This window comes from Zea mays, chromosome 3 (genome assembly GCF_902167145.1).
Source record: "Zea mays cultivar B73 chromosome 3, Zm-B73-REFERENCE-NAM-5.0, whole genome shotgun sequence".
NCBI lineage: Eukaryota > Viridiplantae > Streptophyta > Magnoliopsida > Poales > Poaceae > Zea > Zea mays.
This window is the reverse complement of record NC_050098.1, coordinates 224633735-224705342: the sequence shown is the minus strand read 5'-3', so window position 1 is coordinate 224705342 and position 71608 is coordinate 224633735. Positions and strand designations below refer to the sequence as shown.

Sequence of the window (71608 nt, the reverse complement as noted above, 5' to 3'; positions counted from 1 at the left end):
TCTGAGTGTTATCTTTTGATCACCCTCTCGCTCAAGGCGCTCTATCGCGTATCGGAACGCTTTGACAAGCGAGTTGTTTTCATTCAGCATATCGAGTAGCGACGACGCCATTTCAGGGTCTGGCTGGCCACCCGCGCCATCATCGGTCTCAAACATGCCTAGCCTATTCTAGGTCTCATGTTCCGTGTCATATGTGTACAGTTGGACAAATTTTGGTTGTGTCCCACGTTGTGGAAGTAGGGTGCCAATCTTATGGTGCACCACCCCATTAATTTTGAAAACGTAAGGTGCAGTGCCGTTATTTATCGTTTTGTCGATAGCTGCACCGAAAGAGGTGAATGCAAATAATGAATTGTAGGACCAGATAAGCCTCAAGAAATGCCTTGAGCGAGTACCTCCATCAAATCTCAAAAGATTAGCAAGCAAAGACGGTGGACGCTCAAATGGTTTTAGGTTCACTTTCCCTCCTTTGCAGCAAAGGTTGTACACAATTTTCCTCTGGGTGGAGCAGGAATCGTTTTTAACACGCTCTTGGAACCAGAAAATAGCATGGCAGTACGGGCATATGTGTTCGGGTCCACCGTAGTATGACCTCTCAGGGTAGGCATCTACACAGGAAGAGAAAGGGTAGCACCAAAGCAAAGCAGGAAGAATGTTACCAGAAATGTTGGGCATAATACACACCTTTTAGAGCATCTACGTATGACCTATTGTGAATCATCTAGGCCCCTTAGTGATGTTTTGGTAATTAATGACAACTATTTGTGGACTAACAGTTCTTAGAGAAATAAGAATGCAGGTTGGACCACAGAGAACAAAAAATCTTGGAGACTTATAAGCATTGGTTGTGGATCAAGTGAAGGCAAAGGTATAACATAGATTTTTGTTTTTGCCGGTCTCCAGGAGTTTAAAGAAGGCATTTGACTGGATTAGTAGGCTAGATGGCCGTACTATTAAGAGAGATCAATGACTTTGGTCTGTGTAAAACTTAGTGCCTCATAGAGCATCTAGTGGTTGCATTTGCATGAGGACTAACAGCGCTTCCGGTTTCAAGAGTTAAAAATCTTTTCGAAAGCGTGTTTGAAAAGTTGCTAAGTCATGGGGTTGGCGGACCGTCCGGGCCAAGTGGTCGGACCGTTCGCGATCTATCCAGTGGGGTCCGAAGTATGTTCACTTCGGACTGGTCCTGTATGTTTGTACTGCAGACCGTTCGGGCCTTGGGGCCGGACCGTCCGCAGTCCTGACCAGAAAGGGTCGCCCTCTGCACAGTCTCTGTGTAATTATGCGGACTGTTCGGCCGAGGTCGGCGGACCGTTCGTAGGTGCCAAATTGGTTTGGGCAGGGACTGTGTGTTTTGGGCACTTGTACTATGGACTGTTCGGGGCCTGAGCTCGGACAGTACTAACTCCCAGGTCACGGACCATCCGACCTTGTATAGCGGACAGTCCGCATGTGTTAACTCATCGTGGTCAGAGCTCTGGTGCTCCTTGTTGCCAGGTCTCGGACGGTCCGGCCAAGGTTGGCGGACTGTCCGGACTTCGCTTTTTCTGACAGCTCTGACAGATTTCTAACGGGAAATCTAGCCGTTACTTGTACGGTGGACCATCCGGCCTAAGGGCGCGGACCGTCTGCGTGTGCGCAGAAGTTGTGCTAGTTGCACATAACGGTTAGAAATTTAAGGTGGGCTATAAATAAAAGGGGAGCTCATATGTGAGGGCTCTCTTGGCCATTCCTTGCACACATTGAGCTCATTTGTGTAACACCCTGAATTTGGGGGTATAAAATTTCTTTGCTCATATTCACAAATTCAGGTGTTACTTCCCTTTTCTCATCCTTCCCCAATCTTTTCTTTCTCATTTCTATAGGAGAAAAGTGCTTATTTTAATTGTAATTATAGTCTATTAACTCAAACTCCAAGGGAGTATGAATTGTTGCATCATGTTGAACCCTAGATTTCACTTTTGTTTGGTGCATAATTCTTAGAAAGTCTAATTTGAGTTTGTGGCTTATTTGGATTTGAATCAAATAGAATAAATAAAAGAAAAAGGGAAAACAATTCCAGAATAAAAGAGAAAAGGAAAGAAGCCCACTCCCCCGCCCCCCTCAGCCTTTCGGCCCAGCTAGGCCCATCCCGCGCGCGTGCGCTCTTCCCCCCCGCTCTCTCTGCCCTGGCGGGCCCGCCCGTCAGCGCGGCCGCCTTCCGCGCGCCCGCACCCGCTTTCCCCTCTCTCTCTGCTCGCGGGCCCGGCCTGTCAGCCCCGTCGTCCTCGCGTAACTGCCGCCCGAGCTGCGCGCTGTCGCGGACTCCGCGCCCACGTCGCGCGTGGAGCTCGCAACTGCCCCGCCCCCGGCCACTTGAGCCAGAACCCCGCTCGCCCTCTCCCCCTCCCTCATTTGCGCACCAGCAGACCCCTCTCCCTCACCTCCCCCACGCTGCGCGCACGCCAGAGCGCCGCCGCCATAAACCACCGCCGCCCGAGCCTGTTTCCCCGTCGCCGTTGGAGCTCCGCCGTGCCCTTTGCCACGGTGAGCTCTGCCCCGACGTCCGCAACCTGGGACGCGCCCCAATTTCCCCTCCCCCTCCCTATTTCTCTCTGCCCGCGCTCACCCGCCGTCCTCCGTGCAGCCGCGGGGGTCCGCCACCGCCAACCCGGGCCGTCGTCGCGCCATTGCCGCCACCGAGGAGTCCCCGGAGCCCGCCTTGAGGTAAGGAAACCCCCCTGCCCTCTCCCTTCCCCTTTGTTGCTCTCTGCTGCGCTTAATTCCTCGTCGGAGTTGATTAACGCCGCCGCCGAGCCGCTTTGTCGTGGACCGCCCCCCTCCGGTGCCCCTGCCCCGACCCAGTCCCCACCGGACGATTCCCCGCGCCCTCCCCAACCTTCCCGGCCGCTCAGGTCGCCCCAGGGACCCGCCGAGCGCCCGCGCCCCTCGTCTCCGGCGAGTCCTCCGCCGCGGGGACAAGCACCACCGTCTCTGCTAGCCGTAGGAAAGGCCAAGGCCGGCCACCCGACCCCCGCCGTTCATCCCAGATCGGACGACCCTGATTCAATTAGCCCGGGCCCAATCCTGGCCGTCCGCCGGAGATCCAACGACCCAGGCCCGCTTCCCCCACACCCCGCGCCGCTCTGCCTGCTGGCCCCGCCTGTCAGCCCGCCCGCGCCCGCTCTGCCCGCTGGCCCCGCCTGTCAGCCCGCCCGCGCCCGCTCTGCCTGCTGGCCCCGCCTATCAGCCTGCCCGCGCTTGCGCTGCCCGCCCGGCCCCGCCTGTCAGCCGCTCAGGCCGCCGCGCGCTCGCGCGCCCGCCCGCGGATCTAATCCTGCGCGTTGGTCTGAGATCCGACGGCTATTAGAGCCCGATACCCCTTCGCCCGCGCGTTTTCTTAAAGAGACCCCCGGTTTTCTGAAATTTAAACCCGCCGTCCCTGGTTTCTTACAGTTAGGCCCTCGGACCTTTTATTTAATTCAAAATAAGTATTTAGAGTATATTTTTAATCCCTAAACTTGTAAAATTCATAACTTTGTCATATGAACTCCAAATTAGGTGCTTCAAATTGCAAAATGCTCATAGTATTTTTGTCTATCTATTTAAACAATGTTTCCCTGCTGTTTCCATGTACCAATTAATAGTTAATCATTAGGATAGAATTAAGGTTATTGGAACCCTATTTGAGATAAATAGAAGATGATAGACTTTAATAAAAGTGAGAGCACCTAAGTTTATAGACTTAAGCCCCTAAGTTTAGGAACTTAAAACCATGCAATGATTTAATCCCACCACTGACTTAAACCTGATTAGTGGATAATGAATCACTTTGTATAGTCCTCTACCCTAGACCTAGGGAACACCAGAGTGCCTATCCCTTTTCTACTATGAACTTGTGATCTCTCTGCTGCATATGTTTGGTATGTTGCTTTTTGTTTGTTATCTTCCCAAGTGCATAGTGTGAATGATTACTTTACGTAGACAACGAGCAGTCTGTGTTTCCCGAGGAGGTTGCAGAGGAATTCCCTGATCAGCAGTTTGGTGAAGGCAAGTGTCCTCTGTCCCATTATGTCCTATTCATTCATAACTTACTACCCCGCATTACTTACTTGAAACCTAAGGATTGACTAGCTTTCCACTTTACTTTATCCTTGATGACCTTATGGGCTGTTATGGTTAGCACTCTGCTATTGCCTTAACTTAATCAATGAACATGATGTGACTATTTATGATACTGTTATCCTGATGATGTTGATGATCTTGTGATACTCTAGGGGGCTCAGGCTGTTTCCTGAGTCCCTCTCCGTAAGGACCTGTTCGTTGAGAGACCACCCGGGATAACAGTGCAACCATGAGGGTGAAATGGGATGCCCTTAGCTAATTAATTAGAGGAACTAGAGGTGTAGTTGCTTAGCCGTCGTGCCGTCAATGGGGTCCAGGCACAGTGCTTGCTCTGCCGAGGCTGAGTGCCGAGGTTCTTTCGTTTTGCTTTTGTTAGTCACTCTCCTGCGGGGAGGGGTACTGTGTTTATCAAACTGGAGAAACCTAACGGGCAGCTATGACCTCTAGGGAATCTTTGTAAAAGCTACGTAGTGATACCCTGCCGGACCACCTAGGTAATGGTCAATGGGGATTAGCTCTCCCCGGGCAGAAAGGGAATCATGACTCATGGGTAAAGTGTGCAACCTCTGCAGAGGGTAGTGAAACTGATATATCAGCCGTGCTCACGGTTAAGAGCAGCCTTGGGATCCTCTTTGATTAGAGATACAGATGGTTCGAGATTCAAGGATTATGTTATGGTTTTGGTTCGACTATGATGATGTTGTTCCTCGATGAGGAAATGGTTTACGGGTTGGTTAATGCTAAAATCTGGCTTCTACTAATGATAAATACTTGACCAACTAAAAGCAAATGCTTGAGCCTAACCCCACATAAAGCTAGTCCACTTCAGCCAAACGGGACATTTGCTGAGTACGTTGATGTGTACTCATCCTTGCTTTACCACAAAACACCAGGTTGTCCGCATTGTAACCACTGCTCAGGAGAAGGTGAAGCCGTGGAAGGAGACTTCCAGGAGTTCCAAGACTACGACGAATTCTAGGTGTGGGTTGGCGGCAACCCCCAGTCAGCTGCCTGTGAAGGCCTTATCTTTACTGCGTTTCGCTAGTACTTTGATTTACCTGTTAAGACGATGACTATGTGGATGTCTATGACTCTGTGATGTAATAAGTTAATACTCTTTTATGTTATTATTCGAGCATTGTGCGATGATGTTCATTTATGTAATCGCTGTGTACGTGAGTTCTGATCCTGGCACGTACATAGTTCGCATTCGGTTTGCCTTCCAAACCGGGTGTGACATAAGTGGTATCAAAGCCGTGCTGACTGTAGGACCGCTGACCTAGAGTAGCACTGGTCGTACTAAGGACTATTGACCTCCCCTCTCACCTTGACCTCTGATGTTGCTTCAAAAGTCGGTCACCTCGACCAACCCTATGTTTTACTACATATATATACTATATTATACCTTGTTAAAATTTTTTATCTTATTCTGTCTATGGTTTATTCACTTGCCATATTAGTTCTGTTCTTACTCTTGTGCTTACGGTGTCTTTTGTAGATGGCTCGTCTTAGACACACTGCACGTAAGTCGGTGATTCCTTTCCTGCCGTCTCGACTTGCGGAGCGTCCTCTGCGCCGCACCGTGTCCGGTCAGTCGAGTCACCTGGAGAGACTGCACCGCCGCCTGCGTGAGGAGCAGGAACGTCGGCGCCAGCACCGAGAGCAGCAGGGCTCTTCCTCCTCACCCCAGCAGGAGGTGGAGTCCGTGAGGCGCCGTTCCTCTGTTGCCCAGTTGGAGGCGCCCCCTGCACCACCGCGGGACGCCCCGGCTGTTGGAGGAGCTACTGGAGGAGGTCCTGGAGGAGACCCCGACGACGATGACTCAGACCACAGCACGGAGTCTTCTGAGCCGCAGGAGGCGGAAGGATGGGTCGCCCGACCCATCACCCGTGACGCCGCTCGCGGTTGTCACTTCCACGACGCACTCGACACCTTGCTGCGCCAGGCTTTCGACCGGCACACCTGGTCGATCGAGTATCGTTGTGTAGTCTACCAGCACAATCGCGGGAGGTACCCAGACCGCTGGGAGGCTACCTGCCTAGTTCGCCGTCCGGAGGATGACCTCCGGGGAGCAGAGGCCGTTTCGGAGCACTACTCCATCTCCGAGAGGGACACTGCAGAGGCGGCTATGCAGGATGCAGCACGGCGTGCACTCTCCCAGTATTGTTCTTTGTTCGGTGGAGTGGCCGACGGTCTTAACCTTCGGTACTACCCCCGCCGTCCTACTGGCAGCACCGAGAGTGTGGTTGTCTCACCTGTTGGTGAAGGTAACCCTAGGTTGAGCAGCACAGTCAACCTAGTCGCAGTGCTTAACACTGAGCTGGATCACTCTCTGGACGAGCTAAGCAGGGCTCGAACGGAGATTGCGGAGTTGCGTGCTGAGCTGGCAGAGCGCCATCACCAGGAGGGTGGTTCCCCCACTCCTGTTGGGACTCAGCACCCATACCGCTCGCCGCCACGTGGTCACCACACTTATGGTTCCCCTGCCTGTAAGACCAGGATAGATCTGGATCCTTAGATCGTTAGCGTCGAAGTTTGTAATAATTCTTAAGTCAGATGTCTTAGTCTTAGATAGTTAGTTTAGTTTGCTTATCAGTTGCTTCCATTTAGCTCAGCTTGCTTATCAGTTGCTTACATGCTTGTTATGATGAACTTGTGCTGGATTTGAATCTTTGTAATGACTGTTGCCAACCTGTGGGATTCTCCTGCAGTTTGGCCTAGCTATAATGTTAATGAAGTCAGTTGCTTAGTTGGGAAACCATTTACTCCTACTTTCCTTCTTATCTGAGAAGCTGTGTTGAATCATAAATGAGGATCAGTGAAGCTCTTTATTCACTCAGTGTCATGAAGAATTCTGTATTCTCTTTTCTTATGCTGAAGGGTTGTAAGATCAATGCTGATGTATGAATGTCTTCCACAGATGTCTGACAACAGGCGCCGATGCAACAGGCGTGCTCAGCAAGAGCAGCATGACCAGCAGGAGGAACATCAGAGGCAGCCTCCCCCACCACCCCCGATGTCAGTGGAGCAGATGTTCTTGATGCAGACTCAGGCAGTGCAGGCCATTGGACAGACTCTGACAGCCATGCAGTAGGCTCAACAGCAACCCCAACCCCAATTGCAAGTGCAGATGCCCCAGATGCCATGAGATAAGCGTGGCGAGTTCATGAGAGGGCACCCTCCTACCTTCGCCCATTCTGCTGACCCCATGGATGCAGAAGACTGGTTGCGCGCGGTGGAAAGGGAACTGCGCACCGCCCAATGTGACGACAGGGAGAAGGTTCTGTATGGTCCCCGTCAGCTAAGGGGAGCAGCCCAGTCCTGGTGGGAGTCCTACCTCGCCACACATGCCGACCCCGAAGCCATCACCTGGGAAGAATTCAGCGAGAGTTTCCGCAGGTACCATGTGCCAGAGGGACTGATGATCGTGAAGAAGGAGGAGTTTCTGGCTCTGAAGCAGGGACCCCTGTCTGTTAGTGAATACAGAGACAAGTTTCTGCAGCTGTCTCGTTATGCACCCGAGGATGTCAACACTGATGCTAAAAGGCAGTACAGGTTCATGAGGGGTTTGGTGGATCCCCTGCATTACCAGCTGATGAATCACACCTTCCCCACCTTCCAGCACCTGATCGATAGGGCAGTTATGACTGAGAAGAAGCGTAAGGATATGGAAGATCGGAAGCGCAAGATGAGTGGACCCCAGTCCGGAAGCATCAGTCGTCCCCGTTTCTCAGGCAGTTCATCTCAGCAAGGCAGGCCTAGCCACCCACAGGGATACCAGAATCAGAATCAGCGTCCGCATCAGCAGCAGTTTTAGAGGCAGTACCCACAGCAGCAGCAGTATCATCAGAACAGCCAGCAAGGAGGTAATCAGTATCAGAAGCAGAACAACCAGGCACCTCACCTTCCCGCCCCCGCAACAAATCAGAGCAACCAAGCAGCCCAGCACAAGGAGGAGGCAGAGGATGTTTCCACTGTGGAGAACAAGGCCACTGGGCGATGCAGTGCCCAAAGAAGATGGCGCAGCAGCAGACCAACCCCAATGCTCCAACAAGGCAAGGTGTACTGCAGCCGGCAGCAGGCAATCGTAGCCAAGCGTACAACCGTGGAAAGGTGAACCACTTGGAGGCCGAAGCAATCCAGGATGCACCAGATGTGGCAGTAGGTATGTTCTCAGTCGAATCTCATCCCGCAAAAGTGCTATTTGATACTGGTGCAACTCATTCATTTGTCACTGCAACCTGGGTAGAATTGCATAACATCTCAGTAGAGGCAATGATGCCGCCCATGAGGATTAATTCGGTTGGTGGCAGGGTGCGAACAGATAAAATATGCTCAAATATAGTGGTGGAAATAAGGGGGATAGGATTCCCCAGTGACTTAATAGTAATAGACACCCCTGGGATAGATGTTATTCTAGGGATGAATTGGTTAATGAAGTATGAAGCAAATGTTAGTTGTGACAAGAGGACCGTAACATTGAAGTCCCCGTCAGGAGAAGAGGTAGTGGCCGAGCTAAGGATGCCTAAATCAGCGGAGGGAGTCTGTCACCAGATTTCAGTTGATAGTAAGGAGCCCAACCCGCTCGAGGCTATCAAGGTTGTGTCGGGCTTTCCGGATGTGTTTCCCGAGGAGCTAACGGGCATGCCACCCGAGAGAAAAGTCGAATTTGCCATAGAGCTTATCCCTGGTACCGCCCCCATTTCCAAAAGAGCCTATCGAGTGTCTGGACCAGAATTGGTGGAACTCAAGAAGCAGATAGATGAGATGTTAGAGAAGGGTTACATCAGACCAAGCACCTCGCCTTGGGCCGCTCCAGTGTTGTTTGTAGAGAAGAAAGATGGTACCAAAAGGATGTGCATAGACTACAGAGCCTTGAATGAAGTCACTGTCAAGAACAAGTATCCCCTGCCAAGGATAGAAGATTTGTTCGACCAGCTCAGAGGTGCCAGCGTATTCTCGAAGATAGATCTGAGGTCAGGCTACCATCAACTCAGAATCCGACCCTCGGACATACCGAAGACAACATTCATCACCAAGTATGGGTTATATGAGTTCACAGTTATGTCCTTTGGTTTGACAAATGCGCCAGCCTTCTTTATGTATCTGATGAACAGCGTGTTCATGGACTATCTAGACAAGTTTGTGGTAGTGTTCATCGATGATATTCTCATATACTCTCAAAGTGAGGAAGAACATGTAGAGCATTTGAAGATGGTATTGCAAAGACTTCGAGAGCATCAGTTGTATGCCAAGCTGGGCAAATGCGAGTTCTGGATTCATGAAGTCTTATTTCTGGGTCACATCATAAATCAAGATGGGTTAGCAGTGGATCCAAAGAAAGTAGCAGATATCCTGAACTGGAAAGCACCGAAGGATGTTCGTGGGATCAAGAGCTTCATCGGAATGGCCGGATACTACAGGCGTTTCATCGAAGGCTTCTCAAAGATTGCTAGACCAATGACAGCGTTACTAGCGAAGAAAGTTGAGTTTAAGTGGACCCAAAAGTGTCAGGAAGCATTTGAAGAACTGAAGAATAGATTGACTACAGCTCCTGTGCTAGTCCTGCCTGATGTTCACAAGTCATTCTCAGTGTATTGCGACGCTTCTTACACCGGATTGGGATGTGTGCTAATGCAAGAAGGAAGAGTTGTAGCATACTCATCTCGACAGCTGAAGATCCATGAGAAAAATTATCCCACACATGACCTGGAGTTGGCAGCAGTGGTTCATGCTTTAAAGACCTGGAGACATTACCTGTACGGGCAGAAGTGCGACATCTACACAGATCACAAGAGTCTGAAATACATATTCACCCAGTCAGAGTTAAACATGAGGCAGTGAAGATGGTTGGAATTGATCAAAGACTATGAGTTGGAGATACATTACCATCCAGGCAAGGCCAATGTTGTTGCAGATGCTCTGAGCAGGAAGAGTCAAGTCAATATGATGGCTACGTACCCAATGCCATATGAGTTAGCCAAGGAGTTCGACAGACTGAGTCTCGGTTTCCTGAACAGTACACAAGTAGTAACAGTGGAGTTAGAGCCCACCCTAGAGCGGGAGATCAAAGAAGGGCAGAAGGATGATGAAAACATCAACAAGATCCGGCAGCTGATCTTAGAAGGGAGAGGCAAAGACTTTCGAGAGGATGAAGAGGGAGTAATATGGTTCAAGGACCGATTGTGTGTCCCCGACCTCAAACCCATTCGGGAGCTAATCCTCAAGGAAGCTCATGAGACAGCTTACTCCATACACCCTGTAAGTGAGAAGATGTACCAGGATTTAAAAAGAAGGTTTTGGTGGTATGGCATGAAAAGAGAGATCGCAGAATATGTCGCCATCTGTGATAGCTGTCAAAGAACCAAAGCAGAGCATCAGAGACCCGCCGGATTGTTGCAGCCATTGCGGATTCCTCAGTGGAAGTGGGATGAGATCGGGATGGATTTTATAGTTGGCCTACCTCGTACCCGGGCCGGTTATGATTCCATCTGGGTAGTTGTGGACCGCTTAACAAAGGTAGCCCATTTTATACCTGTGAAGACAACATACACCGGAGCAACGTTAGCTGAGTTATACATGTCACGGATAGTCTGCCTTCATGGTGTGCCGAAGAAGATAGTGTCAGATCGAGGAACGCAGTTCACCTCTCATTTTTGGCAGCAGCTACAAGAAGCTTTGGGCACACATTTGAACTTCAGCTCGGCTTATCATCCACAGACAGACGGTCAGACTGAAAGAACTAATCAGATCCTAGAAGATATGTTGAGAGCCTGTGCGTTGCAAGACAAGTCAGGATGGGACAAAAGGTTACCTTATGCAGAATTCTCCTACAACAATAGTTACCAGGCCAGCTTGAAGATGTCACCATTTCAGGCACTCTATGGGCGGAGTTGCAGGACTCCGCTACACTGGGACCAGCCTGGAGAGAGACAGGTGTTTGGCCCCGACATCTTGCTTGAAGCCGAAGAGAATATCAAAATGGTTCGGGAGAACCTGAAGATAGCACAATCAAGGCAGCGAAGCTATGCGGACAGAAGGAGAAGAGAACTGAGTTTTGAAGTGGGAGACTACGTCTATCTGAAGGTGTCACATATCAGGGGAGTCAGAAGGTTCGGAGTTAAAGGCAAGTTAGCACCCCGGTACGTTGGACCATATCAGATTCAAGCAAAGCGTGGAGAAGTGGCCTACCAGCTCAACCTACCAGAAAGTTTGTCGGCAGTGCACAATGTGTTCCATGTGTCCCAATTGAAGAAGTGTCTGCGAGTACCAGAAGAACAGTTGCCAGTGGAGGGTTTGGAAGTCCAGGAGGATCTGACATACATAGAGAAGCCAACGCAGATTCTGGAGTTTGCAGACAGAGTCACCCGGAGGAATACCATCAGAATGTGCAAAGTCAGATGGGGTCACCACTCGGAGGAAGAAGCAACCTGGGAACGAGAAGATGATCTGAAGGCCAAATACCCAGAACTCTTTGCTGACCAACCTTGAATCTCGGGGCGAGATTCTTTTAAGGGGGATAGGTTTGTAACACCCTGAATTTGGGGGTATAAAATTTCTTTGCTCATATTCACAAATTCAGGTGTTACTTCCCTTTTCTCATCCTTCCCCAATCTTTTCTTTCTCATTTCTATAGGAGAAAAGTGCTTATTTTAATTGTAATTATAGTCTATTAACTCAAACTCCAAGGGAGTATGAATTGTTGCATCATGTTGAACCCTAGATTTCACTTTTGTTTGGTGCATAATTCTTAGAAAGTCTAATTTGAGTTTGTGGCTTATTTGGATTTGAATCAAATAGAATAAATAAAAGAAAAAGGGAAAACAATTCCAGAATAAAAGAGAAAAGGAAAGAAGCCCACTCCCCCGCCCCCCTCAGCCTTTCGGCCCAGCTAGGCCCATCCCGCGCGCGTGCGCTCTCCCCCCCCGCTCTCTCTGCCCTGGCGGGCCCGCCCGTCAGCGCGGCCGCCTTCCGCGCGCCCGCACCCGCTTTCCCCTCTCTCTGCTCGTGGGCCCGGCCTGTCAGCCCCGTCGTCCTCGCGTAACTGCCGCCCGAGCTGCGCGCTGTCGCGGACTCCGCGCCCACGTCGCGCGTGGAGCTCGCAACCGCCCCGCCCCCGGCCACTTGAGCCAGAACCCCGCTCGCCCTCTCCCCCTCCCTCATTTGCGCACCAACAGACCCCTCTCCCTCACCTCCCCCACGCTGCGCGCACGCCAGAGCGCCGCCGCCATAAACCACCGCCGCCCGAGCCTGTTTCCCCGTCGCCGTTGGAGCTCCGCCGTGCCCTTTGCCACGGTGAGCTCCGCCCCGACGTCCGCAACCCGGGACGCGCCCCAATTTTCCCTCCCCCTCCCTATTTCTCTCTGCCCGCGCTCACCCGCCGTCCTTCGTGCAGCCGCGGGGGTCCGCCACCGCCGACCCGGGCCGTCGTCGCGCCATTGCCGCCACCGAGGAGTCCCCGGAGCCCGCCTTGAGGTAAGGAAACCCCCCTGCCCTCTCCCTTCCCCTCTGTTGCTCTCTGCTGCGCTTAATTCCTCGTCGGAGTTGATTAACGCCGCCGCCGAGCCGCTTTGTCGTGGACCGCCCCCCCTCCGGTGCCCCTGCCCCGACCCAGTCCCCACCGGACGATTCCCCGCGCCCTCCCCAACCTTCCCGGCCGCTCAGGTCGCCCCAGGGACCCGCCGAGCGCCCGCGCCCCTCGTCTCCGGCGAGTCCTCCGCCGCGGGGACAAGCGCCGCCGTCTCTGCTAGCCGTAGGAAAGGCCAAGGCCGGCCACCCGACCCCCGCCGTTCATCCCAGATCGGACGACCCTGATTCAATTAGCCCGGGCCCAATCCTGGCCGTCCGCCGGAGATCCAACGGCCCAGGCCCGCTTCCCCCACACCCCGCGCCCGCTCTGCCTGCTGGCCCCGCCTGTCAGCCCGCCCGCGCCCGCTCTGCCCGCTGGCCCCGCCTGTCAGCCCGCCCGCGCCCGCTCTGCCTGCTGGCCCCGCCTGTCAGCCTGCCCACGCTCGCGCTGCCCGCCCGGCCCCGCCTGTCAGCCGCTCAGGCCGCCGCGCGCTCGCGCGCCCGCCCGCGGATCTAATCTTGCGCGTTGGTCTGAGATCCGACGGCTATTAGAGCCCGATACCCCTTCGCCCGCGCGTTTTCTTAAAGAGACCCCCGGTTTTCTGAAATTTAAACCCGCCGTCCCTGGTTTCTTACAGTTAGGCCCTCGGACCTTTTATTTAATTCAAAATAAGTATTTAGAGTATATTTTTAATCCCTAAACTTGTAAAATTCATAACTTTGTCATATGAACTCCAAATTAGGTGCTTCAAATTGCAAAATGCTCATAGTATTTTTGTCTATCTATTTAAACAATGTTTCCCTGCTGTTTCCATGTACCAATTAATAGTTAATCATTAGGATAGAATTAAGGTTATTGGAACCCTATTTGAGATAAATAGAAGATGGTAGACTTTAATAAAAGTGAGAGCACCTAAGTTTATAGACTTAAGCCCCTAAGTTTAGGAACTTAAAACCATGCAATGATTTAATCCCACCACTGACTTAAACCTGATTAGTGGATAATGAATCACTTTGTATAGTCCTCTACCCTAGACCTAGGGAACACCAGAGTGCCTATCCCTTTTCTACTATGAACTTGTGATCTCTCTGCTGCATATGTTTGGTATGTTGCTTTTTGTTTGTTATCTTCCCAAGTGCATAGTGTGAATGATTACTTTACGTAGACAACGAGCAGTCTGTGTTTCCCGAGGAGGTTGCAGAGGAAGTCCCTGATCAGCAGTTTGGTGAAGGCAAGTGTCCTCTGTCCCATTATGTCCTATTCATTCATAACTTACTACCCCGCATTACTTACTTGAAACCTAAGGATTGACTAGCTTTCCACTTTACTTTATCCTTGATGACCTTATGGGCTGTTATGGTTAGCACTCTGCTATTGCCTTAACTTAATCAATGAACATGATGTGACTATTTATGATACTGTTATCCTGATGATGTTGATGATCTTGTGATACTCTAGGGGGCTCAGGCTGTTTCCTGAGTCCCTCTCCGTAAGGACCTGTTCGTTGAGAGACCACCCGGGATAACAGTGCAACCATGAGGGTGAAATGGGATGCCCTTAGCTAATTAATTAGAGGAACTAGAGGTGTAGTTGCTTAGCCGTCGTGCCGTCAATGGGGTCCAGGCACAGTGCTTGCTCTGCCGAGGCTGAGTGCCGAGGTTCTTTCGTTTTGCTTTTGTTAGTCACTCTCCTGCGGGGAGGGGTACTGTGTTTATCAAACTGGAGAAACCTAACGGGCAGCTATGACCTCTAGGGAATCTTTGTAAAAGCTACGTAGTGATACCCTGCCGGACCACCTAGGTAGTGGTCAATGGGGATTAGCTCTCCCCGGGCAGAAAGGGAATCATGACTCATGGGTAAAGTGTGCAACCTCTGCAGAGGGTAGTGAAACTGATATATCAGCCGTGCTCACGGTTAAGAGCAGCCTTGGGATCCTCTTTGATTAGAGATACAGATGGTTCGAGATTCAAGGATTATGTTATGGTTTTGGTTCGACTATGATGATGTTGTTCCTCGATGAGGAAATGGTTTACGGGTTGGTTAATGCTAAAATCTGGCTTCTACTAATGATAAATACTTGACCAACTAAAAGCAAATGCTTGAGCCTAACCCCACATAAAGCTAGTCCACTTCAGCCAAACGGGACATTTGCTGAGTACGTTGATGTGTACTCATCCTTGCTTTACCACAAAACACCAGGTTGTCCGCATTGTAACCACTGCTCAGGAGAAGGTGAAGCCGTGGAAGGAGACTTCCAGGAGTTCCAAGACTACGACGAATTCTAGGTGTGGGTTGGCGGCAACCCCCAGTCAGCTGCCTGTGAAGGCCTTATCTTTACTGCGTTTCGCTAGTACTTTGATTTACCTGTTAAGACGATGACTATGTGGATGTCTATGACTCTGTGATGTAATAAGTTAATACTCTTTTATGTTATTATTCGAGCATTGTGCGATGATGTTCATTTATGTAATCGCTGTGTACGTGAGTTCTGATCCTGGCACGTACATAGTTCGCATTCGGTTTGCCTTCCAAACCGGGTGTGACATAAGTGGTATCAAAGCCGTGCTGACTGTAGGACCGCTGACCTAGAGTAGCACTGGTCGTACTAAGGACTATTGACCTCCCCTCTCACCTTGACCTCTGATGTTGCTTCAAAAGTCGGTCACCTCGACCAACCCTATGTTTTACTACATATATATACTATATTATACCTTGTTAAAAATAGCATGTAAATCTATAGAATCAAATTCCATATATCACCCCATGCATTTGAGATAGACTTATATGATAACTTTGGAAAGTGGTGGATTGTCACATTCTAAAAAATAGCCTATTCCAATAGTAAGATTTCAATTCCTCAAAATGAAAGGAAACAAACGGGGCCTAATGGAAATTCATGAAGGAACTACAATTGTGAAGAGTGGAAAGCTATATGTGTGCAAAGGAAAATTTGAGCAATTCATTATGAAAGAAGAAGAAAGTGTATCCGATATGTTCAACCGGTTAAATGAGATAGTGAATGAGCTCAAGGGACTTGGTTTTGATGTACCAGATGTGGATTTCACTCATAAGTTCCTTAGATCTCTTCCGGAGAAGTATGAGACTATTGTGACCATGCTAGTAATAAGTGATTTATCTACAACTTCTCCAACCGAAGTATTGGGAGAAATTCTTACTCAAGATATATTCAAGAAATCTCAAGCTGATGCTATAAGTTTGGCAAAGAAAGTGAAGAATGAATCAATCGCTCTCAAAGCTAAAGCTTCTAAGGCAATTGAAAAAGAAGATAGCGATGATGAAGAAAATAAAAGTGAGAGTGATGGAGATATGGCTCTATTTGTCAAGAAATTCAACAAATTCATGAAGAAGAAGAGGGGTCAACCTAGAAGAGGCCAAACATCAAGATGAAATGCTTTCAATGATAGAAAGTGTTTTGAGTGTGGGGAACCCGGTCACATCGCCATGAATTGCCCTAACAAGAAGAAGAAGAAGGGCAAAGATGGAGATGATAAGAAGAAGAAGAAATTCTACAACAAGAAGAAAGATGGCAAAGCCTACCTAGTTGAATGGGATTCGAATGATAGCTCGGATGATGATGATGATGACACCTCATCCAAGCTTAATGTCGGAATTGCCATCAAGGAAGCCCCTTCACTTTTCTCATCCTCTCATTGTCTAATGGCAAAGGGAGATGTTAAGGTAAAAATCATCACCGATTTAAATGATATAGATGATGATGATGATGGCTATTCATATGATGATCTTGTTAGAATGTTAGGTGAGGCCGATGACTACATGCACAAAGAAAAAGAAAAGTTTAAGACCTTGAAGGAATTGTATAAAAACCTCCAAGTGTCTTTTGAGGAGCTCAAGACCTCTCACAACGATCTAAAAGAGAATTGTGAGAAGCTTGTGGAAGCTCAAAACTCATCTATTGTGCATGAAGTTGTGGTGGTCACCGAGGATGTTGGAGTCACTTGTGACTTACTTGATAGTCCTACAAGTGAACCACAACCTACTAACTCTATTTGTGATAAATGCAAAATTTCTCTTATGAATGATAATATTGCTCGTGATGAATCACAAATCATTGTTGAGAATGAAGTATTAGTAGATAGAGTGAATGCTCTAACCCATGATCTAGAGAAGGCATATGGTGGAAAGGCTAAATTGGATTTCATATTGGGAAGTCATTGGTGCTCACTTAATCGTGAGGGTCTTGGATATGTTCCCAAGAAAGGAAAGAATGCTTTTGTAAAGCAAAAGACATTGTTTGTGAAAGAATGTGACAAAGTGTGTCACAATTGTCACAAGAAGGGACATATCAAGAAGAATTGTCCTAAGCTCAAGAATGTATCCTCCACTTGTTTTGAGCATTGTTATGTTCTTTCTCATAATGCAAAAGGTGTTCATGCTAAATTTGTTGGTACTTCAATTGTTGGCAATAAGAAGAAAGCTGTTTGGGTGCCAAAGACCTTGGTCACTAACATCCAAGGACCCAAGCAAGTTTGGGTACCTAAAAGAGATTGATTTCCTTTTGTAGGTGAACTACAAGGCGGGAGGGAATCATTGGGTGTTGGATAGTGGATGCACTCAACACATGACCGGAGATATGAAAATGTTCACCCAAATGAGTGTGGAAGATTGCTTAAGTTATGATAGTATCACATTTGGAGATAATCGCAATGGAAAGGTTAAAGGTTTGGGTAAAATTGCTATTTCGAATGATCATTCCATATCAAATGTGCTTTTGGTTGAGTCTTTGAATTTTAATTTACTATTCGTAGCTCAATTATGTGATTTAGGATTTAGTTGCAATTTTACAGTTGATGATTGTTGGGGACTTGTTCTCAAATGCTATGAATTAAGAACAAGGCAACACAAAAATAGATTAATGGTTAATGTCCTTCGTCCTTCGAAGCATTATTTCCCTAAGGATATAATGATCTTCGGATGAAGGTTATGAAGGACTTACCTTCATAATCATAGCATATAAGCATATGAAACATGGGAAACAACATGGATAATCATATGACATCATAATATATATATTATTATATAATCATGAGTGAATAACAATAACACAAGATTACATTTGTACCTTCGGCTTGATAGAAGGCAAAAGTACAAGCGTGACGTACAAGCGAGTACAAGTTAGTGTGAACAGTACGGAGGTACTGTTCATCTATTTATAGGCACAGGGCGCAGCCTATGTAAATTTACATTCATGCCCTTCATATTTACTATTGACTTATGGACAACCCAATGGGGACTAGATAGCCTTTTCCTCTTTAAGTCGGTTCCTTTTTCCGCCATTGCGCCGAAGCTCTCTTGCGCGTAGCTTCGGAGCAACATCAGTCTTCGTCTCGACCACGCTTTTCACATCGTATATGGTTTTAACCCGAGTCCGAAGGTACCTGTTCACATGTTACACTTGTAAAACATTGTTAAATCATGTTTTTGAGGACCTTCGGAAGACGAAGGCCCCCAACAATAGCCCCTCGCAGTATTAATTTGTTAAGATAATGAATTCAGACTGCGACATGGATGAAGGCCTTAAGCCGAAGGTCCGAAAAAACACCTTCCCTTTGTTAGAATAGCAACAATCAATGACAGACGGGGCCCTTCAATTTGCAGCACACTGGGTGTATAAATAGGAACTCACACCAGCTGCATTTGATACACTGTTTATGCCATTTACATTATTTTCTCAATCTTTTAGCTCTTGCTCACTAGCGCTTGCTTGCTAGATTTTCAAGCTCTCTGAGCTTCGGTTTTAGAAAAAAACGCATTTTCACCATGTCTGGAGAAAAAATGTCCCAGGAAAAGAAGGTTGTTGCAGAGACGAAGCTGACTGAAGAGGCGAAGCTGTTTGAGGAGAAGAAGGCTATAGATCCTTATGTTGCTGGATTTGTTGAGTCAATGGTAAAAACAAACACAGAGAAAATTACTAAAGAGATACTGGAAGGTTTATCTGAAGATACTGGTGATAGCGATAGCTATGATGTGGAAAGTGGGGATGAAGATTCTGAGGATCGACCCTGGCGGCCAAGTCATTCAATCTTCGGAAAATCAACCATCAAACAGAGTCATCTTGAGAACATGAGAGGAAGGTACTTTCGGGACATGTCTATTGTGAGGGCTGGTGGAGACAACAACGTCCCTGCCCCTGAGGAAAACGAAGTTGTAATTTATCGAAGCTTCTTCAAGGCTGGGCTTCGGTTCCCTTTGAGCAAGTTTGTAGTTGAAGTGTTGAAAATCTACCAGATCTTCCTCCATCAGATTACCCCCGAAGCTATAATAAGGATGGGGATTTTTGTCTGGGCAGTAAGGAGTCAAGGGCTAGAGCCGAACGCGAAGTGCTTCTGCAGTATGCACGGACTTCTATATGAGACGAAGGCCATGGGTAAAGAACAGTACCACAACAACTTCGGTTGTTATGGATTTATCGCTCGCCCCAATGCAAGCTACCTGGTGCCAACGTTTTGGAAGAGATGGCCCAGAGCTTGGATGGAAGAATGGTTCTATGTGAAGAATGATTTAAAAGCAAGGGAAGATATTAAAAGAAGTCATTATGTGCCCTATTTGGTCCCGCTTCGGCCTCCGAAGGCCGAAGGTAGAAATTGATGATTCTATCGAAGCATGCCAGAGAGCCTTCAGCACTGTTTGCTCCTTTATTGGCACAAGGGATTTAATTCAGGAGCATATAGCCTTCATGATATGGTCGCTTGTAGAAAGCTGGGAAATGCCGAATGAGACCACCACCGACTCTAGCAAAGATGGTCTGGTTCGACTGAAGTATACCTTCAGATTCAGGGAGAAGTTTGATGAACCCAACGATGACTGGCTGAAGTGTATCGAAGCTACAAGTGATGAATTGCTTGGAGCTTATTCCAAGGCCGAAGATAATGCTCTATCCACAGCCTTCAGAAGACGGGGGAAGAAAAGACTAAACAGGGTTTTTGATGCCATTGGCTTCATATACCCCGACTACCGCTATCCGCTGTGGGGACAGGGGAAAAAGAGGAAAGCTGCTACTTCAGCCACCTCAGTTGAGCCTGTGCCGAAGGGCAAAAAGGTAAAGGTTCTTACCCACCGACCGCGTTACATTGAACCAGCCGTGGTGCCTGAGTTTGGCGCAAGGTCCTCTTCAGCGGCCAAAACAATACAAACTGCTTCGACTGCACATGGCGCTGAAGAACCAGCTGTAATGCCGAAGACGCATGTAGCTGAGCCAGCCGAAGATAAGGCTAAAAAGGATGAAGAGCCAAAGATTGAAGAGATAACAAAAACGCCAAAGATTCTAAGCCTTCCGATAGAGGCAGATCTGGCAAAGATACAAAAGACTTCTGCTGCCACTCCTAAGAGGAGAAGGATGGCAAACGTGCTGGATGTTGTGCTAGAAACGACGAAAGTCTTGAGTCCTACTCTCATAAAGAAAGTCGTTCCAACCGAAACTAAATCACAGGCCAAAATCAAAACTAGGCAAGCCGAAGCTGCACAAATTCAAGCTGAAACCAAAGCTACGCAAATTCAAGCTGAAACTGAAGCTAGGCCTTCAGTGCCTATCGCTACAATGCCTGCCGCATCTGAAGAAAAGGCAACAGAACAAATTGCATATGAAAATATCAAAACTTCTGCTCTCGAAGCTTCAGATAAAGACATTGACTATATCATTCGTCATACTTCGAGAAAAGAACTATCCAAAAAAAATAGCTAGAAGCATGACACTACGCCCAAAAATTGAAATATCCGAAGGGGGCGTTAGTGTTCAATGGTAGTGGCGAAGAAGATATTTTGTACTGTCTCCCGGATAACAAAGAAATATCCGTTTGCCGGGAGATAGGTAAAAGCATCGGATTCCCGAAGCTGGAAGACGGTCTTTCGATTTTATCGAAGGACGAACTTGCTGACAGCTTAGCATACAATAGCATAAAGGTATAAAAACTACTTATAAATTTGAAAATGAGATATTTTATTTGTCATACTTATTCTTTCCTCCACTTGCAGGGCTTGATTCTTAGTAATGCCCTTAGGGCACAGAAAAATATAGAGGACGAAGGCTATACAATGGCCCTGAACAACCTTCGTTCAGAGGTAATTGAACTGAGAAACGAAGGTCTTGAAAAAGACAAAATCTTATTCTCTCTAGTTAACAAAGTCAAAGAACATGAAGCTAGCTTCAAAGCCCAGGCCGAAACCCAAAAGATTGAAATTGAAGACCTTCGGAGGCAACTGGCCGAAGCTAAAGAAACATGCGCGCTCGCAGAAGCAAACCGAGAAATCAACGAATATTGGAAAAATCATTTAGAGAAAAACGTTGAAGAACTTCGCACATCCAAGGAAAGATGCTTTGAAAAATCCTTGGACTGTGTGAAGAAAACAAAAACCAGTTTCGCCAATGTGGGCGCCTACTCTACCGAAGAAAACTTCATACGAGGCGATCTCGAAGGCGTTATTGAATGGATAAGTGGGGAGGCCGAGAGCTTCGAAGAAATTTTAAGTGATCGCGGGGATGTATATGCATTTTCCGGTGCGCGGGGGATTTCAGCTATCTTGGAGAAGGCGGGATGTGATCACATCAAGACCATGGCCCAGGCTGAAGCTGCCTTCTCCACAGATGACACGAAGGATCCTTCAGCGGAAGCAACCTTGATGGGCGGAAAATTCTATAATGATGTATGGGTGAATGGCGGCCAAGAGGTGACTCATGAAATTATAAAGAAGAGTGAAAAAGACACCCATGACGCCCGGATAGAAGCGAGACAAGCTGAAGAAGTTACAGAGCATGAAAAACGTATATGTAATATCTTTTTATATTCAGCTTCGGCATTTTGTTTTTGTGGTTTCGGACTAATTATTTTTCCCACTTCAGCTGAATTATCCCCTCCACCGGAACCATTCGATCCCCTGGCCGATCCAGAGACGAAGGAAGTACTGGAGATCATTAATATGGCTGAATCTATTGTTGACGAAGTCATCAATAAACTGCTAAATGAAGTTGCAGAGAAAATCCTGAAAGAAGACTAGGACTTATTGTAAAAACATTTTTAAATGGTCAATGTAAGGGACACTAGAATGGACATTGTGCTTTTATTGTAATGAAGCTGTAATATTTGATGTGTGTAACTTTGGATCGAATATGTAAATTATTGTAATTTATTCCTTTACGATGCATGAAACTTACATACATACCGTTTTTGAGCCTTCGGCGAAAAAACACCTTACCTTCTTTTCATGCTTCGTAAAGAAAGAAGATCCTTGGTTCGTAAAAATAACGATATCCATGCTTCGCAGAGAGATCCCTCTTTTATGTGCAGGCTGACGAAGCTATAATTCGAAGCTTACTTCGTGTAACTTTGACAGTATTTTCTGAAATCGGCTCCGTATTCCATTCTTGTGTCATTGATGCAATATGATGTATGATGTGATGCTATGCGAAATGATGTGATGATATGATGCAAAATGATAATGATGCCGAAGACACATACTCACACTCCCACACTAGAACACACAATCTCTTCATTCCCTTAGATACGGCTGGAATCTCTTTGCCGTTTATTTTTCGGCTTCACCGTTTATTTTTTGGTGTAAGTTCTGCATCCCCTTAGGAACGTCTTTTGAACTTCTTCGCCTTCTATTTCGGCGGTATAAGTTCTGCATCCCCTTAGGAACGACTTTTGAACTTCTCCGCCTTATATTTCGGCGGTATTTGGCTCTGCATTCCCTTTGGAACGACTTTTGAGCAGAAAACTTACTCTGCGCTCCCTTAGGAACGACTTTTTGGTAGCTTCGACAAAACTTACGCTGCGCTCCCTTAGGAACGACTTTTTGGTAGCTTCGACAATTTTTAGCTCTGCATTCCCTTAGGAACAACTTTTGAGCTTTGGCAATTTCTGAGCTTCGTAAGTCTGTGAAGAAGATATATTCCATCTCGATAGAAACAAAATCATTACAAGAATTTAAAACTAGATTTACATTGCTTGTTCCTTATTAAAAAACAAAATGACGTAGAACATAAAAGTATTTTAGAGGCAGGATATCTCTCAATAAATGTGCTTTGATTCTGGCACAGTACTATTGACTGTACGAGCTTCGGATTCCTCCCTGAATTCACATTGCTGTTGAGAGTTCTGGCGCCCTTCTGGCTGCTGGCTTCGGGGATATGCAGGTTGCAGTGGTGGTGGCGGTGGAAGCTGAGGCCAAGAAGCCTGTGAATGGCTAGCCGAAGCAACAGAGGCTGCAGGGTGATTGCCCACATATTCTGGTATGTAGGGAGAATGGCACGAAGTAGTGTGCAAGACTTGCTTCGGCTGATTCTTCTGAGCTTCGGCTTCTGCGATCTCCTTTTGCTTCAGAATAGTGATTTGACACATTCTTGTAGTATGACCCTTGACCTCACCACAGAATAGGCAATAAATTTTCCTAGGCTGATCCCCATATCTTCCTCCGAAGCCCCTGGTGCCTCTGCCCCTTGGAGCTGGCGGCCTGAAGGAGTTTTGCTGCTGCCCCGAAGACTATGAGCTGTATTGTGGCCTTTGAAGCTGGCTTCCTTTGTCGTCATTCTGACTGGAGCTGTGGATTGATCTGACATGCCTAGGGTGGATTCTTCCTCCGAAGCCCCTAGTCATCTCAGAGAATCTGTAAGTTTCCTCCCTTCTTTGGCGGAAGTCGTTGTCAGCCCGGATGTACTCATCCATCTTCTGAAGCAGCTTCTCCAGAGTTTGTGGGGGCTTTCTGGCGAAGTATTGAGCCGTAGGTCCTGGTCGAAGACCCTTGATCATGGCCTCAATGACAATTTCATTGGGCTCTGTGGGCGCTTGTGCCCTCAGTCGCAAGAACCTTCGGACATATGCCTGAAGGTATTCCTCATGGTCTTGCGTGCACTAGAACAAGGCCTGAGCTGTGATTGGCTTCGTTTGAAAGCCTTGGAAACTGGTAATCAGCATGTCCTTGAGCTTCTGCCACGACGTGATTGTCCCTAGCCGAAGAGAAGAATACCATGTCTGGGCTACGTTCCGGACTGCCATGACGAAGGACTTTGCTATGACAGCTGCATTGCCTCCGTATGAGGATATTGTTGCTTCATAGCTCATCAAAAATTGCTTTGGGTCCGAGTGCCCATCATACATGGGTAGCTGGGGTGGCTTGTAGGATTGTGGCCATGGGATAGCCTCCAATTCTGCTGCCAAGGGAGAAGCATCATCAAAAGTAAAGGTATTGTTGGGGGCCTTCGGCTTCCGAAGGTCCTCAAAAACATGATTTAACAATGTTTCTGGAAGTATAATACACGAACAGGTACCTTCGAACATGGACCCTTCGGACAAGTCAAAATCGCTGTATGGAGAAACACAAGGAAAACGAGGGACGGAACATTGCCGAAGCTGTGCACAAGGAAGCTTCGGCATGATGGCAGAAAAGAGGAAACCGACTTAAAGAAGAAAAGACTATCTGGACCCCAATAAATTGCTATAGAGTTATTATCAAAAGCAAAGGGCCTGGATGTAATTTTGCCTGGGCTGCGACCCGTGCCTATAAATAGGTGAATAGTACTCCCGTACTGTTCACGCGGACTGGACATTCGCTTTTGCGTCACACTTGTATTCTTGTTTTCCTTCAGGCCGAAGGTACACTTGTAATTTGTTATTGTTTCTATAATAATGAAATAAAAATGAGCTAATAATAATAATTAAGTGCCTATATTGTTTCTCATATTTTATGCGAGTCCTTCTTCATTATTCGTTGTGCTTATGAAGGTATGTCCTTCATAACCTTCGTCCGGAATTCATTATATCCTAAAGGAGATAATGCTTCGAAGGACGAAGGACTTTAAAATTTAACAATCTCTGTGTTGCCTTGTTCTTAAATTGAAGAATTTGAGAACAAGTCCCCAACATTGGCGCCCACCTCCGGTGAACCCTTTCTGACCACCTTCGGCAAGCATCGACCTTCGTCATGCCGCCAAAGAAAGCTTCAGCAACAGGGGCTGCTGCTCTACAGCCGCTGGACCCGAACCAGGACACTCTTTCCCTTCGGGAGGCCCGAAGCCAGAAAAGGAAAGCCACCAGTCCAACGCCCTAGGAAGACGATTTGGACCAGGAAATCAGGAACATGGAGATGCTGCATCAACAAGTGCAAAGGAAGAAAGAAAAGATGGCTCGGCTAGCTGACCTACAAAGGCAGGTAGACGAAGCCTCTGAAGAGGTTCGTCATCTCACGCAAGATGAACAGAACCGGAGGCCCCAGTATAGAGAGCTTCACCAAGAGGGCTTCGTCAACGAGGATGACTGGTATGATGACTTCCATCATAGAAATTTTGCCTTTGATGATGCTTCTCCTCTGTCAGCTGAACTGCAGGCTACACCTTGGCCCCAATTTTACAAACCACCCCAGCTCCCAATGTATGACGGGCACTCAGACCCGAAGCAATTTTTGATTAGCTACGAAGCAACCATATCTTCATATGGTGGCAACACGGCAGTGATGGCAAAATCCTTCGTCATGGCAGTAAGAAATGTTGCACAGACCTGGTACTCTTCTCTTCGGCTAGGAACAATCACATCGTGGCAAAAGCTGAAGGACATGCTCATCACCAGCTTTCAAGGGTTTCAGACAAAACCGGTCACTGCTCAAGCTTTGTTCCAGTGCACTCAAGATCATGAAGAATACCTTCAGGCATATGTCCGAAGGTTTTTACGACTGAGGGCACAGGCGCCAACAGTGCCTAATGAGATTGTTATTGAGGCCATGATTAAGGGGCTTCGACCAGGACCTACAGCCCAATACTTTGCCAGGAAACCTCCTCAGACCCTGGAGAAGCTGCTCCAGAAGATGGACGAATATATCAGAGCAGATAATGACTTTCGGCAAAGGAGGGAGGAAGCTTATAGGTTCTCCGAGATGACCAGGGGCTTCGGAGGGAGAATTCACCCCTGACATGTCAGATCAATTCACTCTACTCAGAATGATGACAGGGGAACCCAACAACAGAAGCCACAGTATTCTTCTCAGGCTTCGGGGCAACAACAGAGTTACCCTCGGCCTCCAGCTCCAAGGGGCAGAGACGCTAGGGGCTTTGGAGGAAGGTTTGGGGATCAGCCCAGGAAAATTTACTGCTTATTCTGCGGAGAGGACAAGGGCCATACCACCAGGATGTGCCATGTCACTATTCAAAAACAAAAAGAGATAGCAGAAGCTGCAGCCCAACAGAGCCAGCCGAAGCAGGTTATGCATACTGCTTCGTACCACTCGCCATACATTCCAGAATATGTGGGCAACCATCCTGCAACTTCTGTTGCTTCGGCAAGTCAACCTCAGGCATCTTGGCAACAGCCCCCACCTCCACCACCAATGCAACCTGCTTATCCCCAAGGCCAGCAGCCAGAAGGGAGCCAGCACGGTCACCAGCAGAGAGACTTTAGGGAGCAGTCCGAAGCTCGCACAGTCAATAGTACTGTGCCAGAATCGAAGCACATATACTAAGATATATCCTATCTCAAAAACAGCTTTTACATTTGTTATCATTTATCTTTTCAATAAAGAACAATCATTGAAAGCTCAGTTCTGTAGCTGTTTTCAATTTCTTGTAATAGCTTCGTGATTATCATAATAGGTATACCTTCTTCCAACATTGACGAAGTTCAAAAGGTTTTTGATGAAGGAATGCATTGGAAGTTGTTATCGAAGCAACAAAAGTCGTTCTTAAGGGAACGCAGCGTAAGTTTTTTGCTCAAAAGTCATTCCAAAGGGAATGCAGAGCTTACAGCGAAAAATAAACGCTGATACCGCCGAAATAGAAGGCGAAGAAGCTCCTAAGGGAGGCTTACAGCGAAAAATAAACGCTGATACCGCCGAAATAGAAGGCGAAGAAGCTCCTAAGGGAGGCTTACAGCGAAAAGTCAACGCTGATTTACCGAAGATTGTGTGCTCCACTGGGGATGTGTGTAAACCTTCGGCGCGGATATCATTTTGCATATCATTACATCATTACATCATATGCATAGCATCATACATCATGCTGCATCAATGGCATAAGAAGGGGGCGCAGTATGGATCTTCGAAAAGGTAGACAATGTTGACCTACAATATTGAGCTTCGGAGATCGTTTTGAAGAAGTGCCAAGGCACAAAATAGGTTTTCAAGAAATACAGTTTCGCCAATTTGATATGAAAAGGAGATCCATTGTTCACAAAGCATAAATGTTTTTTCAGAAACCGTAATATTTTTGCGGAATATGGATATTCTTCACGAAGCATGAAAAGAAGGGAAGGTGTTTTTTCGCCGAAGTCTCAAAAACGGTATGTAAATAAAGTTTCATGCATCGTAAAGAATTGAGTTACAAGCAGCTTATATATTACATTCAAGGTTATAAAAATATTACACACTTTGTCCATCAAATGTTACATTCTAAATGTCTTTACAATAGTAGCTAATCTTCTCTTAAGACCACTTCTGCAGCTTCATTTAGTAGTTAGTCAACAACTTTATCCATAATAGCTTCGGCCATTTTTCTAATTTCGTCATCCCCCTTTGCGTTAAGGTCCGCCAATGGCTCGGCGGACTCTGGGGGAAGAGATAGTGCGATTGTGTTACAAGGTGTGAATAAGTCCGAAGTCATAAAGTTACAACACAAAGTCAAAAACTAGAAGTCAATACCTATTCGCTCTTCGAGATCCACACTTTTTTCAGCGGCCTCTGCTACTTTTCTAGCGTCATGAATACCTTTTTCGCTTCTCCTTTTAATTTCTTGAGCCATCTCCCGGCCACCATTTTCCCAGATGTCGGTGAAAAATTTTCCACCAACCAAACTTGCTTCGGCCAAGGGGTCTTTTATGTCTTCAGAAGATAAGGTGGTTTCGGTTTGTGCCAAGGATTTCACATGATCGCAGCCTTTTTTCTCCAAAATAGTGGCAATCCCCCTGGCACCCGAGAAGGCACATATGTCTCCGCGGCCACTCAAAACTTCTTCAAAGGCTTCAGCTTCGTGGCTGATCCATTCAATTGGGCCCCCGGGGTTGCCCCTTATAAAATTTTCCTCACTTGAAAACGCACCAACGCTGGCGAAGCTAGATTTTATTTTCTTAACACATTCTATAGACTTTTCGTAACACCCTTTCTTGGATGCACGAAGCTCTTCAACGTTCTTCTCTAAATGATTTGCCCATTGTTCACTAATTTCTCGTTTAGCTTCTTCAACTGAGCATTTTTCTTTAGCTTCGGCCAGCTATTTCCGAAGATCCTCAATTTCACGCCTCTGGGCCTCAGCTTGGGCTTTGAAAGCAGCTTCGTCTTCTTTTATCTTATTCACCAACGAATGTAATATTTTATCTTTTTCAAGACCGTCGTTCTTTAGTTCAATTACTTCGGAACGAAGGTTGTTCAAGGCTATGGTGCATCCTTCATCTTCGGCATCTTTTTGTGCCCTGAGGGCATTGCTAAGTATAAGGCCCTACAAAAAATGCGCTAATAAGTTTAAGCAAATGAAAAATTTTGGTTTCGAAAAATAACACAAAGATATCATTTTCTCACCTTTAAACTATTGTATGCTAAGCTGTCGGCCAGCTCGTCTTTTGACAACACCGAAAGCCTGTCTTCTAATGTCGGGAATCCGAAGCTCTTGCTCATCTCCCGACAGACGGAAATCTCCTTGTTGTCTGGGAGACAATACAAAAAGTCTTCCTCTCCGCTGCCATTGAATATCAACGCTCCTTTTGGATATCTTAATCTTTGAGCATAATATTGAGCTTCTCGTTTTTCCTCCTCAGTTAGCCTCTTGCCCGAAGCATGTCGTACAATATAATCAGGCACACTGGAAGATGCTTCGGGAGTCGAAGAGAGAATTTTTCAGGCAGAATTTGCTTCGTTGCCTCTTTCTTTGATTCTTCTCCGGTTCCCAAGGATTTCTCCTTGGCCGGCTCTGAAGGCCCAGCTTCGGCCTTGGTCTGGTCCTCGGCAGATTTGTCTTCGGATGATTTTGTTTCAATTTCCGTTTTTTTGAGCTTCGGCATCTTTCTTTGGGGTGCTAGTTGAAAACTTTATTGTCTCTAGCACATCAAGAACATTAACCATCCTTTTTCTTTTTGGGGTTACTGCTGGATCTTTCTGAGTCTTTAGCACCTCAACTTCTGCTGAAGAACTTAAAATTTCTAATATTTTTGTCCCTTCAGTTTTTGGTTCTTCAATTCTTTCAGCCTTCGGCGCTGCTGTTAGCTCTCCAGCTTTCTGCTCAGGTGTAGGTTTTTTGGCTTCGGTGGCCGAAGAAGCCTCGCCGACAAATTTGGGCACTGTGGCCGGCTCAATTTAGCGCGGCCGGTGGGTAAGAACTTTCATCTTCTTTCTCTTCGGCGTTGGCTCACTAGGAGCAGTCGAAGCAACTTCCTTCACAGAAACTGTACCTTTTCTTTTCTGACCCCGTAGCGGGTAGCGGTAGTCAGGATAGACAAATCCAATAGTATCAAAGACTCGGTTGAATCTCTTCTTCTTTCGGCCTCCGAAGGCCACAGATAACGCATTATCTTCCGTCTTGGAGTACGCCCCAAGCAATTCATCACTTGTAGCTTCGACACTTTCCAGCCAATCATCGTCTGGCTCGACAAACTGGTCTACAAATCTGAAGGTATACTTTAGTCGAACTAGACCACCTTCCAGGGGGTTGCTGATAGTTTCCTTCGGCATCTCCCAGTTGGCTACCAGCGGCCATATCCTGTAGGCCACGTGCTCTTGCACTAAGTCCCTTGTCCCGATAAACGAGCAGACTATGCCGAAAGCCTTTCGGCATTCTTCGGCTGCTTCATCAATTTCCACCTTCGGCTTTCGAAGGCCAAAACGCTGCCAGATAGGGCGCATGATAATATCTTTAATATCCTCTCGTACCTTTAAATCATTTTTCACATAGAACCATTCCTTCATCCAATCCCCGGGCCATCTCTTTCGAAATGTCGGCACGGGACATCTTGACCCAGAGCGGGCTCCGAAACTATAACAGCCAAAATTGTTGTGATACTGCTCTTTGCCCCAAGCTTTGGTCTCATATACCAGTTCGTGCATACTGCAGAAACTTTTTACATTTGGCTACAAGCCCTGGCTCCTCACAGCCCAGACAAAGATTCCCATCCTCACGATTGCTTCGGGAGTAATTTGATGAAGGTATATTTCATATGTTTTCAAAACTTCAACCACAAAGCTGCTTAGAGGGAACCGAAGCCCAGCCTTGAAGAAGCTTCGGAAGATCACGACTTCATTTTCTTCGGGAGTAGGAGAAGTCCTGTCTCCATTGTCAGCTCTCACGATAGACACATCTCGAAAGTATCTTCCCCTCATATTGTCGAGATGACTCTGTTTAATAGTTGATTTTCCAAAAACTGTATGACTTGGTCGCCAGGGTCGATCTTCGGAGTCTTCGCCACCACTTTCCACATCATAACTGTCACTATCACCAGTGTCTTCAGATAAACCTTCTAAAGTCTCCCTAGTAATCTTCTCTGTATTTGTCTTCGCTATTGATTCAAGAAAGCCAAGATTCTTCTCCTCAGAGAGGCTCAGCTTCGTTTCAACAACAGCCTCTTTATCTTCAGACATCTTCGGAAATACTGGAAAACTGCTCTCAAAGCCGAAGCTTAAAAACTTTTAAAAAGCCAAGCAAGTAATGTTGTGCAAGAGCTAAAAATTGAGCAAGCAAGAGCAGATGGCAAGAAAGCGTGCCAAATGAGCTCGTGGTGTGCTCTTATTTATACGCCTAGTGTGTTGCAGGCTGGAGGGCCCCGCTAGTCATTGACTGTTGCTATTCTAGCAAAGGGAAGGTGTTTTTTTGGACCTTCGGCCCAGGGCCTTCGTCCTTATTGCAATCTGAATTTATCATTCTAACAAATTAATATTGCAAGGGGCTACGGTTGGGGGCCTTCGGCTTCCGAAGGTCCTCAAAAACATGATTTAACAATGTTTTTGGAAGTATAATACACGAATAGGTACCTTCGAACATGGACCCTTCGGACAAGTCAAAATCGCTGTATGGAGAAACACAAGGAAAACGAGGGACGGAATATTGCCGAAGCTGTGCACAAGGAAGCTTCGGCATGATGGCAGAAAAGAGGAAACCGACTTAAAGAAGAAAAGACTATCTGGACCCCAATAAATTGCTATAGAGTTATTATCAAAAGCAAAGGGCCTGGATGTAATTTTACATGGGCTGCGACCCGTGCCTATAAATAGGTGAACAGTACTCCCGTACTGTTCACGCGGACTGGACATTCGCTTTTGCGTCACACTTGTATTCTTGTTTTCCTTCAGGCCGAAGGTATACTTGTAATTTGTTATTGTTTCTATAATAATGAAATAAAAATGAGCTAATAATAATAATTAAGTGCCTATATTGTTTCTCATATTTTATGCGAGTCCTTCTTCATTATTCGTTGTGCTTATGAAGGTATGTCCTTCATAACCTTCGTCCGAAATTCATTATATCCTAAAGGAGATAATGCTTCGAAGGACGAAGGACTTTAAAATTTAACAATCTCTGTGTTGCCTTGTTCTTAAATTGAAGCATTTGAGAACAAGTCCCCAATAGGTATCATGATCAAAATCATCATACCATCCATCCTCGTTGAATAAGCTCTCTTGACGAAGCTCCCTGTGTTGGGGCCTTCGGTCTTGGTCATCTTGAGTAAGCTGACGCACTTCCTCAGTAGCTTCATCGATCTTCCTTTGAAGATCGGTCAGCCGAGCCATCTTCTCCTTTTTCCTTTGCACTTGTTGATGGATGATTTCCATGTTCCTGGTCTCTTGGTCCAACTCCTCCTCCTGGAGTGTTGGACTGGTGGCCTTTCTCTTCTGGCTTCGAGCCTCTCGGAGAGAGAAAGTCTCCTGATTTGTGTCCAGTGGCTGCAGTGCAGCAGCCCCTGGCGCTGTTGTCTTCTTCAGCGGTATGACGAAGGTCAGTGCTTTGTCAAAGGTTGTGGAAGTGAGTACACCGGAGGTGGGCGCCAATGTTGGGGACTTGTTCTCAAATGCTATGAATTAAGAACAAGGCAACACAAAAATAGATTAATGGTTAATACCCTTCGTCCTTCGAAGCATTATTTCCCTAAGGATATAATGATCTTCGGACGAAGGTTATGAAGGACTTACCTTCATAATCATAGCATATATCAATGAAAGATGAAGCATATGAAACATGGGAAACAACATGGATAATCATACAACATCATAATATACATTATTATATAATCATGAGTGAATAAGAATAACACATGATTACATTTGTACCTTCGGCTTGATAGAAGGCAAAAGTACAAGCGTGACGCACAAGCGAGTACAAGTTATCGTGAACAGTACGGGGGTACTGTTCATCTATTTATAGGCACAGGGCGCAGCCTGTGTAAATTTACATTCATGCCCTTCAAATTTACTATTGACTTATGGACAACCCAATGGGGACTAGATAGCCTTTTCCTCTTTAAGTCGGTTCCTTTTTCCGCCATTGCGCCGAAGCTCCCTTGCGCGTAGCTTCAAAGCAACACCAGCCTTCGTCTCGACCATGCTTTTCACATCGTATATGGTTTTAACCCGAGTTCGAAGGTACCTGTTCACGTGTTACACTTGGAAAACATTGTTAAATCATGTTTTTGAGGACCTTCGGAAGACGAAGGCCCCCAACAATGATGTTATTATTTCTAGTGTTGATGGTAGCAATCTTAAGTTTAAAGGCTTTAGATATGAAAATCTTTATCTTGTTGATTTCTCATCCAGTGAGGCAAAGCTCACAACTTGTTTATTCTCAAAGGCTTCACTAGGTTGGTTATGGCATAGAAGACTTGGTCATGTTGGAATGAAGCAACTCAATCGTTTAACCAAACATGACTTAGTTCGTGGCTTGAAAGATGTGAAATTTGAGAAGAACAAATTGTGTAGCTCTTGTCAAGCCGGGAAGCAAGTGGAAAATACTCATCCAAATAAGAGTCAAATGTCTACTCATCGGCCTTTGGAATTACTTCACATGGATTTATTTGGACCAACATCTTTTGTGAGTATTGGCAGTAATTCCTATTGCCTTGTGATTGTGGATGATTATTCTAGATTCACTTAGGTTTATTTTCTTCGGGATAAATCTAATGTGTTTGAAACATTCAAGTCATTTGCTATATTGGCTCAAAACCAATTTGATTTTGATATCAAGAAAGTTAGAAGTGATAATGGGTCGGAATTCAAAAATGCTAGAATTGATGAATATTGTGATGGCAAGGGTATTAAACATGAATTTTCTTCCAAATATACTCCGGAACAAAATGGTATTGTTGAAAGGAAGAATAAAACTATCATTGATATGGCAAGGTCTATGCTAGCGGAATATAATATGTCGGATTCTTATTGGGCCGAAGCCATAAACACTGCTTGTCACGCATCAATTAGGCTATATTGTCACAAGCTCTTGAAGAAAACTCCCTATGAATTGCTCATTGGTAGAAAGCCAAATATCTCATATTTTAGAGTATTCGGTTGCAAATGCTATATTTTGAGAAAGGGAAGCCGGCTCTCTAAATTTGAGAAGAAATGTGAGAAATGTGATGAGGGCTTTCTACTTGGATATTCATCAAATAGCAAGGCTTATAGAGTTTTCAACAAGACTCATGGTATTATTGAAGAAGCATATGATGTTGAGTTTGATGAAATAAATGGGTCTCAAGATGAAAACGATAATCTTGATGATGTTGGTGGAGCTAAATTGAGAAATGCTATAAAACAATTGCTATTGGTGAAATAAAGCCAAAAGAAGATGATGATGATAATAGTGTGGTTGTAATTCCATCCTCTTCAACCCTAAATGAAGAAAATCACCAAAGCCAACAAAATGATGAAATTGTGGATGCTCATGATCAAGATACTTCAAGTTATTCGGTCCCTCCTCATGCTTCAACTAGTAATTCTCAAATGGTATCAAGAATCCATCATTCTATTGTGAAGGATCAGCCAGTTGATCAAATTGTGGGCGACATTAGTAAGGGTCACTACAACAAATATGACCTTCTATGACATTCTTATTATGTCATAAAAATGTGTTTTTTGGTCATATTCTTTGTTGTTGTGACGACTCCGTGACAAAAAGACCATCATCACAGAAGGTGCGTGTTAAATGAAGTTTTATGACAAAAGGCAAAAAACGTCATAAATATAGTGACAAAAAATGTATTCGTCATAAAATCTATGACACTCTAAATCATCATAAACGAGACTCAAAAACGTCATAAGCTATAGCGTCAGACCATTGCCATGTGGCCGTTTTGTGACGAATATGTTCGTCATAAATAGGCTAGCATGGCAGCTGACGTGGCAAAAAACCATGATGATTAATTTCGTCATAAAGCATGATGACATAGCGATTAACATCATGCGTAGCATGACAAATTGTTCGTAACGTATATATGTCATTGAATTAGACGACGTGGCAACTATTTATGATGTTTTTAGTTTCTCGTCAACTAATAAAATCAGCATACAACTGCATTCAATCCAAATCGTGCATACAATTTCATCAAAGAACATGAGTGTGCACAACTTTTCAGCATCCACATAATTGAAGCATAAAGTATCCAACATAAGTACTAAACATCAAATATGTTTAAATATCCTATAACGTAAATCCAAAAGCAAATAGAATAGGTTCAACAGCCACAAGCTCCAGTTGAGCACAACTACTACAATAGCAATATGATCAGACCAACTAGACAACAAGCATAACAAATAAAAAAGAGGTCCATTGTTGTGAGATGTAACTTTAGCATGATTGATGATGACAACAATCTTAAGGAGGAGACAGAGCTTTTCTTGGAGGCGGGTTGAAGGTCAACATTGTGAAGGAATTTACTTGAGCTCAACAAAATATGGGAAACAACTTATGTAGAAGACTTCACAAGTTGTCCATCTTCAACTGATCTACCACCATTGCTTCCATATCTTCCTAGCATCAGGATTAAAACTTATTATAGTGTAATACAAGTTGGAAAGTGAAGGTATAAAGGTAAATAGATACTTGCAATAGCTTTTTGAACAGTTTCACTAAATCCTTCTTGCTGCAATGCATCTCCATGACAATATCAATTGCACTTGTTTGGTGATGCTAACTAATAATCATCATTCTAGTTTTAAATGTAATAGTACCATGAAATTTCTCTCATTGTCCTCAACATGGCTTTTCAAGTGGAAAAGGGTGAGGCCCTTCACTCCCATTGTCCTCATCATAGCTTTTGGTGTTGCTTCTACAGAATTGATTATAGCAGTCAATCTAATAATGATATATCATTATAGGAAGTTCAGTTAGACAAGTAATACATTAAAACCTAACAACAACTGCTGATTCATTAGCATCTTACAAATTCATACTAGCAAGGAAAAAGGTCTACAGACAACCTAAGTTACTATAGAAAATGGTATAGATTCGCTCTGTATTAATTCCTCCTTCATCAAACAATGGGAATTCATATTATGTAAAGAAGTTGGCATTTACTGAGAGCTCCACCAATCACTATAGGGAACTATCGCAACATTATAGTCATAGGTGACAATCAAGGTACAAGATACACGAAAGGATGAAAATGGCATAAAACAAACTTACGATGCCATCAAGGTTTGATATGTCATTGTTGACCTCCACAGCAGAGCCATAGGTGGCGGTGGCCCACAGTTCACCCTCAGTGGTCCTCCATGAAATGTCTATTTGCAAGGCAAGATTAATTATAATTAGTTAAGAGTACTATCAGCAATCTGACGCACTATGCGCTCAGTAGAAGAAATTCAGTTCCAAATAGCTAGCCGAAAACTATAAGAAATGATTGGTTATAAAGTATGATTCTGATTTCAGGTTATTGTGTAATGCAAACTTTGGTGCAAACCCTAAATCTAAAAACCTTAAGGGGTACAAAACACCATCATTACGATCTAGTATAGACCACTGTTTATCAGTACTGCTGCATATTTTCCTTCGGTTGAATAGCTGATCATCAGATTCAGAAGCATGCCAAGAGTCAGTTGGCTCAAAGGAGTGAAAGTATCCTCAAATAATCGTTAAATTGCTCGACCACAGCCCTGACTTTTTCAGCTAAAGACATTGTCATGATTCCAAATCCACAGCTCTGCCTGGTCATTCTATTGTATACAACCTAAAACACAAAGAAACCTTACGGTATTCAAACACAAAAACTTAATGCATGCATGCAGCTCTGTTGTTGGACATGACAATTCTTGTCATTATTTACAGTAGTACGAGACCAATTCAACCATTCAGATAATAAAACCAGTAAATTGTGTGTAACCTTTAAATCTAACTTAAATTCAAACTAGTGGCCATAGCACAGTAGGCAGAATTTTTTAAAAAAACTTCAAATACGACTTGAATTTCAAGTAATCTCAACTGACTGGCACTACTGTTGGCCCTGGTCGTTTGGAGAGGCCGAGCGATCTACAGAGGGCGCTGGTGGCTGGCCGGTCTCCACGCCTTCGCTGCCACTGCTTGCTGCTGCTACCTGTTGGTGAGTGGAGCGCGAGGCCGCGAGCGAAGGGCGGGGCATCAAGGCGGGAGCTGTGCTGTGCATGGCTGCGCACTGCCACTGGCCGCTGCTGTTGGCGACTGCTGGCGAGAGCAGTGTGAGGCTAGGGCTAGGTGTTGTCGCTGATGAGCGGCTGCTAGGGTTGGCCGCCGGCCGCCGGAGCTAGGCCGCCAAGGGGTTGGTTCTAGGGCTACACGATAGGAGAGATGAGGAGGTCGGCTGGCAAGTTGGATGCAGGTGAGCTGGAGGTGAATGACGGCTGCTGTGCGCTAGGGTTTGGGCGGGCTGTGACACATGGGCTGCCGAAGGAGACGTGGCCAGGCTGGGCCTTCGATACTGGGTATACGAGAAAAATACCTATTTTTTATTTGTCACCGATGAAGACCATATGTCCATATGTACACTATTTGTTCTTTAGTTTAAACCATTTGTATCGTAGATTTGTACCTATTATTATCAATGTTTTATTTATTTATTATTATGAAAAATCCTATTGTGGTAACCACATTGCTATGTATGATAACATGTCGAATATGATAGCATATTTGACAATGAGACCAGACCTTAATGGTGGGTCACGTGAGCTAACATAGATAATAATATTTTTTTAAAAAAAATATCATATGCCTATCACATATGTGCATTATCATGAAATACCGTCACTATTATTATGATGAGAAGGTTATGACGATGTATTCTTATGACGATTCCTATATTGTAATAGAAATTTGTCATAAGCATGATGCTAGAGTAAGTTATGACATTTTTAATGACGTGGGTTAAATTTTCGTCACTATGTTGAATCATGTTCTAAAAATCGTCATAAACGAGGTGATCTAATGACGAATTACACTATTGTCATCAACTATTCATCATAGAAGGCCATAAGTGTTGTAGTGGGTGTTCAAACTCGCTCTCGTATAGCTTCATTTTGTGAACATTTCTCTTTTGTATCTTGTATGGAACCTAACCGTGTAGATGAAGCTCTACTTGATGTTGATTGGGTGAATGCAATGCATGAAGAATTAAATAACTTCACCCGAAATGAAGTTTGGGAGCTTGTTGAGAGACCAAAGAACCACAATGTTATTGGTACCAAATGGGTGTTTCGCAACAAGCACAATGAAGATGGATTAGTAGTAAGAAACAAGGTAAGATTAGTGGCACAAGGATATACTCAAATAGAGGGATTGGAGTTCGGTGAGACATTTGCTCCCGTGGCCCCTTAGTGATTGTGAATCATCTAGGCCCCTTAGTGATGTTTTGGTAATTAATGACAACTATTTGTGGACTAACAGTTCTTAGAGAAATAAGAATGCAGGTTGGACCATAGAGAACAAAAAATCTTGGAGACTTATAAGCATTGGTTGTGGATCAAGTGAAGGCAAAGGTATAAAATAGATTTTTGTTTTTGCCGGTCTCCAGGAGTTTAGAGAAGGCATTTGACCGGATTAGTAGGCTAGATGGCCGTACTATTAAGAGGGATCAATGACTTTGGTCTGTGTAAAACTTAGTGCCTCATAGAGCATCTAGTGGTTGCATTTGCATGAGGACTAACAGCGCTTCCGGTTTCGAGAGTTAAAAATCTTTTCGAAAGCGTGTTTGAAAAGTTGCTAAGTCATGGGGTTGGCGGACCGTTCGGGCCAAGTGGTCGGACCGTCTGCGATCTATCCAGTGGGGTCCGAAGTATGTTCACTTCGGACTGGTCCTGTATGTTTGTACTGCGGACCGTCCGGGCCTTGGGGCCGGACCATCCGCAGTCCTGACCAGAAAGGGTCGTCCTCTGCACAGTCCCTGTGTAATTGTGCGGACTGTTCGGCCGAGGTCGGCGGACCGTTCGCAGGTGCCAAATTGGTTTGGGCAGGGACTGTGTGTTTTGGGCACTTGTACTACGGAGTGTCCGGGGCCTGAGCCCGGACAGTACTAACTCCCAGGTCGCGGACCATTCGGCCTTATATGGTGGACAGTCCACGTGTGTTAACTCATCGTGGTTAGAGCTCTGGTGCTTCTTGTTGCCAGGTCTGAGACGGTCCGGCCAAGGTTGGCGGACTGTCCGGACTTCGCTTTTTCTGACAGCTCTGACAGATTTCAAACGGGAAATCTAGTCGTTACTTGTACGACGGACCGTCCGGCCTAAGGGCGCGGACCGTTCGCGTGTGCGCAGAAGTTGTGCTAGTTGCACATAACGGTTAGAAATTTGAGGTGGGCTATAAATAAAAGGGGAGCTCATGTGTGAGGGCTCTCTTGGCCATTCCTTGCACACATTGAGCTCATTTGTGATCCTCCCACTCATTCTCTCACACTCCTTGCTTGAGATTGCATTCTAGTGAGAGATTGAGAGTTCCTAGTGCATTTGCATCCATTGGTAATTCTTGAGGCACTAGGTGGTACACCGGGCAAGCATCATCGACTTGTTACTTTTGGAGGTTGCCGCCTCCTAGACGGCTCGGGTGTTGTCTTCGTCGAGCTCTCCGAGAAGATTGTGGAGGAGCCACGGTGTCGATTGTGAGGGGTTCGCGCCTACCTCGCCGGAGCGGCAAACGCGATGCTAGTGGAAACGAGGTATTGAGTGATTTTTTGTCCACTTGGCTCAAAGATCAAGCCGCGTCTTGATAGAGGAGCAAGTGAGAGCTTTAAGTCCACCTCAACGTGGATTAGGGGTGATCGGCAAATCATCGATACCACGAGATAAAATCCATTGTCTTTCTCTTCTCGCATTACTTATTACCGTGCAAGTAATTAGTATTTCGAATATTGTCTTTCTTGTATACAATTACCATAGTTGTTTCTCATAGATTGCTTACTTGTTGTCACTAGAGAATTTATACCTCTTGTCATATTGATTAAATTTCTCTAGTGTTTTTTATTTTAGTCAAAACCGTCTATTCACCCCCCTCTAGCCGGTGTCCTAGATCCTACACCTGTCCAAAGGAAGCGTGGTTGACAATGGCTCGTCAGCTACCATGTGATGTACTCTATTGCGCCGGCGTCGCCTATTGGATGCGGCAAGCGCTGAAGGGAACGACATTATAGATCTACTACCTGTGTCGACATAAGCATCACTAACACCATATTGTTTTTTGCTGAAGTAATGGCTGGACAAACATGGTTGTACGCACGTGTTCCCTGTAGCACAAGTATTGGCTGGTTAGAGGTCCGCGGAAGGTTAGATGGGTGTACTTCATCTTCACCATACAAAATGCGATGGCATCAGCTGTCTCAAAGACTGGGCAATCTAAAGAGGTTGCATATTTTTTTGGCCCGCAAGAGAAGCATCACAAATTAGGATGGGAACCGACCATCGCATGCATAAACAAGGCATCAAATTTGTGAGGACTAACCCTGTGCAATTGCACTATGCCTTGGGCGCTTCGCTTCGTGGCATCTCGCAACACGCACGCATGGAGAATCAGGCATAGCTCTATATATCGCATAGTATGGAAGAACGTCACATAACACTGGTGAAAAATTGTCCCGTAACAGATCAAGCGTATAGGCACACAAAGTCACCGACGATCGAAAACGCAAAATGGCGATTGTTCTCCTCCAAGTTGCGACAAAATTCCCCCAAGCAGCAAGTACCCAGATCACTGGAAAAAACAGCCCATAAGAATTAGCCAACCAGTAAGGATATATATCTACACATAAGTAGAGGCTAGTGCCTCTTTTAGAGGCTGGTATGTCGAATATCAATTCCAAAGAATTTAGATCCTAGTAAAAATTGCTAAGCTCTAAACAGGCTGGCAGCAGGCAGGAAACCTAGATTAGAGGGTACCACCCAGTGCACATAAGCATCAAAAAATTGGAAATGTTAAAACATCCAAATAGGAAGCCAAAGAAATGTGATCAACAACTGGATAACTGAGTTCACTTAATTTAAAATAATTTTGTGAAAGTAAGACATAAATCTCCTATAGAAAATGTTCCATCATTAAGCCTCAGAAAAGTGTAGCTAAATGTCACAATCTAAACACCTAATGGACTGAAGCATTACTCTGATAATACGAATGTCATGTTACATCATTTCCGAATAAAAAGTTTCAAAATTTCAAAGTCCAAACAGCTACCGTGTCCAGAGCAAAGCAGTTCCTATCCAGCTGGTACCTAATTTTAAGTTTCTAGGGTTCAAGTGCAAGCAGCAGTGCGATGAACGTCGGTACATATAGGGGGCAGTCCTGCTAATTATATATCATATCCTTACACAAGCTGGAATAGCTTGGATAGCTTGCGAATGTCTAATTTCTTTGATGAGTCCCCCTCTAAGTACTTTGCTTCCTGGCTAGCAGTGTTGCTATCATGACCAAGGCGTACCCAAATGTTGAGGAGAGTGAGTTGATTTTGCTCTAGGAGATCGCTAGCTACATGCTTCTTGTGTGTGGAGCTGTCTACATAAATGTAATCTGGATTAGTTTCCTTACTGACAAGGGAAAGGTTGATAAAAATGTAGCATATGCTTTTCTAGTTAGCTATACCATTAGTATTAGTTGGTCAACACTGAAACATGTATAAGTGTAGGCAAAAAATTAGAAGGATACTAAGTTACTAACTCTGCAACTTCCCAAGTTTATGAAAAATACAGAAGGTGACACAACGGTTCAAATATGGCATATACACGAAATTGTTCAGCTGCTATCCGTCAAACTGAACAAGGAGCCGAGAAGAGTAGAATAGTGTGTAGAGCATTAACTAAATCCTATAGGCAAAAAATGATGTTCATTCATCACAGACATTACTAAAGAGTAGATGGGGGAAAGGAAAAGAGAAGAATCTCAACGCGCATTCAGACCACTCTGAGAAGCAGTTTGAGTCTAACAGTACGCAAAAGAGACAAGCATGGCGCATCAAGCGTTGGGGTTGTTCAAACTTGAGAGCACCTAGAGGGGGGGGGGTGAATAGGTGATTCTGTAAAATTCAACACCAAATAGCCCAAACTTGGTTATGAAATGTTAGCACGATTAAAACCAAGTTGCTAAAGCGAGAACTCTAGAAGAAAACCAATCACAATGAAAAGAGACAAGAGACACATTAATTTTTATCCCGTGGTTCAGCCAATGCCTACTCCACATTGTGGTGACCTCCTTCAGTCAAGGATTGCACTCAATCCCTCTCAAGTGATCCAATGATCAACCTTGAGTGCCATGATTTTCTTTCTTAGCAGTCTTTTCCCGTTTGCGAGGAATCTCCACAAGTTGGAGCCTCTCGCCCTAACAATGTTGATCACAATAAACACACAAGAGTAAGGGAGGGAAAGAAACACACGCAAGAACAAGAATCACAGCAATCCCACACACAAGTCAAGAGATGAGCACACAAACACAACGCAGGGAGTTCACGACTCAAGAAGTGCTCAAATCTCAAACACGATGATCCGAATGCGTGTTTGTGGAGTCTAGGCGTCTTAGAATGTTCAATGGAGGCTTGATGTAGTGCTCCATGCGCCTAGGGGTCCCTTTTATAGCCCCAAGGCAGCTAGGAGCCGTTGGAACTCCATTTGATAGGCAATTCTTGCCTTCTGTTCGTCGGTGCACCGGACTGTCCGGTGGCGCATCGGACAGTGAATAGTATGAGCACAGTACGCGATAGAGAATCCCCTGATTGGCTGATTTCCTTTTCTGTGGGGCACCGGACCGTCCGGTGCACCATTTGACCGTTGGCACTAGTCGACGTGGTAGTTAGCCGTTGCACGGCTGGAGCACCGGACTGTCCGGCGCCTCCCGTGGACTGTTCGGTGATTTATAGCCGATGTAGCTAGGAAAAAACTCGAGAGCGACGAGTTCGCAGACCGTGCACCAGACTGTTTGGTGCACACCGGACTGTCCGGTGAGAGGCGCCGGACCGTCCGGTGCTGCGCAGTCAGCACCCTTTTTTTGATCCTTTGTCTGTTTTCCTTTGACTCTTTTGGCCTTTACTTAGATGAGTCCCTGGCACTTGGACAAGATTGTTTAGCATATAAAACTATTGACAAAGCATCTAGATCTTACCTTTATTCTTTATTTGCATCTCTTTAATACTTGGCGCACATCACTTTAAAACAATGTGTGTTGGGCATCTAATCACCAAAATATTTATTGAAATGGCCCAAGGGCACATTTCCCTTTCAAAACTAATCGAGCATACCAACGAATGCGATGCCTAGACAAAAACACGATCTAACCAGTTGAATAAAGTGGACAGGCAGAGTGATAGTGGCCAAAACCAACCTGTATCCACGGACGCCTTCGCCAGATCTAGGTCACGCACGCCATCAGCAGCAGAACAGGAGACCCTTCAGGAGGTGTTGGTGGACCCAAAAAACCGAAAACACACGAATGAGGACGACGGTAGATGTATATAGGCTGCCACAATGCGAAGAGGGGATGGAGAGAGGCCGTGTAGTACGGGGAGGCATGTAAATAAAAGGAAGAAAGATACAAACCCTGCGGGTGTGGAATGGTGAGCATTATCGAGGACCATAACACGATAGTGCCGAGACCTATTCGTCCTGTAGATCTGTGCGGCGGCGAGGTAGGTGAGGAGCGTCACACATTGTATCCCATCCTCTCTCGCAGCAGTAGCAACTGCGCTGTTTTGGCTGAACAAGTCCACAGAAGCCACACAAACATTTCTAGCACGCATCGCACCGCGATCCTGTAACACCAAATAGTGTCAAACAAAACTTTCTATTAAAAACAGAGGACACAACCGAGCAAAGACGAATTCATAAGCATATGCGCATGACGGCATATAGCAGATCAAACTTGGACCAACATAGATTTTGACAAGACTAGGGCACTCTGGGCATCGTCAGCACATGAAACACTTCCATGATAGCAGCGGTGGCTGGCTGGCAAAAGGAAAGCGATGAGCGACGACGACGACTTTGGGTAAATATCAGATCTAGGCCTCCAGAACGCGAATAGAACTAGGAAGGAGGGGAAAGGAAATACTAAAGGGGAGCAAAGTACTTTACCGAACGCGCCAACAGTGGAGAACACTGCTATTTGGCAATGCCTGAAACTGTTGAGCCATGCCTGAGGTGTGAAGACGTGTGGCGACGGGTTCGACGAGGAAGGACGCGTTGACGGTGACCACGCAACATCCTGCCCTTCTCCTCGCCAGCTGCCCCAGCTGGACCCATGTGATGGTGGAGCCCACCAGGCCAGCAGCAGCCGGTCGTCCACGCACCATCGATGGCGCACGGTGACGAGGGCACCCAGAGGTGGGCATCAGACAGGGAGGGGCCACGACTCACCAAGTAGCTTTGAGAATTCTTCGGTTCGTCCTCATCCTCACTCTCCCTTCCAACCTCTTCCTCACACACACACCGTCTCTGCAGTCCGCACGTCGGATCTGTCGCCTCCCTGCCACCGCGCCACTGCCGACCTTGCCATCCTCCCCAGCGTGCCCCTACCACCGCCTCCTCCTGACCGTGCACCTGCCATCGCCTCCTCCCGACCGCGCCACTAGGCGGGTGTCCCCGCCGTCGCCCGTGTTGGGCCCGACCCGGACTCGTCCGGGTCGCTCACCCCTCGCCTTAGCGTCATCCTCCCGCCGCACCGCCACGTCGACGCACGCGTCCGCGGTGGCGTCCGCCTTGGCGCCGGCCTCTCGCACGGTCTAGGATTGTTGACTTTGATAGCTACAAACACCTAGAAACCTCACCGAGGTACTGCTATTATATTGTTAGGACACTCAAAATCACAAAGACACGATAGTACACTTTTGTTCAGCAACTTGCATGACCTTATTCAACAACCTGCAATAGGATTGGTTACTTGAATTATAACTTTAATATGACTGCAAAGTGGTGCATGAGTCATTGTTCACTTGGAATAGCAATTCACCTTTAGAAACTACACCACCGATCACACATCACAAGAACGACTTCTAATCAATCATCTCAAACGAAATTGTAAAACAAAAATTAAATTGCTAAAAAAGATGTACAAACCTTGGGGTAGGTGTACTTTAATATGACTGCAAAGTGGTGCATGAGTCATTGTTTACTTGGAATAGCAATTCACCTTTAGAAACTACACCACCGATCACACATCATAAGAACGACTTCTAATCAATCATCTCAAACGAAATTGTAAAACAAAAATTAAATTGCTAAAAAAAGATGTACAAACCTTGGGGTAGGTGTAGAGAAATATGTACAACCATGCATATATTACAAAAGAAACCCCAACATTAATTACAACATATTGGATAAGCACCTGTTGGTGTTTAGTACCGGCAATGCACCACGAGATGTACCACGAGATGCTTTTGTAAGTTGGCAACATCGACTGTAGCTCGATGGTTCGCTTGGAGATGCGACAAAACACGCGATTTATACAGGTTCGGGCCGCGAAATGCGTAATACCCTACATCCTGTTTGCGGTGGGTAGTATTGCTTTGATATCTGGAGGTTACAACGAGGGCTAGGGTTTGGATGTTTGATGAGAGAGCGGGGGGCATGTATAAGATCAGATCCTCTCCAGATTTGCCTTAGGAGGGATCCCTAGCTCGCCTTATATAATCCGGCGTGGCTTGGGTTACAAGTAGGTTTCCCTATATATCTCCTAGTCGGTTTAGATTTCATTAGAGTCCTTATCTTGTGCGCCAAGTACACCCTAGGCCGGTGATATGCTTCATGAGGAGCCAGGGGTTATCTATCCCCGACAAGACCCAACTACATGCAACCATAATAGCTCCTGTAAGCAATATTGTCCAAGGTTGACACCTGAAAAGGGAAAATATAGTTGTCTTGATTATAAGACTTGAGCATAAAAGCTAATCGTATAGTAAAAATGTTACCTTCACATAAGGCCAAACTCATGATATTTGATGAAAAAATGACAACATGAAAAGAGGTGTGGAAAAATCTTAAGAAATAAGTTAGTTGGCTATTGCTGCATTAGGCCAACTGATAAGGGCGCGCAATGACTGACTGTTGAGCAAGACCATATACGGCTGCTAGTCATTGCTCCCCATTTTCATTTTTAATATTGGACACAGCCACATCATGGAATGCAAACTTGTGTTTATGGATCAGTCATCCATTTGATAAGAGTTATACTAGTCCACGAGACAACACAAATGCATTGCTAATTTTAGAAAAAAAATGTGTATTAGTAATAGTTTACTTAATTGGTAGTCAATAAGAGAATCCAAACAGGGAGCTAATCGAAGGATAACCATGACAATACTGTCACTATGAAACATATTCCCTCCGGTCAAAACTGGAAACACAGCGGCTGTAACATCCCAAAATCTCATTTTGGGAGTATAGTAAGGTTATTTGAAGATTTTGAATTAGAATATCTATCAACAAAGATTTCCATAGCAGTTACGTCTACTAAAATAAATATGTTTTATGATAAAAATTTAATAAAAGGATGCTTATATGAATTAAGTTACCCCTTCATTGAAATTTTATAGTTATAAGTAATCTCTATGCTTTTTAAAGGAATTAAACTAAATCAAACCAATGTTATAATTGTAACACCCTGAATTTGGGTATAAAATTTCTTTCTAAATATCTACAAATTCAGGTGTTACCCTTTGTATTTTTACGCAAGTTATTCAATATATATATATATATATAATATTTTTTTCAGAAATTCCTAAAATTATAATAATTTTAAAAATAATACTTCCATAAATAAAATATCTAATAGATAAATTCTAAGCAAATTTTTATTATTAAATAAATTGGGCTTCACAAAGAGGACAAACTAAAATAAAGGATAGATCTAATTATTCCTTCAATTTTTTAGCGGTTCGCTCATTTTTTCATTTTCTTTAAAATCCTTATGTAATTTATTTTTAATTTTAATTTTTAGTACTATGATTATTATTATTATTATGAATATAAGATATTGTTCTTAAAATTACAACACTTAATTCATCAATGCATATCACTTTATTTTTCAAGTATATATTTTTTCTTTTGAAGGCAGAATGTTAAATAATTAATCTAAAAATAGAATATTCTTATCATGAAGATATAATATTTCATTTTTAATATATATATATATATATATATATATATATATATATATATATTACTAATGTAGAATATTTTATTGTGAAGGTAGAATATTACATTTCTGAATCTAGAAATAGTTTTTTTAAGTAGATCATTTACGTTGACGTCAGCCAGTGTACCCCACCTCCTATAATTCAAACTCCACCCTATCTATATTATCCGGTGCGCAAACATGGTTTTTTTGCACCCCCTAAACGCCCTTTGGCGACATCAACCTTGAATCGTGAAGTTAGGCCATGTTTGGTTGCTTTAGTCTAGGGACTAAAGTTTAGTTAGGGGACTAAAGTTTAGTCTCTAACATGTTTGGTTCTAAGGGCTAAAAATAGTAAAAATATACTAAATGACTCATAAGAAGACTAAAATGACATTTAACATTTTCCTGCTATTAGTACAATTGAACTAAATGAGAGGTAAATGTGGAATTAATATGGTTTAGTCCATTTTAGCACATATGTGAAGGAATAAAGACTAAATCATTTTAGTCCATATTTTAGTCCTAGTGTTTGGCAAAAAAAGGACTAAATGAGACTAAAAACTAGAGACTAATCTTTAGTCCCTCTAACCAAACACCCCCTTAGAATATAAAACTTTGGCCAATTTTTTGATGCACAAAGAAGATCATCATTACGATCTTAAATATTTTTAAAACATAAAACTTTGGCCAATTTTAGGAAAATATATGGGTCAAACTAGAGATTCACCCAATAGCAAAAAGAGAGAAAATGGGTGGGTGGTTGACTAGGTGGAGTGGTGGAGGAGAAGAGTAGATATATGCATAGGTCACCCGACCCAACCCACCAGAAAAATCCCAACCCGAGCAACATGATGAGTAGGCGAGGGCTGTATTTTTTTACCTGCAAAAATTAATGGGCCAGACGTATACCATGATTTTTGACCTAAATCCGACCAATCCCGAAAAACCGACCTAATACGTCTGTGGAGAATACACATGCCGATCAGACCCGACTCAGGTTTGCATAGATCTAAGGAATAGCACCTTAGAACTCAGGTGGGTGAGCTCTTTGATATTTGAAGGCCCTTCGTCCTATTTCCCCCTAGGTGTAAACCAAATCTTGTTATATATATGTACCCTTCACCGAATACATATATATGTACTCTTCTTGTAACGTACTCCATTCGTTTTTTTTTATTTATCACATTTTAGTATAAAAATAAACTAGCGAACGACAAATATTCGAGAACGGAGTTAGTATATCATAACCTTCTTCCATCACAATGTAAATGACATTTTTACCGATATTATTTAAAGATAATGATGATATTAGAATTCGGATCCCAACCGCGTGCACAACACGGCTAGCCTGTTGTTTAGTTTCATCGTTGGATGTACGCTAGTTACTAGGTTCACTTATAGGGTGTTTGGTTTAAGGGATAAGCTAGTCCATCATCTTCTCACTTCTCATTTTTTTTTTGTTTGGTTTGTGGAATAGAATGAGTAGATTCATCATCATCTCATTTCTCATAATTAGTTAGTTAGTACAAATATTAGGAATAAAATAATTCTACCAAATTTGAGGAATAAAACTATGATACATCACTTCATCTTAGATAGAATGATTTCTCAAACCGAACACCCTTTTATTGTTTACGATGACATATGACTTATAAATTAACTAGTACGGTGTCCGTGCGTTGCTACGGTTTTTCTTTGTTCATAGGTCATTGCCCGTACGTTGCGACGGTACACAATCACAACAATGGAGAGCTATATTTTTAGAAACCATAGGAAAACATTTGTTCTTTCATGGTCACGGCATACAAAATCGAGATGGAAATGAGAAAACAATGTGAGTTTCAACTACAAAACAAACATCAGGAATAAAGGACAGTAATTATAACACTATATACAATAGTTAACAACACACGTTTGTCGAGCGAGCGTATACGCAAAGCTAGCACTCATCTAGCAGGCGCATCCACTCCCCGCCTGCAGCTGCTAGTTGGATTGGCTGGAAGTCAGCTTTAGCTTCAGGTTCACGTCTGGCCATGACGATCTTGTGAAATAGCGACTGTAGCAACACAAATGAGAAAAAAATCGATGAGATGAAGTGTGCACAACAGGGTACATCAAAATAGTCTAAGTGTCTATATCGTTGCCTCATTGGAGAATATATTATGCATCAATAAAGAAAAAATAGATATAAACTTCAAGATTTTTTATTTGTTGAACTTGGATTACCTAAAGTGTGGCATTTAGATAACGTACCTCACTGTATCAGCCCAGTTACTAAAAGGGTGGTGCATTAGAGTGTTCATATTCTTGTCACCCTTGCACGTTGTAAATACACTTTCTGATCCATTCATTGTAGCCATTGTGAAACCAAAAGTCTGTCATGGAAGGAACTTTATGTCCTACTAATGTGTCATGGAAGTCAACTTGAAAAATGTAAATACAATAGTTTTTGCACTCTATATGCATGAACTACCATACTATGGCTTGATCCACTTGAAGCTGCAATCAACTGAGCACATAGAGCTACTAAGCATCAGGTAACAACAACTCTTACCCCCACATGTGAATAAACCTCATTTAAATAGTAGTAATACTTCTAAGCATGTTGTATGTGAAACATTCCAAGCGAACAAATGAACTAAAATGACATTTAAAATAAAGACGATAACATATTAGGAATATAATAATTATTTGACTACACTCTTAATACTTGGTCGATTCTCTCAATCCTCATATCCGTGATGTTTGGGTATATACGGATTGAATCAACACACAATGTGTCTTTTGTATGCGTACGATCAAACTGCATCATAGAGAGCTTGAGTTTCGTCACCTCGTCTAAACTTGATGTCCCAACTGTGTCCATTTGATGTCCCAACCATGGATATTCTCAAAACAACATCCTTTGTGGCCCATCAGCTTATGCGATCGACCCAAATGGAGTCAGAAGAATAGGTTGTATGAACCAGCAGGAAAGCAGAAATCAATCTCCAACCTACCTCTAGTCACCAAATCTGCTTAAGATAGGCAACAACGTGAAATCTAAAATATAAACATGGCACTTTAGTTATGTACCAACAACCAATTCATTAACAAAAGAAATACATTAAATGTTCACCGAAAAATAATAACGAGTATAAGATCAGATTATTGTCTTGTTGAAGAACATAAGAAAATTCCTACTCAAATAACTGTTTTTAGTTAGACCATCACGCTCCTTCTAATGAGTACATTTACTACGGAAAAATGAAAACAAAAACAAAGTACCTTGTGGATAGGTGGCTCCAGTACCTCCGATCATCTCTCTCTGTGTTCGATACTCTCTCCATAAACCTCCCTTGTTATTCTCGATCCAAAATTCCTACTCAAATATGAAATTAGAACTCTCCAAATATGAGATCATGATGATCCTAAATATCCATAGAATGCAGTCACTCCAAAAAAAGGACGGTGATGCAATATGCAAAAAGCAAGCAGAATATGAATAGTTTAACACTGCAATCACAATCTCACATGTTGAAAAGCAATAAACGGTGATGCAGTAAATTTGGAAAAGGTATAAACTGCACCGGAAGACAAACTCTAATTTGTCCTCAGCTACCAAAGATGGCGCCTCCATCAGTAGTGTCTCCTTGATGGCCATCTAGCCCGCGGGCACGCCGATGCAGAGTCTGGTGGATCCTCGTAATCCTTACCCTTTGTAAGGTGTCCAAATCTCTAAAAATATGTGAACACACATTGAATATATTTCTATAGAAGCTACAAACACACTATAAGTTGGAAGATCTAAGCAACCATATTCTAGAAATAATAGCCCAAATAGCTAATGAATTAACTGTTCTTCAGAACAAATACATGGTATGGCACAACACACATCATCCAGAATACATAATACACTAATCAATGTCTCATGAGAGAGAGCATGTTGATAAGAATATAATGAAACTAATTAATAAACTGGTCTTGAGAAATAAATAATCCCAAAACCACTTAATCTTGTGGTAAGTTACAGCTGAAAAATAATGCAAGGAAAGTTTCCATCTAGATTACACTAATTAATGTCTTAGTAACGCTGAAATCTCATGGCTATCAACTGCCAATTTGCTCTAGGAAAGATAATAATCATTGGTGCTATTCCCAAACGCCAACTGCTCCATCAAAAATTGAGAAGGGCCCATGCTAATTGCTAAAGCAAAAGAGATGGATGCATTTGACAAGAAAGTGGCTGGACATGGCTGTTACCGTCAGGACAGGGAGCAGGTATCAGTGATGCTGGTGTCTTGTCTACCGAGGAGCGCCTTCGCTCTGAACCCGTCGCGTAGGCTTGGATCCACCACCTCCTCCTGCTGCAATGGTGGTGCTAGCTTCTTCCTCCCACCAAGGATGGGGCTAGCGGGGTCCTTCTCTCTTGTTCCCCAGTTCGACTCCTTCCACGCCTTGGGATTCACATAAACAAGCAAAAAAAGGCTTATTATTTAAACCAAATTTGTAGAATGAACTCATGATGATGCACCACCTCATTCTAGAATGGATTTATTATTTAAACCAAACACCCTTAGATAATGAAATGAGTATCCTTTTTATGACTGTTCAATGAAACAACTTTCTTCCCCAATAAGTAATGAGATGGGTTTGATGTTGGCAACTTACAAGAAGATAGATCGCTATAGTAAGCATGAAGATAAGCATAGGATAATTTGGTATGAAACAAAGAAGCCATTTTGGCTGTCCATTTGGCATGCTAGACCTGAAAAAAAAAGCTTGGTCACAGTGTAGAAAAGCAAAGGTATTTGAGCAGCATTTTTAGTTCAGTTGAATTAACTATTGCTATATGAGAAACAAATATCAGAGTTGACCTTATATCCAGCATGCTATACAGTTATAGGAATATATTACCGCAAGGCTAAATGGAAGTACCTCCAATAATTAGGAAAAATATATGTAGCAGTGACACAAGAATCATACCTAAGCCAAATATGGATCTGAGAAATACAAGTCTCTAGTATAATCTTGCCAAGCCATCTGTCAGAAATAGAGATTAATACTTCGCGATCGAGTAAGCCAAGAAAACACATGAAGAATGTAGGTAGTAAACGTTGTAATGCTTACGCGAAAAGAGCCAAAGAGGCACTCCTCAACTGCTAGGTGCAATTGCGCAGGCAGATATAAACACTGTAAGAAACATTTCAGCGGAAAATGCAAAATATTCCTGCCAAACAGTCGATTACGAACGTGTCTACATCAGAAAATGAACATGACTGGGTGATTTCCAAAACACAGCCTCAGAGCCGCGTTCGCTTAATCGCGGTCGCATGTTGGCTGGTCATAGAAACAAACAGGCCTTAGAATAATAGGAAGTTGCAACCATGCTTTTGCAGTGACTCCACAAGGATGACGAGTTTATGAAATAGTGCATTTCATAAAATGATCCTCTAAATATGGTGAGGTAGTAGATCACAGAAACACATGACTTTTTGTGATTTTTATAAATACACTCAAAAAAGTGTCTCGGCTGATATATCACAAGGAAAACAAAGTCCAAGACAAATGATGGACATAAAACAGCCACTAAAAAAATAAGAGTACATTAAAACTAAATTGGTCGTGACACAGAACTGTGTTTTGACAGGGCAACAGAGCTACTACCGATTTTAAATTAACATAAAATAGCATCAAGTTTCCCTATCAGGTAGAACTCGGCAACAAAATGCACTGACTGAGAAGCACACGACATAAAAAGATCCATACATAGGAGTGACTTACTTATCAAGCAGTTGTCAAAGATTTCGAATTTGTGCATCCACATCATCAATCTCCTTTTCTAATTCTTGGAGCATAGCACCAACCTAAATGCAGCAAAGGTCATAGCTATATGTGATTCATGTGAACAACAAACCCATGAATAATAGATAATAGAAGAGTCTTCGAGACCAAGCAGAAGCAAGGACCGGTTGAACTGCAGCAGCTGCTGCTTTATGGGCGAGGGTTGCTGCTTTCTCTTTGGATTCCACTATACGTGCTCCCTTTGGATCCGCCAAAAGGGATTTCTGGAAGGACTGTGGAAATCCTGTCGCAATGATTGTCACATGTATCTCACCAGTGTAACGGTCATCAACGACGACACCAAAAATTATGTTCACATATGGGTTAGATAGGCTTGTCACAATCTGCAAGAGGTGAATACATATGGTCAAAACTATCTAAAACAACTATGTATTTGGTTCTTCTATTTGAGACACCCAACGTTTCATAACTTCTCTTAAAACACCATTGTAGAATCAATAAAGAATTTCTAAGGAATCCTACACGCACCTAGGACACCTTGTTCACTTCTTGCAAAGTGATGTCCTTCCCACCAGAGTAATATTATACACAACGCCAGTAGCTGCCTCGATGGATGACCCAATCGAAGGAGCAAGTGTTGCCTGTTCAGCAGCTTCTTGGGCCCGATTGTTATGTTGCAGAAGTTGACATAAAGATTACTAAACCAGACAGAGGCCATCATACCACAGTAATATACTTTTTAGCAAGCCATAATAATCTTGAACTCCAACAGCCTTAGTAGAAAGCCTGACACACCTGCAATTTGATAATAAAATAGCATCACATATCAACCATGGTACAGAGCTTGCACAAGTAGAGAACCATTTTCCAGATAGCACATGAAACCAACACAATTTAACAAACCAGCAGAACGAGGAATGGATTGATAAGGTAAAATGCTTGAAGAATGAAGCCATTACAAGATACACAGAAACATGATTGGCCTGAAAAATATCTGAAATGGTAATAATAGATATTTATCAAGAAGTAAAAAAAACATCACCTTGTACATTGGATGCAACGAGTCATCACTGTCTAAAACAAGGACATTTCAATATTAGAACAACGTCCAAGAACATGAAAACCACTAACTGAATGCAGAGGAGCCCACTAACCTGGGAGCACAGATTTGGAACCAATTTACCTACAGTACAGTGCACTCCATATTTCAATGTACCATGACCGAGCAGCATCTTGCGGTGAGGGTGAGTCGATTTGCATCGTCACAGGGCCATCATTCACCAAAGAAACCTGCAAGACTTTCCAATTTACACTTTTTTGAAAATGTCAAACGCTATGAAGGCAAATAACATGTTTCACCAGATGCACCTTCATCATCACTCAGAAACACCATCTGCCAGTCAAAGTATAGGAACGTCGTCACATTTATTTTCATGTGATACAGTGACTCATGACAGAAATCTTTAGATGTAGATGGAACGTAGTGCAAAAGAAATAGTAGCAGTAGAGCAATAATGTTCTATGATCTAACCCTAGGAAAAAATAAAGCTTTCTACACGATTACCTGCCTTAAGCACGAACGGAAGGCCATAGGTCAACTTCACAGAAGACCAAGCTATTTGGAGTTAAGGATACTAATTTGATCTCAACAAATTATTAATCAACGTATAGTTATTTTTTAGAATAAAAACACTTTCAAGTTATTATGCATGTAGCCATATCTGAACACGTATAGTGCATCTCCAACAAATTACTCAAATCATTCCCAATAGCAAAAAAAAACATGGACGAGAGGGATCCAATAGATTAATCATTCAATTCAATACCCAATACCAAAATTATCTACTTAGGTAAATACTCAGACTCACCCCCATCTCCCTCAAATGAAGGAAGTCATCGGGAGGACGTGTTCGTGAGGTTGCTCACGACGAAGATCTCATCGTCGAAACCAAGCCTGATGCCGATGCAGTGTAGATGCTTGCTGGTGCACGGGGCGGAAAGTGCAGACCCGGTGCATGGGCATGTCTGTTGGCGGGTAAAGACCAATCCATACAGGTAGCGTTGCACGATTTTGCGAGGGAGTACTATATCAGAAAAAAACAAATATCACACAAAAGGATTCCTATTTAGGAATGAAGCACAAAATAAAATAGTCATTATGGTTTAGGAGGCAAAAATTCAAGAAACATGCTAAAGGGTTGACACCAGCTTGCCTGTATAATCGAGTAGTCTCTAGTTGTATCCTTTCCTAACACGAATTATATAGAAGCAGAAAATCAAAATATGCAAACAAGTGAATTTGAAAAAGGTAAGGTTAAAGTAAGCTTGTAAGGAACGGTCAATGATAGAAATACCCCTTTTGAGATGGACAACAACATCCGCCCTCTGCAGTTCACCTTCTTGAGATTCAAGATGCACTTGCTTCAATCACACAAACCTAGAAATAACAAAAAGTTGATACCTGGATCAGAACTAAGAGACTTTTTCTACCATGATGTGGGCACGGTAGATTTTTTTTGAAAAAGGCCATTCACTTGACAATATTAATAAATATATCTCCTAACAACTTTATTGACAGATGCATTAATGTTTACATTAGCAGCCTATGAGTAAATAGACATGCATGTGGTCAGAGTGAGAGGGGGTTCATCTACAAAAGAAAACCATGATTTCGTCTGCTTTTCCCAATTTACACATTTGATGTATGTTGCCTCGGCGTTATAGTAGATACTCGTAGTAGAAAAAAATGCTATCAGGAAGTATTAGGGGCAAGCTATCAATGTAGCTATAGAAATGCCTCACGTTTTCCTTTTCTAAATGTGCAGGGTCAATGACATCGTTGGAATTTGTAAGCACCCAAAGGTCTGTCGAGCGGATTCTTTTGAGGCTTCCTCGACAGAAAGGGCATGACTCTGATCTCTTATACCAGTACCAACAACAAGATATCACTAAGCAAAGCTATACCAACAAAAAGTTATACCAACACATGGGCATACATTGTAGTATTAATTTATTGGCTACACATTAAATAACTAAAATGTAGCACTTTAATTAGACTCGAAATCCATATCCAAGTTGCATAGCCTGTCCAAATTCACATACAGATAATGAAAATTGTGAGAGGTAATTACCAGTCCCCATAGAATTCCCTAAGGCTTGCCCGCCTTTCATATGTCGACACTGAGCTATCTCCATCAGCATAAACCTGCGAAAACAAAACATAACAGATTTTAATGCATGAAACCCAGGTCTCCTGTATAGAAAAAATGTATATAAAAGGTCCAAATTTCAGAACCACATACTGCAATTTTACCTTGCATATGAGAATGTGAAATAGTCCTAAATAGCTGGGAAGGGCATAACAGCAGCCGCAGTCCAACCATTGGATGAAGTACAAGAACAATGGAGCTAGAGAGCTGAACGACAGCCTCATCTGCACACATGATCCACCATAATTCCTCTGAATAGCATCTGCCCTGGAATTGGTCCAACCTAACCAATCATCACAGCAGCAGTGAAACATACACAAGACCTTTTGGATGCCCATGTATTCACCTTAATCCAACACAATCCACATGTGTTGGGAGTGTTTAAATTCCACACCAAACCACTCCAACACACGGATTGATATCAATACATGGGCACCCAAACGAGACCTAATAGAGAAAAGTCGTTAGGGCAAAGCAGCATTGTTCATAAATGCAATGGATTATTGCTGGCCAACATACCGATTGGGTTTTCCCCCTAATCCCTAGCATAACCGCAGGTGAACTCCCTAAATTACTCATTTCGTTGATTAACAAGGGTGAATTTACTAAATTACCAACCCTAGGAGTCCACGCTACAAGGTTCCTTACTCAAGGACAAATTACGTCCTTTTCCAAACTGGGATACCTCCATCGCACTTTCCCCAATTTCAGCGTGTGTGGTCATTCGAAAAAAATCTAATTAAACGCGCAAGCAAAGGAGGAATTGCCCAAAATAGCGCACAATCCAAGGTGGAGTGAGTAGTATCCATGCTTACATGGCGTTAGCGTGGTGGATGTCTGCCTCTAGGGCTTTGAGGGGGCCTCTCAGCGGGAGCTGCCGCCCTAGCTCGCCCCGCTGTGCCATGGACCGGCCGCTCTCCAAGAACCCTATTAGGTGCCCAGTCGAACCACACCCCCACAGGGGAGCCGAGGGGAACAAGATCCTGGAGGACGAGAGACGTACCTATGGAAGCTGGGCTTGGTGGCGACATGGAAGGAAGAGATGCCGAGGGTGGGAGCGGGCATCCAGATGGTGTCGAGGTACAGCCCCACCTCGAAGTCTGACTCTGCATGTGCCGTCGTGTACTACGGTGTCTCTGCGGCGCCGCGAGCTGCCGACAGATCCAATCCAAGGCCTCCCCCAGCCCGGCGGATGGATTCCGCCGCCGTGGCCATCGTGACGGTGTCGTCCGGGCGCAGGGTCACCTGAACCAGCTGTTGCACCTGTCCCTGCTCCTCACATCGCGGGGGCTTCCTGTCCACTTTGCCGCGCCGGAGCCGCGCCTCAGGGAGGTCCGCACGCGCCTGCACGGCTCGGGGCCCGACGCCGCGGCGGTGTACTTCCACGCGCTGGATGTGCCCGCGCACGACTCCCCCTCCCCGGACCCATCCTCCCCGTTCCCGGAGCACATGCAGCCCCTGTTTGAGGTCTTCTGCACCGGCGCGCGGGCCTCGCGAGCCACGCTGGAGAGGAGGTGGAGGAATTGGAGAGGAGAGGAGGCAAGCGGTGGCCGGCGGGTGCTGGAGATTAGGGTTTTTGGCAAGCGGCCGGGACGCTGCGTGCCTGATGGCTGTGCGGGATCGGACGTCGGGATCAGACGGTTGAGATTGTTTACAGGATAGAATGGACGGCTAAGATCGCAGAACGGCAGAACGGCAGAACGGCAGAACGACAGACTACTCTTACCGTCTTAATAAGTAGTAGTGATATTTGGCACTAATAATTGCCTTATGAGATGCTACGCGTGGACACGTGGTTGATGCGCTGAGGGCAGTCTACGGAGGTTGTCGTCCGGATGGGACGGCAAATCGTGACATATGCTTGGAAAGGGTCATCGAAGGGCTTTGAAAATGTTATTTCTCCAAACCATTGTTTTACTATAGTTTATAATTGTTAACCATATAATAGTTTTACTAGGTACATGCCCGTGCGATGCCACGGAACATAAATTGCGAGCCTCAAACGGGCTTAGGGCCATGGCGACGGGCACGGTGAGAGCACAAGTTTTCAACTCACGATCGTTGAAGTCAGTGTCCATAGTAGTGAAGATCCATCCGCCTGTCCAAGTGATGTTGTAGCAGGCCAAGAACAGCAATGAAGATCTGTTCGCCTTCACACAGTCGCGATAGGGACAGACGAGTGATTTCACATGAGGATGCATGGAGAGTGCCAAATGCTAGAGCTATGAGAAGATGGATAGCTGGGAGATGTGCATGCAACAGACCTAGAAACACAATATTCAGGAAAGGAATGCCCAACCATTGTAGGACTTTCCCTTTTGAATTAGACACATCGATGAGCAAGCAGAACATGTGGTTATATTCTGGTCGCGAGCCCGTGATGCTCAAATCCGTCGCGCATGGCCAGCTAGAGACGCTCAAACACAAAGTGGTCGTTGTGGTACAACGATATAGGTTAAACGTGAGGGGACGTGTCCTTGGGGTTGGGGAGGGCCGACGAACGGACGGAGGAGGCCATCGTCACTGCCGGGCACGGTCCTCCCACCGCCGCCCCGCCCATAGAGCAGCCGGATAGCCTCTCGTCAAGCAAGAACATGAGCAGCCCCCGACGTAGGCGAGCGTGAGGAGCAGGGCGGCGACCGCGATGCTTCTCCGTGCCCAGGCTTCCTTGTAGCGAGTGGCGGTAGCGGACTGGTGCGCGGCTGCCGGTCCTCGTTGAGCAAAATGATTGCAATATTTGTGGCTTCTTCAACAGAGTGATAATCTTTGAGCTTCAAAGAAAGGAATGGTCACTATTTGGGATGTAGCTACTAAGCTAAATCGTTTGGTTTCTCTAAGTGATTTGCTTATCAAGTTTGTTAAGCCTATGTCATATACAAGCACACCTAGCATATTCTCTCGTGATCTAATTGGCTACCTCATTTTTATAAGAAAGAATTTACCACTGTATCATTGAAGCCTTCCAGCATCCGTCAAAGTTTTGTTGTTCTCGTTTGATCTAATCCAGGAAACTACAAATTGTCCACGTTCCCCACAACTTGTTTGTCTACGATTCATCTATTGCTACTATTGCATTCATTCATCCAACAGGAATTCTATTTACACGGATGGGTACTGGTAGCCAACCACACTGCGTCACTACCCACAAGGAATACTCACCGATCCCCGTCCAAACCTTCGGATCTCTTGCCCTCCCCCAACGAACAGAACGGAATCAAAAGAAGCGGAAACACGGGTATTGTACCTAGCAGGGCCAATGGCTGGCGGAGTCGGGGGCATGAGGGAAGAGGCCGGTGGGGTAGAGAAACGCGCACAGGCAGCCGAATGTGACGCTGACCACTATTGTCGCGACGATGCGGGACCCCCAAGACAGTGGGCGTGGACAGGGGGGAGGGCGAGGGCGGAGCCATCGATGCTGCGGCGAGATTAGCGGGGGTGGGGGACGAAGATGGGGCCGCGTGCGCGGCGTGTCGGCGCGGTGATTAGCGGGGGGAGGAGGGCGGAGCCGCGTGGTGAGGGTGGTGGTGGACGCCATCCTTAGCCTCTTAAGGAATAGTAAAGATTATACTTGCTCTTAAAATTATCTGTTTGTCTGTTTTCAGAAAGAAGAGAATGGGCTTCGGTGACATGGATACAGATGGGCCCACCATTTCCCCTTAGCAACTGGGCCACGTCTGGTCTTGCCCCGGGCAACTGAGCCCAGCCCACTTCGTTAAGGGAAAACTGCCCGTGCACGTTAATCCACCAGTCCAGTGTTCTTTTGATATTTACCCTTCGTGTCGCAGCGCCGGATCGCCCAATCAGAACGTGCGTTGCACGTCATCCGGGTACGATATCGAGGCAGACGGCATACACGGATCTCGCTCAGCCATTTTAGCCCTTGTTCGGTTAATCCTGTTACCCCTTGTTCGGTTAATCCTGTTACCCCTTGTTCGGTTAATCCTGTTACCCATGGATTGGATGAGATTGGAAAATTTTAAGAAGAAGTTTAACTTACTTGGGATTTAAACCCATCCAATTTCACTCAATCCATATGGATTGAGAGCTAACCGAACAAGCCCTTACTGTACTCAGGTCCTAAACAAAGGACGTATTCAAGTGGCGCCTACAAAAGATGGCAGATAATAGCCTAGAAGCTATAACATGGCTTCACAGAAATCATTCTAGGATTTGGTATAGAAGTGGCTTCTATGAACATAGCAAATGTGACTACCTAACTAAAAATGCATCTGAGAGTTTCAATAACCAAATTAAGGCACCGAGGAGTCTCTTACCTCATGAGCTATTTGACGGCTTAAGAGAGATGATAATGGAGAAAATGGCACATAGAAGGCAGATTGGGAGGGAGTTGGATGATAGTGTTTTACCATCTCTAATGATGGAATTGAACAAAGTTAGCAATAGTCTGAGAGTTGTCAAGATTGCTAGAGGTGACAACGACTTTGCTAACAGGAAGCGCAAGGCTATCAGTGAGAAATAGTGTTTGCCCATTAGGCAGATTGCCAAAGGTAAGAAACAAGGATCGAACGGCAAGATCAGGACAACAGAAATAGAAAGTAGCATATGCAAGCACATGCAAAAAATATGAAGCATAAACAAGACTCGCAGAGATTTATCATAGCCCTTAGCATTGCAAGTTGTATAGATAAACTTCTATAACACTTCACAATCTGATAGTCACTTGCTATCCATTGAAATCGCTCTACAAGGTTCCTCTCTGATAGTCACTTGCTATCCATTGAAATGGCTCTATAAGGCTCCTCTCTTGGTGGCCTCTGTTTTCTTGGTTATGGTAAGTACCAGCCTAGTTGGAGGTGCGGTACAGCTTCCCAAAAACATGGAGCATAGCGACAATAGCTATGAACCCAATGCCCATGATCAGAACGGTGTTTGGTGACATTTTGCGGCCCGCAGCCTCATCGGTGTAGAACTGGAGCATCGAGCTGGCACCACCTCCGCCAGCAGCAGCAGCGCTTGTGGTCCTACGCCTGCGCAGGCTTGCAGCTGCCGCCATACTCCCTCTAGCAGGTGTGTCGCCATTCGCCACCATCTTGTCTTAACACACTCTGCATGACAGTGAAAGGGGTTCAGATTACAATATTTGCATTCACTACTACAACTGTGAGAACACAACATGATGTTGGCTGCCAATAGCGAGTATCACATATTTGATATTCCATATTTTTGAAATATAGCTAAGAAATACCTACAGCATGTAGCATTGATGCAGTTGGTCGTTCATGATGAAACAAAAAAAGCAATCATTTTGCTTTCTTATGCTTACAAAGTCACACAGATCCTACATTCGTCGGTGATGATAACATGTGTATGCTTACTGGCAGGAGGAGAAAAGAAAGGTGATCCAATTTGCATTGAATGAGGAGCAACCTAGTAAGTTGCATCCGTGAGAAGTAGAGGATCTCAAATATCTTTTAAAGATTGTGATGCTAGTTGACAGCATGTGAACATCAAGGATCCCTTGCATTCTCCAGGCTGACGAATATTTATCTCCAAAATAATTATGCAAAATATAGTCTCGTTACTGATGAATGCAGTGCAATAACTGTGTTTGTTAGTATATTAGTGTTCGTGAGAAAAGAATTATGTGTTGGTGAACCTTAGTTGTGTTCTGTTTTTCAGTTTGTGATCTTACACTAATGGCAAATCATTGTTGTTTTTTGTAGTTTGTGGACTTGTGTTCAAAGGTTGTTGCCTTGCACAGCATCAGGTTCTTGCTGGTTAAGCTTTGACAATCCATGGAACTGCGGCATAGCCAAGAAAATATGTATTCGTCAGTTCAATTCTCAATTCGATTGTTCTACTTGTGTGGTTAAAAACCATAAAGCATGTGTATAAACAATCGCTCAAGGTATTGCAGGAAGGCAACAGCTCTTAGAAATCTATAAAGACAATTATGTGGGCAAATTGCTACATCCAATCAACAATGGACCCAGGCCGGCAGATGGCTTCGATCGGAGCATGTAGCGCCACACCGCTAGCTCATCATACAATAGACCCAGCCGATCCATTGGAGCACTGGGTTGAAGCTGGATTACATGTATGGACAGACCGGTGCTTCTGGAGTACTCATTTGGTTCTATGGATCACATCCGGTTTGCTCCACGGAGCAACTAACCCCATATTTAGCCACGATCCATTACGAGTCCTAAACGTATCTGATCTATGTTCTGGAGCTTAGGCACAATTACAGGGCTGGCATAAGCATGCATCAGCAGCGCACAAGTAAAACAAGGCAACCATATATAGGGGTCAGATCTGGATGAAACATGTACCCTAAACGCAGGAATTCGAAGAGGTAAGATAGGCAGAATGGAATTCGAAGAGGCAAGACATGTCCAATAGACAGAAGAACAATACAAAGAGTGATCTAACCAAAACAAACCTCGCAAAGAAGAGCGGGTGAAGGGCGGTGGATGGATGTATGCGCACGCACCTCACCTGACACCTGGCGGTGATGAATCCGCTGTTCTCCCTCTCGTCCTCGTAACCGCTCAGAGTAGGTACAAAAGCATTAATACACAATCACAAATTAAACCAAAGCAACGCCAAGCTACTAAGCCACAAAACATCTATAGGTATCTTAGATACATCAAAATCCTCCCTGGCAATTGCATCAAATTAAACTCTTGATTTAATTCATGCTCTCCATGTGCTACATGTTACTTCAAGAGACAAGCATAAACGGCGATCAATAAGAAAACATATAATACATATATAATAACTTCTACCTACATTGCTGCTGCGTTTAGCGGTGCATCAAGCCATGGTGCCTTGCCCTCGGAGCTGACCCTGCACCTTGCACTCGCCCGACGTCCAGGTTCGTTCGACAAGCTCCCTAGTGTAAGTGTGGTTCTCATTCCAGTGTAATGGTGAAGAAGTTTCTGAGAACATGTTTGTTAAGGATACCATTACAATAAATTCCGTATAGGTACTTGAACATCTACACATTTTAACTCGACCAAAAAAGCATCATGTAATTAAGGAGGGGTGGGGCGAGAGAGTATCTTCATAAGCCAAACCCTCAATGAAGTCACTCGGCATGCCATATGGGTAGAGCAAAATAACAGGCTAGTGAAGCATGCCCTGCTAATCCAACTTTGGCTTCTTTACCCCTGTCAGCTCTTGATAGGATGCCTTGCCAAGCTTCACCCCTCTCTTTCCCATAGCAGCAGGAAGATCCTACATAGACTCAATAGCCAGAACATAACAGAGAATAGAACATACATGTGTTTTTGTTTCACAACATACTATAGAAAAAAAACATTATACGAACTCAATTCCAACTGTTGTACAGGAAAATAAAAGGCATGGTTTGAGTGATTCTTATCTTCTGCCATCGGCAATAAAAAGGCACAACAGTGAGATTATATGGCCAGGGCATCCTATAGAACAATTCTATCATGTCCACCATTATGGTTACAAATGCGGATCACGATTTGCGAGAGGAGGATAAGGGCATGACTAACCTACCGAGCGACCTGGTTCTTGAGCATTGTTTTGATCAGGACATTTTTTGGTACCATCTTTACTCAACTGATAAAAGGCTGCTTGGTTCTCACTGGCTAATTTCTAGACCCCAACGAAACATTTCTGAAAGTGACAAATGCGCCTAACATGACCACTTGGGAAGGTTTTGCATCCACAACAAATTGGAGGAGCTAGAAGAAACTAATGGAGGGAATTGGATTACAAGTAGGGCTAAATAATACAAATCACTTTGGGCCCCTCTTAATATATATACCTCAGCTTGGCGCCATGGATGGACAACGAGGAGAGCGTGCGGGAACAATATGTCTTAGCCATACCTCGAGGGGCGTGTGGGCTTCAAGCTTCGTCGCTGCCTCGAGATCTACACTTGGGCCGGCGCCACGCTCACCGCCACGGCCGAGGAAGAGGGGGAGGCAGTGGCGGATCCCCTAGGGCGGCGCATGCTCGAGCGTGTGGACCAGGGGGTGGAGGAAGTGCCAGGCAGGCAGAGGATGGGGGCGGGGGCGACGTCGAGGAGCATGAGCCAGGCAGGCAGACACCGGAGGACGCCGCACCAAGCTCAACTTCCCCGAGGACGCCGCCGTGCGCCGTGCCAGGGACGCCGAGCTGCCGCGCTGCTCGACTCGCAGGCCGTCGGCGACGACATGGCCGATTACCTCGACTATTCGAGGATTCTTGAAGCCACCGAGCCCAGCGGCCATGGGAACGGACGCTTCCTCGGCTCCGGGTTTGAAATGGGCTCGGCGGCGGCCGACGCGGACGAGGGGCGGTGGGGAAGGGATGCTCTCGTCGCTCCTCATCTCCGCGTCGCTCTCCTTCTCCTCCTCCCGCGCGCTGCTCATCTCCTTCTCGACGCTCCCCTCCGCGGCCTCCGCCGAGCCCCTCTTCGTTGAGGCCCCGCGTGGGGCGCCGTGCCCAGGATGGCGCGGGGGACGGTGATGCGTGGTTGTGGAGGGGCATGGCGGGCTGCTTCCATCGCGCGTGGGAGGGTGCGCGGTTGTGGCTAGCGCGAGATCCGCGGGGGCGAGATCCGTGGCGGGGCGGCGGGGGAAGGGCAGGCGGGGGCTGGCGCGAGATCCGCGAGGGGCGAGATCGGGGGCGGCGGGGAAGGCTTTCCATGCGCGTGCGTCAGTGCGTGGGAGAGATCGGCAGAACCATGCTGTGAACGCCTACATTAGAAACATAAGTAGTAGTAGAGATTTGGTTCTATTGAAGGTACCAAGGTGCCGTTTGGTTCACGAAATGTAACGTAACATAAATGGTAATGGTAATGATTCACACCCGAGTACGCTGGTAACAAGTTTAAATAAGCCAGTATCCATTTATAGTGTGGTATTGATTACGATTGAACTTAAACAAACATAATATAACGTTATCGATTACCTATTACGTTACCAATATGTGAATTAAACGGCACCCAACTGTTTGGAAACAATATCATAAACCATAATGTTTATAAAACATGTAAAAGTTTCTAAAACGTAGTTTTCAATATACTGCTATCTATGAAACTATGGTTGTAGAAACATAATTTGCTTTGAGGTGCAGCAAACACATCAAGATCTAAATTAGTAAGGTATGGTCCCTTTCGTCTATCCTTTGATTATAGATGGCCAAATAGGCCGTGTTTGACGGGCCGGCCCGAAGCACGGCCCATTTAATAGTGTCGGGCCGGGCCCGGCACGACAGACGTGCCGTGCTTGGGCCGTTGCCTCGGCCCGTAGTGCCGGCCCGGCCCGTAGTGCCGGCCCGGCCCGGCACGATTATATTTTTTTTTTATTTTATAAAACATAGTATATATATATATATTTAGATTTTATATTTGCTATTTATAACAAATGCACTAGAGTTCCACTGGTTAGTTTGTTATATATAGCGCTTTCCTCCTTGTAGAGGGAGGTTGTGGGTTCAAAACCCCATCACACACAGTTTTTTTTGCAATTTTTCTGAACATGGGTAAATTAAACGGGCCAGCCCGGCACGGCTACCAAGACGCGTCTGCGGCACGCAGGCCGACCGGGCACGACCCGTTTATCTGTCAGGCCTAACGGACCCATGCCGGGCCGCCCGTTTGGGCACCTATACCTTTGATTTGTTCCGGCCTCTCCTACTCAACTCACGGAAGGGTCCATCAGGATGACACCATCTATTGTTCCACGATAGCACTGTGTCAGTCTTTCCATGATTTCTAGCTACCTGCCTACCCAGTTCCTTCGTGGTCTGTGCACGCTTTCCTATCCATGACTTGGATGGATGACCATGGAGTCATTAGCATCATTTTGCTATCTCCAACAGCTTATTCATTTCCATACCCATATTAATACTTTATTCTATAAATAGTGTAGTCTACAATGCAGAACAATGTTTTTGGATAAACTTTAAATAGACTGCTGCAGATGGTCTAAAAGCCATCATTTTGCTAGTGCTTCTTCTCCAACCTTTGGCTGCTCAGCTATGGCTCTTATTTAGTCTTCTTAATTCTAGAAGTTTTTAACCACTGTACCACTTCTCAAATCTAAACCTCTTAATTCTAAAAGTTTTTTTTTGAAAAAAAGACTGTGGTAAAAATGTTTTATTAAGATAAACCAGCCACATAGTTCTAAGACTTACCAACATACATGATACTAAATAAGCTACAGCCTATGAGTTTACAGCCACCAAGGACAAAAAAAACGACCAGAAGCTTGTGATAGAAAAACAGTGAAAGTGAAATTACAACTATTGTAGCAATGGAAAAATGGAAGGTCTGACTGCCTTTTAAGTCTAACACCCTAGAGGCGGACTTCTTTGAAACTTCGCTTGTGCTTCTTTGACCAGCTGTTCCTCGTGCTCCTTAAACTCCAGTTGTTTTTGAGCCGGTAGGGCTTCTCAAGTCGGTTCAATGATATTGCTAGGGAGACGTCAGAGCTATCTTTGGAACCAACCACTGATAGATCCTCACGCGATTTCCCCAGCGGAGTCACCAAAAAGTGTTTTGGCGCCGATCTAGGCGCCAATCACTACGATGAGTACCGGCGATGGTGCTCTCTGCGGAGGTGCGGACGGTTCGTGGCCGAGGGCCGAACGGTCCGCGACTTGGCGTAGAGGCAAGCGCGACGAGCCAGACAGTCCGCGTCTGGTGGCCGGACGGTCCGCGCTTGCGCAGAGGCGATGAGATCGCCAACAACACCAAGATCTCGCTCTCGGGAGGGACCCCGTCGGGGAGGAGAGATCCTACGGTTTGTTTTGGAATCGATAGTCCACCCAAGACGCCTTTAAACGACGTAGACCCGGAGAGAGGTGAAGAATAGAGAGAGGATACTATGTTACTGTCTACTCCTAGGGTGAAATGTAAAGAACTGAAGGTATATTGATTGTTTGATCGATTGTTGGTTGATCAATCAGCTATACCCCTTCAAATATATAAGGGAGAGGTCTAGATCCGTTCTTAGACGTTCTCCAACAGCTCATGAGGGATAAGAGGGCTAAACACGCAAGGAGATAGGAGTTTTAACCACCTGATCTGATCTATTCGCGGACCGACCACGGTTTGGACCTTCCAGGCCTTAGGGCCGGACCGTCCGGTCATACCCAGAGTCACAAATGGTGTTCAACAATATTGGATCTATGTAAATTACTGCCAATATCTATGCTTTGCTACCTGAGATAAATGTCGATCTCCTGACCTGATAACTCTTAAAGAAGTGTCTAAGGCTACCCGCAGCGCTTCCCGCGGCCGCTCCCCCTCCCCTCCCGTAGAGGCAACAGGAAGCCGCTAGGCGCCGCACCGCTGCCCCCTAAAGTGTCCCCCACGGTGTAGCTGCGCGCCGTCCTCTTCTCTCTCCCGCTGGATGCAGCGTGCGCTCGTTTCCTCCCCTTTCTACTATGTTATGGGTCCGTGATTAATTGTTAGTAGATGAAAAATTGATAGGGGGTGAAAAGTAGGTATAGAAAATGATATTTTATGGTTGTAGTGGGGAGAAAATAGGGGGAACCGCTGCGGGAGATGAAAAAAATAGGGGATGAAATGTTGATGATGTGACACAAAAAAGTGATATAGGAGGAAAAAAGGGGGGGCAAAGGAGTGTCTCATTCTCATCATTCATAGTTGCACGAAGAAAAGATAAGGTGTGGTGGAGCATCCCTATCAACCTAGTACATAATATATAAACTAGGTGAGTGCCCGTACGTTGTTACGGTGACAACATGTTATAACAGGATACATTAAAAATTGACATGAATACATAATGATCACTTGAAGGTATAGTAGCACATCCAAAAGCGCAGTTGCAGAACATGTTGGCAACCATCCAATCCAATCCTAGGCGAAGATTGCAGAACCATGTTTTTAGGACAACGTAGATAATCATTTCAGGTTTTCAAACATAATACAACAGGTTTTCAAACATAATACAATGAGGGGACCTATTTAGCTCAATGAAAAATACACGATTCTAAATATTGGAAAATCAAATTTTTGACCAAGAGTGCCAAGTTATTTATCCGATTGCGATATGTCCTATTTGTCCAGTTGTCAGTAAACAGATGTCACACAGGTTGCACAAAAACAGTAACTAAACCTAGAATCTGACCACATTGTATCATAATTTATCGATATAGCACATGATGGCAGATACATTGATTGCCAAATCTGACCACAACATACCACTCAACCCCTGGAAAAACACAGACATTCAAATTAATGCTTACCAATGCATTAGTTACAATGTATCATAAAAATCTAGTCTATATGAATTGCAGTTCTGACACTTTCAGTTTCCTTGTTTAATGAAGCTTGTAAGTTAGGAGCACCATACTGCTATTACACAGATAAATCCAGATACAAATAATGAAGAGATGTGTTGGAGCCTCCATATTGGATGGATGAACGCAAACCACCAAGGAAGTCTAGTATCACTTAGTAGTATTCCCGAAACCAAGCAACAATTGAAAATTGTTTATCACATTCAGAAATACTCCTTTATTGAAGGAAAAGTAACTGCTGTAAACATAAGCGACCAAAGTTGAACAAAATGGTGCTACAAAAATCACCTTTGTTGTGGTAAGCTTTCAGTCCCAAGAAACGAGAAAAGTTTCTTTGCAATGAAGAAACAAATACACTAGGACTTGGAAGTTCGACGATTGTATGAGTGATCGTAAAGATGTGTAGAAAATCAGCATGTTCAGGGCCTCAATACGCACACTCGGTTTTCTTTTATTAAGCAAATAATATATTAGCTTGTTTTCATGACTATATCACATTGACATGCAAAAATGTACCGATATACCATGCACGTACTGAAACCATGTTTGTGCTTGTTGAGCTTAGATGAGAAATAACCAACTAATTAATAGAATCTCAGAGAAATAAAATAAAAACTTTAGTGGGTTTTACATATATAAGGTTTATCTTGCACTTTTTATAACCATTGTCAATCATCTCCTTTTGTCGGTACCCTGAATCAGGGGTACCTGATAGTCGCCTAGAGGGGGGGTGAATAGGGCGAAACTGAAATTTACAAATATAAACACAACTACAAGCCGGGTTAGCGTTAGAAATATAATAGAGTCCGCGAGAGAGGGCGCAAAACAAATCGCAAGTGAATAATGAAGTGAGACACGCGGATTTGTTTTACCGAGGTTCGGTTCTCTCAAACCTACTCCCCGTTGAGGAGGCCACAAAGGCCGGGTCTCTTTCAACCCTTCCCTCTCTCAAACGGTCCCTCGGACCGAGTGAGCTTCTCTTCTCAAACCACTTGGGAATCAAACTTCCCGCAAGGACCACCACACAATTGGTGTCTCTTGCCTCAATTACAAGTGAGTGTTTGATCACAAGAAAGAATGCGAAAGAAAAGAAGCGATCCAAGCGCAAGAGCTCAAATGAACACTACAAATCACTCTCTCTAGTCACTAAGGCTTTGTATGGAGTCGGGAGAGGATTTGATCTCTTTTGGTGTGCTTTGCAATGAATGCTAGCTCTTGTATAGTGGTTGGAAGCTGGAAAACTTGGATACTATGAATGGTGGGGTGGTTGGGGTATTTATAGCCCCAACCACCAAACTAGCCGTTTGGTGAGGCTGTCTGTTCGATGGCGCACCGGACAGTCCGGTGCACACCGGACATGTCCGGTGCGACAGCCACGTCACCAAAGCCGTTGGGTTCCGACCGTTGGAGCTGTCTTCTGGGCCCGCCTTGATATCCGGTGGCGCACCGGACATGAACTGTAGAGTGTCCGGTGCGCCAGCATGGGCGTGCCTGACCTCTGCGCGCGCTGCGCGCGCATTCAATGCGCTGCAGGTAGCCGTTGGCGCCGAAGTAGCCGTTGCCCCGTTGTTACACCGGACAGTCCGGTGTACACCGGACAGTCCGGTGAATTATAGCGGAGCAACTCCAATAAATTCCCGAGGCTGGCGAGTTCCGGAGGCCGCTCTTCCTTGGAGCACCGGACATGTCCGGTGTACACTGGACAGTCTGGTGAATTATAGCGGAGTTGCCTTTGGAAATTCCTGAGAGTGAAGAGTTCATCCTCGAAGTTCCTCCGGTGCACCGGACATGTCCGGTGGCCCACCGGACAGTCCGGTGCGCCAGACCAGAGGAGCCTTCGGTTGCTCCTTTGCTCTTTTGTTGAACCCAATACTTGGTCTTTTTATTGGCTAAGTGTGAACCTTTGGCACCTGTATAACTTATACACTAGAGCAAACTAGTTAGTTCAAATATTTGTGTTGGGCAATTCAACCACCAAAATTATATAGGAACTAGGTGTAAGCCTAATTCCCTTTCAATCTCCCCCTTTTTGGTGATTGATGCCAACACAAACCAAAGCAAATATAGAAGTGCATAATTGAACTAGTTTGCATAATGTAAGTGCAAAGATTACTTGGAATTGAGCCAATATAAATACTTACAAGATATGCATGGATTGTTTCTTCATTTTTAACATTTTGGACCACGGTTGCACCACATGTTTTGTTTTTGCAAATTCTTTTGTAGATCCTTTTCAAAGTTCTTTTGCAAAAAGACAAAGGTAAATGAATAGAATTTTGCGAAGCATTTTCAAGATTTGAAATTCTCTCCCCTTGTTTCAAATGCTTTTCCTTTGACTAAACAAAACTCCCCCTAAATGAAATCTTCCTCTTAGTGTTCAAGAGGGTTTTGATGTATCAATTTTGAAATACTACTTTCTCCCCCTTTTGAACACAATAAGATACCAAATTGACATTTGAAAATTATTTTAAAATAAGGTGGTGGTGCGGTCCTTTTGCTTTGGGCTCATACTTTCTCCCCCTTTGGCATGAATCGCCAAAAACGGAGTCATTAGAGCCCTTTAATATTTTCTCCCCCTTTGGTCATAAATAAATGAGTGAAGATTATACCAAAGACGGAGAGATGCTCGGAGTGACGGCGAAGGATGAGTTGTGGAGTGGAGTGGAAGCCTTTGTCTTCGCCGAAGACTCCAATTCCCTTTCAATACACCTATGACTTGGTTTGAAATAGACTTGAAAACACATGAGTCATAGCATATATAAAAGAGACATGATCAAAGGTATATTTGTGAGCTATGTGTGTAAGTTAGCAAAAGAAATTTCTAGAATCAAGAATATTGAGCTCATGCCTAAGTTTGGTAAAAGTTTGTTCATCAAGTGGCTTGGTAAAGATATCGGCTAATTGATCTTTAGTATTAACGTATGCAATCTCGATATCCCCCTTTTGTTGGTGATCCCTAAGAAAATGATACCGAATGGCTATGTGTTTAGTGCGGCTATGCTCGACGGGATTGTCGGCCATTTTGATTGCACTCTCATTATCACATAGCAAGGGGACTTTGGTTAATTTGTAACCGTAGTCCCGCAGGGTTTGCCTCATCCAAAGCAATTGCGCGCAACAATGGCCTGCGGCAATGTACTCAGCTTCGGCGGTGGAAAGAGCGACCGAATTTTGCTTCTTTGAAGCCCATGACACCAAGGATCTTCCCAAGAACTGGCAAGTCCCCGATGTGCTCTTTCTATTAATCTTACACGCCGCCCAATCGGCATCCGAATAACCAATCAAATCAAAAGTGGATCCCCGAGGGTACCAAAGCCCAAACTTAGGAGTATAAGCCAAATATCTCAAGATTCGTTTTACAACCGTAAGGTGGGATTCCTTAGGGTCGGATTGGAATCTTGCACACATGCAAACGGAAAGCATAATGTCCGGTCGAGATGCACATAAATAGAGTAATGAACCTATCATCGACCGGTATACCTTTTGATCGACGGATTTACCTCCCGTGTCGAGGTCGAGATGCCCATTAGTTCCCATGGGAGTCTTGATGGGTTTGGCGTCCTTCATTCCAAACTTGGTTAGAATGTCTTGAGTATACTTCGTTTGGCTAATGAAGGTGCCTTCTTGGAGTTGCTTGACTTGGAATCCTAGAAAATACTTCAACTCCCCCATCATAGACATCTCGAATTTTTGTGTCATGATCCTACTAAATTCTTCACATGTAGATTCGTTAGTAGACCCAAATATGATATCATCAACATAAATTTGGCATACAAACAAATCATTGTCAAGAGTTTTAGTGAATAAAGTAGGATCGGCCTTTCCGACTTTGAAGCCATTTGCAATAAGGAAATCTCTAAGGCATTCATATCATGCTCTTGGGGCTTGCTTGAGCCCATAAAGCGCCTTAGAGAGCCTATAGACATGATTAGGGTACTCACTATCTTCAAAGCCGGGAGGTTGCTCAACATAGACCTCTTCCTTGATTGGTCCATTGAGGAAGGCACTCTTCACGTCCATTTGGTAAAGCTTAAAGCCATGGTAAGTAGCATAGGCCAATAATATGCGAATTGACTCAAGCCTAGCTACGGGTGCATAGGTTTCACCGAAATCCAAACCTTCGACTTGGGAGTATCCCTTGGCCACAAGTCGGGCTTTGTTCCTTGT

At 44.7% G+C, this 71608-nt stretch overlaps 3 protein-coding genes, 1 long non-coding RNA gene and 1 pseudogene across 12 annotated transcripts; all 5 read right to left on the bottom strand.

The window, feature by feature from the left end:
* Positions 1-34146: 34146 nt before the first annotated feature.
* Positions 34147-43639, bottom strand: LOC100277351 (uncharacterized). 7 transcript variants are annotated; one of them, NM_001350257.2, is made up of 5 exons: positions 43157-43224; positions 42623-42834; positions 42408-42472; positions 35277-35374; positions 34147-34622 (listed from the first exon to the last, which is right to left on the bottom strand). In NM_001350257.2, exons 2-5 carry the CDS (start codon positions 42820-42822, stop codon positions 34572-34574), a joined length of 414 nt encoding a protein of 137 aa, NP_001337186.1. In that variant the 5' UTR covers positions 42823-42834; positions 43157-43224; the 3' UTR covers positions 34147-34571. The 7 variants fall into 7 exon arrangements, with proteins under 7 accessions (NP_001337186.1, XP_023157629.1, XP_023157630.1 ...); XM_023301861.1 differs by having other exon boundaries at positions 42955-43161; XM_023301862.1 differs by lacking the exons at positions 34147-34622; positions 43157-43224 and adding an exon at positions 34712-34920 and having other exon boundaries at positions 42623-43150.
* Positions 43640-48062: 4423 nt separating this feature from the next.
* On the bottom strand, positions 48063-52359 carry LOC103651509 (acyl transferase pseudogene; annotated as a pseudogene). Its single transcript, NR_163430.1, has 9 exons — positions 52145-52359; positions 51306-52042; positions 51162-51218; positions 50847-50943; positions 50439-50632; positions 49464-49913; positions 49030-49210; positions 48450-48571; positions 48063-48252 (listed from the first exon to the last, which is right to left on the bottom strand). The product of NR_163430.1 is annotated as an acyl transferase pseudogene (transcript).
* A 162-nt stretch (positions 52360-52521) lies between these two features.
* Positions 52522-54060, bottom strand: LOC109945346 (uncharacterized). Of its 2 annotated transcripts, none has more exons than XR_002268498.1 (4): positions 53849-54060; positions 53135-53270; positions 53023-53054; positions 52522-52775 (listed from the first exon to the last, which is right to left on the bottom strand). It is a non-coding gene; the product is annotated as an uncharacterized lncRNA (long non-coding RNA). The 2 variants fall into 2 exon arrangements; XR_002750367.1 differs by having other exon boundaries at positions 53023-53050.
* A 7-nt stretch (positions 54061-54067) lies between these two features.
* On the bottom strand, positions 54068-56363 carry LOC103651508 (E3 ubiquitin-protein ligase AIRP2). The gene is made up of 4 exons (XM_020551190.2): positions 56005-56363; positions 55294-55456; positions 55112-55185; positions 54068-54417 (listed from the first exon to the last, which is right to left on the bottom strand). Exons 1-4 carry the CDS (start codon positions 56091-56093, stop codon positions 54408-54410), a joined length of 336 nt encoding a protein of 111 aa, XP_020406779.1. The 5' UTR covers positions 56094-56363; the 3' UTR covers positions 54068-54407.
* Positions 56364-59857: 3494 nt separating this feature from the next.
* On the bottom strand, positions 59858-60239 carry LOC103651507 (protein transport protein Sec61 subunit beta). The gene has a single exon (XM_008677152.2). The coding sequence runs from the start codon at positions 60237-60239 to the stop codon at positions 59994-59996; it is 246 nt and encodes an 81-aa protein (XP_008675374.1). The 3' UTR covers positions 59858-59993.
* Between the last annotated feature and the right edge of the window lie 11369 nt (positions 60240-71608).

Coding starts and splice junctions, on each gene's coding strand:
- LOC103651508 (XM_020551190.2), bottom strand. CDS start 56,093: ATGGCACAGCGGGGCGAGCTAGGGCGGCAGCTCCCGCTGAGAGGCCCC. Junction 55,457..56,004: donor ATCCACCACGCTAACGCCAT/GTAAGCATGGAT, acceptor GACCAATTCCAG/GGCAGATGCTATTCAGAGGA. Junction 55,186..55,293: donor TTCACATTCTCATATGCAAG/GTAAAATTGCAG, acceptor TTGTTTTCGCAG/GTTTATGCTGATGGAGATAG.
- LOC100277351 (XM_023301858.1), bottom strand. CDS start 42,822: ATGCGTGCTAGAAATGTTTGTGTGGCTTCTGTGGACTTGTTCAGCCAA. Junction 42,473..42,622: donor CACCATTCCACACCCGCAGG/GTTTGTATCTTT, acceptor CACCTCCTGAAG/GGTCTCCTGTTCTGCTGCTG. Junction 39,798..42,407: donor GAAGGCGTCCGTGGATACAG/GTTGGTTTTGGC, acceptor TGTTTTTTCCAG/TGATCTGGGTACTTGCTGCT.
- LOC103651507 (XM_008677152.2), bottom strand. CDS start 60,239: ATGGTGGCGAATGGCGACACACCTGCTAGAGGGAGTATGGCGGCAGCT.